A 72089-nucleotide genomic window follows, 5' to 3' on the forward strand; every position below is an offset into this window, starting at 1 on the left:
CATCATCCTCTCCTGTGGCCTATTGCCCAATCGGCCAGTTGACTCCACAACTCCGATATCCTTGGCACAATACCCGCTCTTCTTAGCCCGATGCTCGTGTCCACGGCCCGAAGCCTTCTGTCGATACGTCAATCGATCCACTAGCCCGACGTCCAATCTTCTGATATGTTCCTCCGGCACAATATGATTTTTCTTGCTTTATTTGTCTCATCCTGATTGAAGCATCCTGTGTCACTCAAAACACAGATTAAAACATAAACACATATCAAGTGGTTTTATCATCAAAAAACAAGATTCAACAATCTCCCCCCTTTTGATGATGACAACCAATTGATGACGGAGTTAAACTTAACTCTCGGAGTTTAAACAAACTCCCCCTATCAATATGCCATAGAACCTTGAATTCAAACTGAATTCAAGTCATTATAATATTCATCATGAATACTTGCAATACGTCATCATGAACTTATGCATAAACTTATACATAACATCATACTTCTCCCCCTTTGTCATCAACAAAACGGAGAAGTCCAACTATTCTTGTGTTTGTAGTATTAATTCAACTTATTGCATGAAAAACATAATATCAAGTTTTATCATCATATAGTTTTGAAGCTAGAAAATTTAGCAAGTATTACATCATGCTTAGAATATTCAAGCTATCAAGTTTTAGATATGCAAGTTTTATAGCATACAAGATAGCACTTTTGCTTCTTTTGAGATAGCAACTTCTATATCATGCAAGCTTAGCAAATTAGAGATGTTCAAGAAGGCAACTCTTGCTACTTGAAATATGTAAATTTTGTCAACTTTGCTAGATGCGTAAGTTAGCATGTTTTGCTTCTTGAGATAGGCAAGATAGCACTTTTATAATTTTTGTTTCTTAAGATATTCAAGATAGCAAGCTCTACATCTTGCAAGCTAGCAATGTTACAACATTTTAGAACATGCAAGTTAGCAATTTAGAGATGTTCAAGAAAGCAACTCTTGCTTCTTGAAATATGCAAGTTTGCAAGCTAGAAAATTTTTGCTTCCTTTGCAATGTTTGAGCTCGCAATTTTGTTTTCGTTGCAAAGTGCAAGTTTAGCATGTTTAGCATCTTAAGATAGGCAAGATAGAACATTTTTGCATTTTCTTGAGATTTCAAGCTAGCAATTATCGGTGATGTTCAAGATAGCAATTTCTTCTCTTTTGAGAAGTGAAATTTTTGCTTTTGTCTTGAATTGTGCAATCTAGCTAGTTTGCCTCTTTTCATGATGTCCACGCTTGAAATTCTTGCTCCCCCTTTATCATTGTCAAAAAGAAGGGAAGACCCTTATATCAATTTTCAGATTATGACAAAGGTAAGTATCAATCTTATTTGTGCATCATTATATATTAAAATTAAAACATACACAATTTCAAAAACCTTATTTTTCATGCACGTTACCGAAAAATAAATAAATCATCATTAATGAGCATATCATACATGATACTCAAACATTAAAATTTTTAAGCATTTATCAACATGTTAGATCATGATACCAAACATTCATCATTTAAAGCATTCATGATACACATCATATGCAATAGATCATGTACATCATTATCATAAATATTGCATGCATCATTTCAAATTCATGAATATTTCATCATTGCATGCATCATACCAAAATATAAAATCATCATTAATGCATGATTTCAAATCATCATTTATTTTACATCATGATGATACCAAATTTGTCAAATTACATCCTACCATGCATGATCGAAACTTCTTATTTGTATACATCAAAATGAATTAATGAATATTTCATGTATTCATATCATCACATAAGGAATATCAAAAAGAATTATTAGGTGATGAGATGTATTTCATACATTCAAAGAATTTCACATAACAAAATTCAAGTCATAAGCCTTAAAAGATGTCATGAAAGGACATATAAACAATCTTGATTTATAAAATGAATACTTAAGTTATAATTTCGAAAAATCAAGAGTAACCATGATTCATTTTAACAAATCTCCTCTTAAATAAATGACATAAAGAATTCTTAGGAGATCATGAAAAAGATAAAATTCATTCAATCTTGTAAGAGAACAAGATATTAATTCATGCATATAAAATCTTTATTTAAGCATAAGAAGTCTCAATTTACAAATTTTGAAAAATCAAGATAAAGCTCATTTAAATCATCAAATCAAGATCATTTTCAAGAGATTCACAAAAGTATTACAAATAGATTCATTAATTTTCCTTTTTGAAAAATCAATAAAGTCAAAAAAATAAATTTTTCAAGAAGAAACCTTTCCATTTTTTAGTTGTTTTAATTCAAGTGATTTATTTCATACATGCATATTCTTTTCTTTTATGCCAAATAAAAACATGCATCAACGTTTAGGATCGAAAAATAAATTGTCATAAAACCATCAAGATCAATAGATTCTAAAAAATGAATTGTTAGGATCAAGAAAATCCGAAAATAAAATTTAACACTTTCATACATTCGGACATGGTTTTGCTATAGATTTTCAAATTCAATCATGAAGATAAAACATGCTCATGATCATAGAAATTTTTGTATCCATAACACATAATTTCCAACATGTTATTAAGGCATGTAATAGTGTAAAATCATCATGGCAATTAAGTGATTTGATCATTGAATCAAGAAAGTCCGAAAAATAATCTTAACAAGTTCATGCATTCGGGCACATTTTTGCCATAGTTTTTAAAATACACTTATGAAAATAACACATGCTTATTATCATGTATAACTTAAAATCTCATGCATAAAATTATCAATCAAAATATTTAATATTACATCATTATACATTTCTTCAAATCAAACATGATTTTATTTAATCAAAATCGAGAAATAATAATGAAAATCAACATCACATTAAAATCATATTTCAAAAAGATACATCGATAAGTGATTCATTTGTATCATTTCATTCATTCGGAAGATTCTCCTCTTTGGTAAATAAATCTAGGAGAACAAAATGAATTAAGGGAGATATAACATGATTGAAGCATTGAACATGATTCATATTTAAAATGTGTCTCATGTCATAAGTATGAATCAAGCATTTGTGAAATCCGAAATCATCCTCAAAGTCACATTCACTAAATTCATACATGACATGCATAGATTTATTGAAAAGTCGATAAGATAGAGGATCTCATTTCATTTCTATAAATTTCTATTCATGTGATTTGCTTCTTATAAGCATGCCTTTACCTTTAATAAAACAAGTGTCAACATTTAAGACGAAAAGGTAAATTTCATAAAACAAATCATCAAGCATGATTCCATGATAACATCCTTTTAATATCTTTATATTCATCATCAAGTATGATTTCAAAAAGTATGTTCAAGAGAAATCATTAAGACCAAATGCATGATACACTCATTTATTTTCAAAATATTCATCATGTTTATTTTCATGAGATTCACAAGATTGGTAAAATAAATTCATTAATCTCAATAGGATAGAAAATTCATTTCCATTTCATACAATTGATTTCATGTGAGGGTATTCAAGTCTTTTGTAAAAATATGTATCATCATTTAAAATCAAAACATAAGTTTCGTCATGAAACCGTCAAGACCAAACACATCATGATATCACATCTATCATCAAAAGACTATCAAGAAATTCATACATAGATGTACATGCACTATGTCATCTTAATATGTCATGAAAATGTCATCTTAATTTGTCATAAAAACGATTAGACCAAAAACATGTTAATCTAAAATGAGAGTTTCAAATCAACATTTACTTCAAAAACTCATGCATGAAATTAAATCATCAGCATGGATTAATCCTAAGCATTATCACATATCATATAATTATCATCCCTAATGTTGCATACATCATTCAATATTTCAAAACATAACATGCATGAAACCTTAGCAATATACTTTCATGATCAAATTTTTAATTTTCAAAGATGCTAAAAAGAAAAACATGATATAATTTTTAAAAAACAATTTTTTATTTCCTATTCCTACTATCTAAATTAAGTACTCATGCAAAAACTTCAAGTAATTTCAAAATAATTCAAGAGAGTTGAGTTACTTACCTTGTAGTTGAAGCCCGTCAAAGCCCAATTCGTCGTTTCACCTTTGGAAGTTCTTGATTCATCCTTGGTTGCCTTCCTCTTCTCTGGCCTCTTCCTCCGTTCAAGTTCATTATTTATTTTATATTTTTGTTTAATAAACTTATTAAGATTTAGTGTTTGAAGTTCAAGTTCATCATTGTCCTCATCACTTGAGTTATAGCTCAAGTAGTATTCATTTATCTGAAGTTCCAAATCTTTCATATTCTTTGGAAGGTGGTTCAAGTGCTCATTGGGTTCAAAATGTTCCAAAAGTATCATTTCATAGGTCATTAATGACCCAATTAATTCTTCTAATGGAAAATCATTTAAATTTTTTATCTCTTGTATTGCGATTATTTTAGGATCCCACCTTTTTGGAAGGGATCTTAAGATCTTGCTTACGAGATCAAAATTCGAAAAAGATTTACCAAGAACTCTTAGATTATTGATGACATCCGTGAAACGGGTGTACATATCACCTATAGTCTCGCTTGGTTGCATTCGAAAAAGCTCAAAATCATGCAATAAAATGTTAACTTTTTGAGTTTTTGACTCTACTAGTTCTCTCATACGTGATTTCAAGTGTTCGCCAAATATCAAAAGCCGTTTCGCACATAGAAATCTGATTGAACTCATTTTTGTCCAAAGCACAAAATAAGGGATTCATAGCCTTTGCGTTTAAAGAAAAATACTTCTTCTCCAAATCCGACCATTCGTTTATCAGTTTAGAGGGAAGTTGAAAACCGTTTTCAACAATATTCCATAAATCCAAATTTATAGAAATCAAGAAAACTCTTATTCGAGTTTTCCAATAAGTGTAGTCCAATCCGTTAAACAATGATGGACGAACAACCGATAAACCCTCTTGAAAGCCATGAAGAGCCATTTTTCTCGGGTGTAAATCCGAAATGAGAAATACCGGGCTCTGATACCAATTGTTAGGATCAAGAGCACTAAGGGGGGGGGGGGTGAATTAGTGCAGTGGAAAACTTTCGACGATTAAAACTGCGTTCATTCATTGAAATCTGATTCTGACGTAAAAGTCATTTCATGCAGATAATAACTTCAAAAGCTTATGGAAACATATTTGAAGTAAAGTAAGGAAGGCAGTTTGTAGTTAAGATAAATAGCACAAAGGAAATTGAAACCAGATTTTAGAGTGGTTCGGTCAAGACCTACATCCACTTTCAACTTCCTCCTCCAACGAGGTCACCGCCATCTACTAGAGGCCTTCCTTCAATAAGTGAAAGCCAACCACCCTTTTACATTTTCACTCATTTTGACAGGATTAGGAGATAACCCTTACAGAATTTTCTCTCCTCTCTTGAAAGATCAAAACTTGGAAGAAACAACGGAGGAGAACTTCTCGCCTTTACAATACTTTTAAGCTCTAAAATCACAGAGTAAGATCAAGCTTTCAGTGCCCTTTCATGTAGAAAATGGTGGGGTATATATACGCCCCAAACTGGTTTGAATTTGGCGCTCAAAAATGACTTTTCCCGGATTTCCGGGGTCGTGGCGGTACTACCTCCTGACTGGGGCGGTACAACAGCTTGGCAGCTCGGAGATTGAGCCTCTGGGTGGTGCCACCGCCTGACAGGGGCGGTTGCACTGCCTAGTCTCACTCGGAGACTAAGCCCAGGCGGTGTCACCGCTTGACTGGGGCAGTTGCACCGCCCAGTCTCACTCGGAGACTGAGCCCAAGCAGTGCCACCGCTTGACCTGGGTGGTTGCTGTTAGGATCGGAGCGGCACTAAGAGGGGGGGTGAATTAGTGCAGCGTTAAAGTACGATAAACTTTTGACAATTTAAACACTTTCGGAAACTTCGTATGATAAAAGCAACATTTCGTTTGAAACCGTTTCGATTGCGTTTTAACTTGAAGGGATACGTAAGAAGGAGAGAAAGAAGTAGAGCATCAAAGTGAAGATGGTTTGCAGTAATATAAATGACAATAAGTAAATGCAAACCAGAGAACACACCAATTTAAAGTGGTTCGGTCAAAATGACCTACATCCACTTGCGAAGCCTTCTTCGAAGAGGCTCCTAACTTTCACTAGCAAATTACTTTGAAGGTGAAGGATAAATACCCCTCTTACAACCTTTTACAAGTGGTTCATACTCTTACAAATTTTCAAAGAGAAAGAGGGAGGTGAACACTCAAGCTATTGAAAACAAAAACTTGCTAAAGGCTTTTCTAAGACTTTTATCTCAATCTCTTGCTTCTCAAAGGTTGTGATCTCAATTGAGAATTGATGGGTATTTATAGGCCCCAAGAGGATTCAAATTTGGGCTCCAAATTTTGAATTCTCTTGGGTTCCCGAGGCTGGCGGTGCCACCGCCCGACCTCTCAGGTTCTGGGCGGTGCCACCGCTCAGTCCAACGGTGCCACCGCTCAGTTCTCGGGTTCTAGGTGGTGCCACCGCCTAATCTGGAGGTGCCACCGCCTACACTATTTCAGCTCACTGGTTGGGCTCCAAACTTGGCCCAAACCAGTCCGAACTCGAGCCCAATTGGCCCCTACTTGGGTTATAGGATTAACACCTAATCCTAACCTTAATTAACGTGCTAAATATGAATTTAAAGACATTTCCTAAGCTATTACAAAGTCCACAAGTCAAGACTTCTTCCGGCAAGCTTCCGACGAACTTCCGGCGGTCTTCCGATAAACTCTCGGAAACCATTCTGCGGACTCCCGGCAAGCTCCGAGACTTCACGATTTGATCTTGGAGTGTTCCAATGAGCTTCTTCAGCAAGCTCCGATCTTTCTCGGTGAGCTCCATGAACTTCCAATGAACCTTCCAGCGAGCTTCCGAAAAACCCTTCGACAAGCTCCCTACTCATTCTCAGCTAGTTCCGGCAGCATTCCCGACAAACCTTCGGACTTTCATCGAACTCTCGAACTCACAATAGATCCTTCGCGCTTGACTCCGACACTTTGTTTCACTTTATGTCTTTGTTGTTATTGTAGTTAATCTTGCACACACAAGCCAAAACTCTACTCCGATCTAGACAATTATTACAACGCGAATTGACATTATGTTGCCCGGCACATCATTGGTTGGCACTTCGTCCGATTCTTCAGCGCATCGTCCTCTCTTGCGGCTTATTGCCCAATCGGCGGTTGACCTCCGCAACCCCGATATCCTTGGCGCAATTCCGCTCTTGGCCCGATGCCCGACGTCCGAAGCCTTCTGCCATCCAATATCCTAACGTGATATCCTCCGACGCAACGTCAATTCCTCGTACGTTAATTGTCTAATCCTGATCGAGTAGACCTGCATCACTCAAAATGCAGTTAAACATATAAACACAATCAATTAGTTTCATCATCAAAATCCGAGATTCAACAATCTCCCCCATTTTGGTGATGACAACTAATTGATGACTAACGGAGTTAACCTTAACTCCCCGGAGTTTAACCAAACTCCCCTTATCAATATGCCATTGATAGAACACTTGGATTATCCCAAATCCAAGTAACATTCATCACATGTTATGAAAAACATTTAAACCATCATACAAATATATATATAATATTCAATTCAATGCATGAAGTTATCAATATACTTCTCCCCCTATGTCATCAACAAAAAGGAGAAGTAGCTCTAGCTATTTTAAAAGATATGCAAGTTTTTGCAACATGAAGCTAGATTTTCATCACAACATATAAACACAAATGCATAGCAAGATTCTTAAGTTCAATCATGGCAATTCAACACTTGCTTCTTGTGCAAGATTGCACTTTGCTTTTCTTTGCATGTTCTAACTAGCAAAAGCTTTCTCCCCTTTGTTTTTGTTGAAAAGAAGGGAAGAGTACCAGCTAGCCAGCATTTGCCTTGAGCTAGCAATCTTTCTCTCCCTATGTCATTGCTGAAAAGAAGGAGAGGAACCAATGATTTAGACTTTTACATAAATTATAAATTTGCATCAATCAATATTTCAATCATCACATGATGCATACAAGACAAAAACGCAAAGAAATCATGTCATGAAAAACATCAATTGTTAAACATGATATGATAATAGTCTCAAAATTTTCAATTTGCGATACATATGATACATTGCAATACTAAAAAAAATTTAATGCGATGCTTTTAAGGATATCAACATATTTTTGATACAAAGCATGATAAGAGCAATTATATTGTAAGTTTTTTAAGTTTTGCATTTTTTGCTTCTTGCGAGATAGTAATTCTTTGCTTCTCTACAAGCTAGCAAATTTTACAATATGCAAGTTTTACTACATACAAGCTAGCAAATTTAAAGATGTGCAAGTTGACATATTTGCTTTTCTTTGCAATGTGCATGATAGTATTTCTTTGTAATGTTCAAGATAGCAAATTGTACATCATGCTAGCTAGCAAATTAAAGATGTTCAAGAAAGCAAGCTCTTTCTTCTCTTTTGAGAAGTGTCATTTTTGCTTCCTTAGCAAAATACCAAACTAGCAAGGGACCATGTTTTACGTGAGGCAAGCAAACAATTTGGCAAGTGTTACATTTGTATCTTTTCCTTAGATGTGCAAGAAAGTAAGTAAGTTTTTACATTTTCTTGACTTGTGCTAGGTAGCTAATTTCTCTTTGAGATGACCCTTTATATCAATTCAAGGTAGCACATTAGCAACTCTTTCTCTCCCTTTGTCATTGGCAAAAAGAAAGGAAGATTCAAGTCATGAATATCAAAATAATAATTTTATCATGAATATTTCATCATTGCATGCATCATTATTGCATGCATAATACCAAATCATCATATATATTTTTAAAAAATATAAACTCATCATTATATGCATGATTCCAAATCATCATTCATATCATTTCAATCATTGTTTCAATCATCACTATAACTCACTATGCACAAAATGTAAAATCATGTAACATGAAACAAACATTTATTTTTAAAATATTTATCACTATTTTCATGTATGATAATAAAGTATTCATGATACAGAACATTAAATCAACATTTTTAAGTATTTATCACTTCATGATTATTGGTACCAAACATTTATCATTTAAAGCATTCATGATACACATCATATGCAATACATCACATACATCATTATAATAAAAAAAAACATATGCATCATTCCAAATCATAAACATTTCAAATCATCATGGTATTAATCTGTCAAATTGCATCCTGCCATACATGATCATAACTTTTTCCCATTTTGTCATTGTAAACAAGAAAGAATAAGGGAAGAACAAAATAGTGCATAATATTTCGATTATTTCAAGGCATACAAGCCATAAATCTAATGGAATCATGTCATGAAAGATAAGACCTCTTAAATTACAAAAGACATGATTCATTTTATCAAATATCTTCTTTAAATAAAATATCAAGAAAAATCATAGGAGTACAAAGAAGAGATCTTGTTTTAAAAGAAAATCAAGTAATAAATCCAAGAAATCAAGATCATAATTTGAATACAAACTCATTCAAATTCAAATTGTCAAATTCATCAAAATATCAACATTACTTTCAAGAGATTCAAAATGGTATACATAGATTTATCATAATAAACATCAAGATCAATAGGATAGAGAAAAATAAATTTTCATGTAAAAAATATTTTCTTCTTTTTAGCTGTTTCAATTCATATGATTTTATTTCACTTATACCAAATAAAAACATGTATCATGTTTAAAACCGAAAGTGTAAGATTTATTAAAACAAAGATTAATAAGGCACTTTCATTATGGTAAAAATCAATGATCCATAAATCACAAGATTCATCATGCATAATTTCGAAATTTATTAAGCATGATCATTATGCATGACACTAAAACATGGTTTCAAAATGTTTAATATTTTCATTACATCATTATGCAATGGTTTCATTGAACATAATTTTGAATGATTCTTATAGATAACTAAAACTTCTTTAGTTTTAATTTATGTGATTGACTTTATATTAGCATGCTCAAGTTTTGTTCTTATGTCAAAAACATACATCATGTTTGAAAACCAAAGACAATGTTCATAAAAAAATCATCAAGCCTTCCATATAAAAACCATGCATCATCATTGAAAGTCAATATGGAAATCATCAAAATACACATTCTTGCTTCTCAAGCACATATATATGATCATTTAAATCTAACATTTTATTCTATTAACATAAAACATACAATTTTTAAGAAAAATAATTATTAAAAAAAAAGAGAAAATGTATCATGAAAAACATCAAGTAATTTCAAAATAATTCAAGAGAGTTGAGTTACTTACCTTGTAGTCGAAGCCCGTCAAAGCCCAATTCGCCGTTTCACCTTTGGAAGTTCTTGATTCATCCTTAGTTGCCTTCCTCTTCTTTGGCCTCTTCCTCCGTTCAAGTTCATTGTTTATTTTAGATTTTTGTTTAATGAACTTATTAAGATTTAGTGTTCGAAGTTCAAGTTCATCATTGTCCTCATCACTTGAGTTATTGCTCAAGTGGTATTCATTTGTCCGGAGTTCCAAATCCTTCCTATTCTTTGGAAGGTGATTTCGTTCATCATGTTCATCATATGCATTATGCACCATTTCATATGTAATCAATGAACCAATTAGTTCTTCAAGTGGAAAAATATTTAAATCTTTTGTTTCTTGTATTGCAGTTATTTTAGGGTCCCACCTTTTTGGAAGGGATCTTAAGATCTTGCTTACGAGATCAAAATTTGAGAAAGATTTACCAAGAACTCTTAGATTATTGACGACATCCGTGAAACGGGTGTATATGTCGCCTATAGTCTCATTTGGTTGCATTCGAAAAAGCTCAAAATCATGCAATAAAATGTTAACTTTCGAGTCTTTGACTCTACTAGTTCCCTCGTGCGTGATTTCAAGTGTTCGCCAAATATCAAAAGCCGTTTTGCACTTAGAAATCCGATTGAACTCATTTTTGTCCAAAGTACAAAATAAGGCATTCATAGCCTTTGCGTTTAAAGAAAAATACTTCTCCAAATCCGACCATTCGTTCATCGGTTTAGAGGGAAGTTGAAAACTGTTTTCAACGATATTCCATAAATCTAAATTCATAGAAATCAAGAAAACTCTCATTCGAGTTTTTCAATAAGTGTAGTCCAATCCGTTAAACAACGGTGGACGAAAAACCGATAAACCCTCTTGAAAGCCATGAAGAGCCATTTCTCTCGGGTGTAAATCCAAAATGAGAAATACCGGGCTCTGATACCAATTGTTAGGATCGAAGCGGCACTAAGAGGGGGGGGTGAATTAGTGCAGCGTTAAAGTACGATAAACTTTTGACGATTTAAACACTTTCGGAAACTTCGTACGATAAAAGCAACATTTCGTTTAAAACCGTTTCGATTGCGTTTTAACTTGAAGGGACACGTAAGAAGGAGAGAAAGAAGTAGAGCATCAAAGTGAAGATGGTTTGCAGTAATATAAATGACAATAAGTAAATGCAAACCAGAGAATACCCCAATTTAAAGTGGTTCGGTCAAAATGACCTACATCCACTTGCAAAGCCTTCTTCGAAGAGGCTCCCAACTTCCACTAGCAAATCACTTTGAAGGGGAAGGATAAATACCACTCTTACAACCTTTTACAAGTGGTTCACACTCTTACAAATTTTCAAAGAGAAAGAGGGAGGTGAACACTCAAGCTATTGAAAACAAAAACTTGCTAAAGGCTTTTCTAAGACTTTTATCTTAATCTCTTGCTTCTCAAAGGTTGTGATCTCAGCTGAGAATTGAGGGGTATTTATAGGCCCCAAGAGGATTCAAATTTGGGCTCCAAATTTTGAATTCTCTTGGGTTCCCGAGGCTGGCAGTGCCACCGCCCGACCTCTCAGGTTCTGGGCGGTGCCACCGCCTATACTATTTCAGCTCACTGGTTGGGCTCCAAACTTGACCCAAACCAGTCCGAACTCGGGCCCAATTGGCCCCTACTTGGGTTATAGGATTAACACCTAATCCTAACCCTAATTAATGTGCTAAATATGAATTTAAAGACATTTCCTAAGCTATTACAAAGTCCACAAGTCAAGACTTCTTCCGGCGAGCTTCCGACGAAATTCCGGCGGTCTTCCGATAAACTCTCGGAAACCATTCTGCGGACTCCCGGCAAGCTCCGAGACTTCACGATTTGATCTTGGAGAGTTCCAATGAGCTTCTTCAGCAAGCTCATTTCTTTCTCGGCCAGCTCCGCGAACTTCCAACGAACCTTCCGGCGAGCTTCCGAAAAACCCTTCGGCAAGCTCCCTACTCATTCTCAGCTAGTTCCGGCAGCATTCCCGACGAACCTTCGGACTTTCGTCGAACTCTCGAACTCACAACAGATCCTTCGCGCTTAACTCCGACACTTTGTTTCGCTTTATGTCTTCGTCGTTATTGTAGTTAATCCTGCACACACAAGCCAAAACTCTACTTCGATCTAGACAATTATTACAATGCGAATTGACATTCTGTTGCCCAGCACATCATTGGTTGGCGCTTCGTCCGATTCTTCAGCGCATCGTCCTCTCTTGCGGCTTATTGCCCAATCGGCGGTTGGCCTCCGCAACCCCGATATCCTTGCTGCAATTCCACTCTTGGCCCGATGCCCGACGTCCGAAGCCTTCTACCATCCAATATCCTAACATGATCTCCTCCGGCGCAACGTCAATTCCTCCTACGTTAACTGTCTAATCCTGATCGAGTAGACCTGCATCACTCAAAATGTAGTTAAACATATAAACACAATCAATTAGTTTTATCATCAAAATTCGAGATTCAACAGTTGCACTGCCCAGCTTTCCTAGGAGACCATCTCCTGGGCGGTGCCACCGCTTGGTAGGAATTCTGGTCCAAATGGGTTGATCCATTCGGCCCAATTTGGGTCAATCAAGGGCCCAATTGCCCCCAGATTAAGTTAATGGGATCACCTCCCATTTCTAACTTAATCTACATGCTAACTACAATATTTCTTAAGGCATTTACTATAACTTGCTCCGGTGCGTCAATCGCTTCTTCCGGCGAGCTTCCGGCAAATTTCCGACGAACATCCGACGAACCTTCGGCGATGCTCCGATGGACTTCCGGCAAACTCCTGGACTTGCGAGGATTCACTTAGCGAGTTTCGATGAGCTTCATTGGCAAGCTCCTGGACTTCTCGGATTTGTTCCCGCAGAACCTCCGATGACCGTCCGGACTTCCGTCGAACTCTCGAACCCCCAACGTGATCATGGTCTTGACTCCGACGTAACTTTTGCTCCATGTCTTACTTCCATCGTAGTTAATCCTACACATGTAAAACAAAACTTCGATCAAGACAATTAATCCTAAGCAATTAAACAAGTTGTCCGGCATATCATTGGTCCCTCGACGCTTCGTCCGATTATTCGGCACATCATCCTCTCCTATGGCCTATTGCCCAATCGGCTAATTGACTCCGCAACTCTGATATCCTTGGCACAATACCCGCTCTTCTTGGCCCAATGCCTGAGTCCACGACCTGAAGCCTTCTGTCGATATGTTGACCGATCCACCGGCCCGACGTCCAATCTTCTAACATGTTCCTCCGGCACAACATGATTTTTCCTACTTTAATTGTCTCATCCTAATCGAAGCATCCCGCGTCACTCAAAACACAGATTAAAACATAAACACATATCAAATGGTTTCATCATCAAAATACGAGATTCAATAGGCTTCACCCTTTCTCACACGATCCCTTTCCTTTTTTCTTTTTTTTTTATAACTACGACAATACTACAACAAGAACGCCAATATCGCTACTTTGATACCAATGTTAAGACTCTAATATCTATCAAAGCTGGTCCCAAGAAATTTACCAAAGGGTAATTTGGTAACCCAATAAAGACAATAAAGCAGAAAATACATCCACGGACGAAGGAGGAGCAAATCACTACTATAAAAGGGATAATTACAAATGCCTTAGGAAGATATTCCTAGGCCATAAAACACCTGAAACTACTAAACAAGAAAAGCCTAAAGCAAACAATTAGGTTTTCTTATGGCGCATCTGATTTTAAAGCCCAAGCCCTTATTTATAGTTGTAATAGGAGATAACAAGCTTGATTTTCCCGATGTGGGACTATGTGGGACTTGCCAAAAAATCTCCACCTTGGTATATCCCAACATTGACAATTAATAAAACTTGTTCCATCTTCTTCACAAAATCCCCAATGGGCAATCACTAATAATGAACACCAACCAAGTCCAAGCACTACTTGAACTTGTAAACTGGAAGAGGCTTCGCAAGATCCCAAGTTCTATTATGATGGAGAGATTCAATTTTTTCATTCAACGTAATCAACCACTTAGCAGAATTATCACAAGAAACTGTATCTGAGTAGATAGTAGGCTCACCAACTTCACTTGTTTCTTCTGCAACAAACAAAGCACATGCAACCAAATTTGCATATCTATATGGTGGTCGAATATCTCTCCGTGGTCTATCCTTGGCTATGGAATATTACTCTTCCTCTATATCATCTTCCTCAATAGACTCGGGACCATCTATTGGCATTCTTTGAGTAGAAGAGTTCGACTGAAAAGAATCAGAACTACCAATCTTAAGCTCCACCTGCTTCTGCGCACTATCATTTATACAACTAGTGGATTCCTCTATGGAAGATAACATAGAAAATTCATCTAAAGTAACATCTCTACTGATTATAAATTTTGGGGATTTGGGATCAGAATACTATAATTTGTATCCTTTCACCCCAGAAGCATACCTAAGGAAAATGCACCTTTTAGCTCAAGGCTCTAATTTTCCTTCATTTACATGCATGTATGTTGGATACCTAAATAATTTTAAATAAGAGTAATTAGCAAGAGTACCTGACCAAACTTCCTCCGGAGTTTTAAAATTATGTGCTACGGAAGGAGCACGGTTGACAACGTAACAGGCCATATTAATCGCCTCTGCCCAAAAGTCCTTTGTCAACCCTACATTTGAGATCATACACCTTGTTCTCTCCAAGAGTGTTCTGTTTATACGTTCAGCCACACCATTTTACTGAGGCGTCATCCTAATAGTACGATGCCAAATAATTCTTTCATTTTTGTAGAATTCATCAAAGTTACCTTCATAAAATTTCATGTCATTATCTGTTCGAAGCCGCTTAATCTGTTTACATATTTGCTTCTCAATCAAAGCCTTCCATTGTTTAAAGGTTAGAAAAACATTATTTTTATGCTTCAGAAAATAAACCCAAACTTTCGTGGAATAATCGTCAATGAAAATCAACATATACCTAGCACCACCCTTAGACTGAACACGAGCTAGACCCCAAAGGTCTGAATGAATATAATCAAGAGTACCTTTCGTTTTGTGAACTACCGAAGAATTGAAGCTGACTCTTTTCTGCTTTCCAAAAATGTAGTGTTTACAGAAATCCAATGGCCTTGTACTCTATCCACAAAAAAGACCCATTTTGCTCAATATGCTCAAACAATTTTTTCTCATATGACCCAAACGCATAGGCCATAATTATTGGGAAATCTTGGGGGCAACATCACATGCGTAGCGGAAGAACAAGAAAAACAAAATCCCCGATTCCCAAAGAGATGTTTGTCGTCGTGCGAAGATTGGTGCGCAAAATCCGTGAAACTGAAAACTACGTATAGAATAGATTATGTTACCTAGGGAGATCGTATATCTCTATTTCCTTGCAGATCCTTAGGAGAGGGTGAAGGAGGTCAAAAGTCCTCCTCTCTAGCGGTGATCCATACAGCAGGGCTGCCACGACACTCCTCAAAACTCCAGGCTTGCTCTGAGGTGGAGAGGGGGAGGAGAATAGGAGAGGCAAGCAAAGGCTCTAGCCTATGAGGCTCTGAATCCCTCCTATTTATAGAGGTCCCCTGTCAAACCCTAATGGGTCCTCCCCTAGTGGGTATTAGATCTGCATCTAATAAGACAAGGGCTCCGTCGGATATCTCATATCCGAACCTCTACTCATCGCAATGCCTACCATATGTGTGTGACCCTCTAGGCCCAATATAAAGCTAGCCATGAGTCATACCTGTCAGAACTCCTTCTAACTTAGTGAATTATTATCTCTGTAATAATTCACTTGACTCATCGACTACGGACGTACTAGGCCACTACGCCGTAGTCCCCAAACGATACAGGGGAATCCAATCCATTGGACCTGTCTATCCTCAGTTACCGTGTACCTATAGTCCCTCATTCATCTAATATCCCAGAGATCGTATATCGAACATGGTGCTGTCAAACCCATACGGTTTCTACTCGAGTCTTGCTCTAATCGGATTCTCCCGGAGAACTCTTTCTCTCTCAACCCGAATGACCCTATCTAGGGATTTGTCTGAGCAAGAACACATGGGATATTCCTCTTATGACGCCGAGAGTGGATGATCCTCTATCGACACTCAATAGCCCTCGTAAGGTCGACTACCACTCCCAATGACCAACTGTACTAGATCTGGGACAGCCAAACCTATAAGTCTGGTATCAAAGAGTGGAGCACTCATACAGGACATCCTTGGTGTCTCAAGTCTAAGGACCAGATATACCACTAAGACTACGGAATCGTTGTCTAACAATAAGGCATCATCAACCATCCAGCATTCTGTAAGCGGATCAATCAGTGAACTCATTCTCCAATGAGCACCTGTACTGTATCCCTAGTGTCCCTACACGAGCAGCTATGAGACCAGCCGCATCTATCATATGGATGGGTATACAGCACACCAGTCTGTCCGGTTATCACGATGTCCCTCTCGAGTAACCAATGACCGGGATTATTTAGGATATGTGTTTAAAGGTGAATCGATCTCATTATCGTGATCTCATCACAATTCGATTTCCATTGCACAAATCCAAGGACATCACAATATATATATATGCACATATGCAATAGTTATAAAGTGATATACGCCAAAATATAATAAGCAAAAAGATTCTGTATCAAGTCACACGTGCCATCACTCACGTGATTTGCTTGCTGGGCACCTATGACTAGCAATCTCCCACATGACCTAAAGCAAATCACCTATGTGTTTGATCCTCATCAGACCCCTGTGACGCTTAAAGACAATCTGAGACAACGACTTTGTCAGTGGATCTACAATGTTACCTTCGGATGGAACTCTTTCCACTGCTACATCTCCTCGGGTTACGATCTCTCTTGTAAGTTGGAACCTCCTCAGAACACTTTTGATGAGACCCGGGTTCCCTTATTTGAGTAATCACCCCATAGTTGTCGCAATATAAGGAAGTCGGCTCCTCGTTACTCGGCACGACTCCCAAATCTGTGATGAACTTCTTCACCCAGACTCCCTCCTTTGTTGCATCTGATGCAGCAATATACTCCGCCTCTATGGTCGAGTCAGCAGTAGTATCTTGCTTGGAACTCTTCTAGCACACTGCTCCTCCATTCAAGGTGTACACATACCCTGAATTCGACTTGCTATCATCGACATCAGACTGAAAACTTGAGTCTGTGTAGCCTTCAACCTTAAGGCTACTACCTCCATATACTAGTAAAAGATCCTTAGTCCTTCTGAAGTACTTAAGGATACACTTTACTGCTTTCTAGTACTCCAAGCTTGGATCCGCCTAATACCTACTCGTGACTCTCAGAGCATGCGCTATATCAGGCCTAGTACATAGCATGACATACATGATAGACTATATTGTTGAGGCATAAGGTATCATATTCATGTTCGCCCTTTCTTTTGGAGTCTTTGGGGACATACTCATAGAAAGCGATATCCCATGTCTCATCGGTATGAGACCTCTCTTGGAATTTTTCATGCCAAACCATTTGATAATAGTTTCTATGTACTTGGATTGGGACAAGCCAAGCATCCTCTTGGATTTATCTCTATAGATTCTAATCCCCAAGGTATAGGATGCTTCCCCTAAGTCCTTCATGGAGAAATGTCAAGATAACCAAGCCTTTACTGTGGATAGAATTCCTACGTCATTCCCAATGATCAGGATGTCATCCACATATAACACCAAAAAGGTCATAACGCTCCCACTTACCTTCCTGTACACACAAGGCTCATCTTCGTTCTTAACAAAGTCATAAGATCTGATTGCCTCATCAAATCTTATGTTCCAACTTCGGGAAGCTTGCTTTAGTCCATAAATGGATCTAAGCAACCTACACACCTTATCTGGGCAGTTCTTGAACACGAATCCCTCATGTTGCATCATATACACCTCCTCCTTGAGGTTTCCATTGAGGAATGCGATTTTCACATCCATCTATCAGATCTCATAATCATAATGTGCTGCAATAACCAATAGAATTCTGATGGATTTTAGCATTGCTATGGGTGAGAAGGTTTCGTCGTAGTCAACACCTTGCCTTTGACGATACCCCTTAGCCACTAACCTTGCTTTATAGGTCTCTACCTTTCCATCTACTCCGATCTTTTTCTTAAAGATCCACTTGCAACCGATGGGTACAATACCTTCGGGCGCATCAACTAGGTTCCAAACCTAGTTGGAGTACATAGAATCCATCTCAGAATTCATGGCTTCTTGCCACTTCCCGGAGTCTATACTCATAATAGCCTCCTCGTAAGTCTGAGGATCAATATCCTCAACATCCTCTCCTCTAATATGTGCCACATATCTCTCAGGAGGATAGGATACTTTATCAGACCTACATAAAGTTGAAACTTGTGTATTAGGTACCTGAACAGACTCGGACTGTAGAGTGGTGCTTGAGCTTTGGTTCTCTAACCTCTCTCAACTCTATCATGCTCCTACTATCTCCGCCAAGAATGTGTTCCTTCTCAAGGAATATTGCTCTCTTAACAGCAAAGACCTTTTGGTCATCGAGATGATAGAAATAATACCCACAAGTTTCCTTGGGGTATCCCACAAATTTGCATCGCTCTGTCCTTGATTCTAACTTATCGGGGTTGTGTCTTTTAACGTGGGCAGGACAGCCCCAAATCTTAACAACCTTAAGATCAGGCTTCTTCCCTTTCCATATCTCATATGGTGTAGACACTACCGACTTAGTTGGAACTCTGTTCAGAAGGTAAGCTGTGGTCTCTAGGGCATATCCCTAGAATAAGATGGGTCGGTCAGCGAAACTCATCATGGACCGTACCATGTCTAAAAGCGTACTATTTCTCCTTTCAGAAACACCATTGAGCTGAGGTGTATAAGGAGGTGTCCATTGGGATAATATCCCATGGTCCTTGAGGAACTGAGTAAACTATGTACTTAAGTACTCGCCTCCTCGATCTGATCGAAGAGTTTTGATACTCTTTCTAGTCTGGTTCTCCACCTCATTCTTATACTCTCTGAATTTCTCAAAGGCCTCAGACTTGTACTTCATTAAGTACACATATTCATGAGAAATCATCAGTAAAGGTAATGAAGTAGGAGTAACCACCAATGTCATAAGTTGACACGGGTCCACATACATCATTATGTATGAGTTCCAACAGCTTAGTGGCTCTCTCTCCAGTTCTACTAAATGGAGAGTTGGTCAGTTTTCCACGAAGGCAAGGCTTGCAAGTTGCATATGACACATAGTCAAATGGATCTAGATATCCATCATTTAGAAACTTTTGAATCATTTCCTCATGGATATGACCTAGCCTACAATGCCATAGGTATTCACTATTCACCTCATCTCGTTTCCTCTTAGACACTTACATTCATGATATGTGGAGTAGTGTCTTGCATAAACAAACCTTTATACAATATTCCTCTCGTCAATCTCCCCTCGGCTTTGCTAGAATTTACAATAAATTGAAGATGTGATAAGCAATACTGGTATCCAATATCAATGCACTATCACAAAAATCTGACAATTGGAGATTGATCATGAATGTACCTGAATCTTCTCCAAGCTTCTATTTCGCCCATTCTGCAAGGTACTCTTTGCAGTTCCTCTTCTAGTGCCCATCTTTACCACAGTGGAAGCATTGGCCTTTGTCCTTTGCTGGGTCTTTCTTAGCAACCTTTGAAATACCTGGTTTGCCCTTGCCCTTTCCCTTCTTAAGGGACCTTTCTGCTTTCCTTTTCTTTCTGGTCTCACCAGTATAGAGAACTGGCTTCTCTTTCTTAATAGTACTCTCTGCCTCCCTCAACATCATGTAGGACTACTAGATAATAATAAAAGAATAATAATTAACTAAACCTTTTAATTAATTAGTATTTTATGAAATCAGGGACATACAAGGAATTTCTAAATTCATAGGGGTATTTTTATAATTTGGACAAAAGACAAAAACTAAAATTTCTCAAATTCCGAGGGGCAAAATTGTCTTTTACCCAGAAACCCTAATGCCCTACTCCCCTTTGTTGTTGTCGCCGCCGCCACCCTACCGGCGGCGGCCTATGCGGCGGGGCGAGGGCGCTGCCCTCGCTTGTAGGCGGCGCTGCCGCTGTAGGTGGGGGCCCCGGTGAGCGCCGGCGCCTCCGCGGGCGGTTCTGCCGACGAGGCAACGCCCGCAGGCTGTGTTGCCTCGCCGTGCGGCCGCCGCTGTGGGCGGCGCCTCACCCCGCGGGAGAAGCGGCTGCATGTGCCTCTGCCTGCGAGATGCCAGCCCCGCCGGACGTAAGCCCGCTGCAAGCAGGCCGCCGACCAGTTGCTGCAGACGCAGCCCTTATGCTGCCTACCTGCGGCTACGCTACACGCACGTAGATCGAGGGCAGCAACTGTTGCTGCCCTTCCTTGTTTTTGCGTCAATGATTTTGACGTCAAAAGTTTTTCCTAAACACAACACACATAGTTCAAAACCAATCATTCGCACGAACAACCTGGCTTTGATACCACTGTTAGGAAATCTTGGGGGCGACATCACATGCGCAACGGAAGAACAAGAAAACAAAATCTCCGATTCCCAAAGAGATGTTCGTCATGCGAAGATTGGTGCGCAAAATCCGCGAAACTAAAAACTGCGTATATAATAGATTATGTTACCTAGGGAGATCGTATATCACTATTTCCTTGCAGATCCTTAGGAGAGGGTGAAGGAGGTCAAGCGTCCTCCTCTCTAGCGGTGATCCACATAGTACGGCTACGACGACGTTCCTCAAAACTCCAGGCTTGCTTTGAGGTGGAGAGGGGGAGGAGAATAGGAGAGGCAAGCAAAGGCTCTAGCCTATGAGGCTCTGAATCCCTCCTATTTATAGAGGTACCCTGTCAAACCCTAATGGGTCCTCCCATAGTGGGTATTGGATCTGCATCCAATAAGACAAGGGCTCCGTCGGATATCTCATATCCGAACCACTACTCATCGTAATGCCTACCATATGTGTGTGACCCTCTAGGCCCAATATCGAGCTAGCCATGAGTCATACCTATCAGAACTCCTTCTAACTCAGTGAATTATTATCTCTGTAATAATTCACTTGACTCATCGACTACGGACGTACTAGGCCACTACGTCGTAGTCCCTAGATGATATAGGGGAATCTAATTCATTGGACCTATCTATCCTTAGTTACCGTGTACCTATAGTCCCTCATCCATCTAATATCCCAAAGACCGTATATCGAGCATGGTGCTATCAGACCCATACGGTTTCTACTCGAGTCTTGCTCTAATAGCGATTCTCCCGGAGAACTCTTTCTCTCTCAACCCGAATGACCCTGGCCAGGGATTTGTCTGAGCAAGAATATATGTGATATTCCTCTCATGACGCTGAGAGTGGATAATCCTCTATCGACACTCAATAGCCCTCGTAAGGTCGACTACCACTCCCAATGACCAACTGTACTAGATCTAGGACAGCCAAACCTATAAGTATGGTATCAAAGAGTGGATCACTCATACAGGACATCCTTGGTGTCTCAAGTCTAAGGACCAGATATACCACTAGGACTGCGGAATTGCTGTCTGACAATAAGGCATCATCAACCATCCAGCATTCCGTAAGCGGATCAATCAGTGAACTCATTCTCCAATGAGCACCTAATTGTGAACCCTCCACGATTTTAGGGACACATGTATCCCTAGTGTCCCTACACGAGCAGCTATGAGACCAGCTGCATCCATCATATGGACGGGTATATAGCACACCAGTCTATCCGGTTATCACGATGTCCCTCTCGAGTAACCTATGACCGGGATTATTTAGGATATGTGTTTAAAGGTGAATCGGTCTCATTATCGTGATCTCATCACGATCCGATTTCTATTGCACAAATTCAAGGACATCACAATATATATATATATATGCACATATGTAATAGTTATAAAGTGATATACGCCAAAATATAATAAGCAAAAAGATTTTGTATCAAGTCACACGTGCCATCACTCATGTGATTGGCTTGCTGGGCACCTATGACTAGCAATAATTTGGTGATGTCAGAATCAGACAATGTTGATGATGAGACTACAACCGAGTCTATGATAGTAGTTTCTTACAAAATATGCAAACTACCAGACCTACAAGCTTTCATAACAATAACGACACTTCTAGAAACTTTCATAACTCCACATTCAGTTATGTATTTACACCCAAGAGCCTCTAGGATGCCTAAAGAGATGAGATTCTTTTTTAAATTAGGAACATATCTAACATTAGTGAGCCTCCTCACAATACCATCATGCATTTTAATTCGGATTGTGTATCTACCAACAATATCATATGCGGCATTATTGCCCATCAAAATAATTCAACCATTACGAGATTCATATGTGAAAAACAAATCTTTATTGGGACACATGTGATAAGAATAACCGAATCTAAAATCCATTCATTTTTAGACCTCGTCCTGTCATCAGTGGCAAAGAAAATATTTTCAAAAGTAATAGGACCTTATCCTCGTCATTAATTTTTGCATCTATATTCTCTAAATCGATAACTAAGGAATCAAATTTATTAAGATGTGAGAGTATAGATATACCTTTAGTCATCCGAAGTATATAAAAACTCTGTTTCAAGTAGAGATGATTCTCCACTGTCCTCTTCATATATAAGGCTTTATGCTTGTCCCACATGCTCTTAGCCATAGTCTTCGTAGCTACTTCCCATAAAACCTCGTTAGAGAGATTTAGAATAATACTTGATCAAGCCTTCTTATCCATACTTACAAGATCTTCCTTTGACATATTATTTGGAATGTTCTCAGTTTCTTATAATGCCAAATCAACTTCGCCTTGAATCAGAATGGCTTCCATCTTAAGCTGCCACATGCCGAAGTGGATATTTCTGTCGAATTTCTCGATAACGATCTTTGTTATTGTCATCATTACCAAAAGATCTCAAAACCAAGCTTTGATACCAATTTGTTAGAGCTGGCCCCAAGAAATTTACCAAATGATAATTTGGCAACCCAATAAAGATAATAAAGCAAAAAAAATAAAAGAGATAAGAACACCATATTTACGTGGTTCGGTCAATTGACCTACATCCACGAAGGAAGGAGGAACAAATCACTACTATAAAAAAGACAATTACAAATACCTTAGGAAGATGTTCCTAGGCCATAAAACACTTGAAACTACTAAACAAAAAAAACCTAAAATAAACAATTAGGTTTTCTTGTGGTACATTTGACTTCAAACCCCAGGCCCTTATTTATAGTTGTAATAGGAGATAACAAACTTGATTTTTCCGATGTGGGACTATGTGGGACCTGCCAAACTAACAATATCAAATGATAAGGCTTTGATGCTAAATAATAAGACCCTAAAGTCTTATCATTGAAGAAATCGGAGAAAATGAAATGAGAATGATTGTTTTGAGGGGATCGACCCCCTTGATCACTTCGAGGAGATCGGACTCCTTGATCGCTTTGAGGGGATCGACCTCCTAGGGTTTGCCATAAGACTTCATAATAATATTTTATTGATTGCTTGATTGATTAAAAGAAAGTATTGTATTATTATTTATAGAGTTCCACCTAGGGTCCACTAGAACTTGGACTCTTAATAATAAATAAATATTAAATAAATCTCTACCTGATTCTAATTGAACTAAACAGACTCAATAAATAATTGGACTAAACAGACTCAATAAATATTATTCAAAAGCTTAGAAAAAGGATCCTAACACCCTCCTCCTAGTGCTTAGAGTTAGTCTCTCCTATTGAAAATAAAAAAGTGCTATAAAGAGGTGATTGGTCTTCTCCTATTGAAGGAAGACCTTTAGTGGACATCGGTAATCTCAACGGAGGAGGAATCGGAAGTGGATGTAGGTCACTACGACCGAACCACTATAAATTCTGATGTGTTCTTTCCTTACTACTTATTCTCTTTACTACATTCTATTTTACTTCATTGCAAACTATCCAATCCCCTCTTCTCTATTCACTTGTAAACTTATATAAGTCAAACAAATGGTTTTCATCGAAATTGATTTTTATCATATAAAGATTTTCAAACCGACGTAATTTTTTCGCAGCACTAATTTATCCTCCCCTCCTTTTAGTACCGCTCTTGATCCTAACAATACTGTCGAGAGGCTGTACGTCGATTGGGATGGGATGAGTTACTTCCAAGTAGTGTAGAGTTTCTTTTCCGATGTGGTTGATCAGCTCGCCTTCTTTGCACAAGATATTTGGGCTGCTACGATATCTCTTCTCGTAAGGAATGACGGTAGTTGTTCCTTGGTTCTCGTTGCACCAAGGGAGAAGTGGAGAGGAGTCTTCGGCAATGGAAGTGTTTGGCCGCAGTCTGCCACAGTGATCACTACAGTCTATAAGAGATCTGCAAGTTCTTGCCGCAGATCTGTGAGAAATCTGCAGTTCTCTGTAGTTTTTGTCGCAGATCTATGAGAAATCTGCAAGTCTCTGTAGTTCCTCCCAATCTGCTCTCTGCAGTTCTTGTCGCAGATCGTCGCTGGGCCGCTCGAGCTCCCCTGTAGCGTCGAGCTCTTCTAAATGGTGTTGTGCAAGGTGTCGACTGGGCCCAATGTACGCGGGTACCTCTAGTGGAAGGCTTCGGATGGATAATGCCGAGGACGATGGGGAGTAGTGTGATGTAGACGCGATGGGCTTGTGGCGGCAGGTGACCGCGAGAGTGAGGATGGCCGTGAAGAAGGGGTTGTCGCGTCGACAATATGCAGGAACCAAAGTAGAGAAGAAGAAGCAGAAGATGCGCCGAGTAGGGAAGAAGAGCGTGTCCGGTGGCCGACTTCGGAGTCGAAGAGAACGTCCACACAGATGTGGTGAGGACATCCCGCTTGGGCAGAGAGCGGGTAGACAACATAAAGTGCTGCGACGGGCTATAGCGAGTGGACAACGTAGAGACACTAGCACAGAACGACAGCGGGAGAAGACAACCACTGTTTGTCGAGGAAGTGCCTTAGTAGCCTCAGGGAAGAAAGCGACTATAGCAGAACAACCTTCGTTGCTTCAAATCAATGTTGCCAGAGGGCGAGAGATGGGGGAGGGCGACGGATTGGGGAGATTTGGCATTGCTGATCTCCGTGTGGATGCCAAGGGTGTAGATGAGAATATTTTTTGCACACTCCGAAAGGATCGCTCGGCTCGCCCAATTGCATGCGGAGGCTTTTCTATGAGATCGGGCTTCACCGACGATGCTGAGGTGGAAGGTCTGGCCGCAGACAGGCGATAACCGGAGCCCGTCTTTGTACAGGAAGACAGGTAGGGCATCAATGAGGGCCTAGTCGACGTCGGAGTCGTGGAGACGGAACAGCTGTTGGAACTAGCGCTAGAGTGCATGGGAACTCGACAGCTCCGGGTCGGTGCGGGGTGGGAGGGTGGCAAATCAGGACTTTAGCGAGTGGAGAGAGGTTCCTTAATTCGCCATGAGCATTGATCCTGCCAAAGGTTTCTATCCACTGATTCTTTCATTTACTTCAGCAAGGACAGAGTTTTCTGAAGGGTTACGTCCTTCTTATCTTTGTAGCACATCCTTTATAAGTAGAAGGAGCAGTTTCAACAGTGGATGAGCAAGCGACGGCGGACTTCGAACCAGCGTCACCGTAAGAGGAGAGAGTTAAGGGACCGAGAACCATATGGAGACGCGGCCAGTATAGGAAAGAGGGTTCTCGGTGTCGGCTCAAGGAGGGGAAGAGAGTTTGCCTTAAATGCTTTGATACCATGAGAGAATAAATCATGAAGAAGATAGAAAAATGAAAAATGTTCTTGATATAAACTTTATATTTATACACATTAGAAGCAAGGACCTCTTTCAACAGAGCGATGAGATTTTCTCGTAGATTGGACTTGCCAAGTTTGACTTTTAGGAATAAAGTCTCCTTCCCACGTAATAGAAAGGAAGAAAAAGGATCATTAGCCGCCGATCACCTACTAGCAATACAAAAGTAAGTTATCATAGATTGCAAGGTGGTTTCACAATAAATGACACTTTTTTTTTATCTTTTATCTGCTCAAATGACCATGATAATTATTTTAATCAGTCTCGACAGGAGATGTAACACCTTTTTCTTCTCCTTATCTGCAGGGATTATTAGACATCATGATGGAAGAATGGCCCATTAGTGATAACGTGTTATCTAAACACACTGCGACATCCTTCGGTAGATTATCCGCATCTGATGGTCTTCGTGTATCCACGACTCCATGCCATGTTTCAAGTTTCAACGATCACGGCCAAAAAAGGAACTTTACATAAGCTTCCCTTTTGGAAAATATGTAAGCCTCTTTACTTGGGAGCAAAAGAAGGACCTCCAGAGTACATAAACAAAGGCTGAGATCAGAGCGAGAGAGAGAGAGAGAGAGAGAGAGAGAGAGAGAGATGGGAGGAGGAGTAGGGGATGAAGCAGTACTGTTTGAGACCAAGAGAGCGAAAGGCAGGATATGGTACAAGTTGTATTTTTGCTCTGTGCTTGCAGGGTTGTGTATGATCTGGGTGTCCAGAGCTATACAGATCCCAGGAGGAGGAGGAGGAGGAGGAGGAGGGAGGTGGTGGGCATGGATTGGGATCTTTGGAGCTGAGCTTTGGTTTAGCTTGTAACTGGATACTCACTCAGGCTGTGCGTTGGAACCCCACCTATCGCTACACCTTCAAGGAGAGGCTGTCTCAGAGGTAAGCCGAGATGAGTCTGCTATTCCATCCCATCATCTCTAGCTTCTCTATGCTGACTTTTGTGTTTGTTCTTTATCTTGGAGGACTTCACAACCACATGTATGTGGATAATCCTCTAAAGTTGGGGATAGAGACAAAATATGCAATAAAGAAAAGCAATTTCCATGATGTGCATACCTTCTTTAATTATCTATCTTTTGTGGTTACTCTTTGTCCCGCAATTGGCTACAATAATAGTGCATGGAGCAGCTCAGATCCTATAAGCAGGGCTGGGAAAAGTGCCCACCAAATGGAAACTCATCTTCTCCAAATTTAGTGGTTGGATTTGGGTGTATGTGTGTGTGAATCCTACTTAGCTAGACACCTTACCCAGGAAGAGACTTGTGTCCAATTTTAGTTAGTTTAGGTAAATCAGTCCTGCCACTGAGATACATTTAGTAAGTTTGAAAACCGCCAATGACTTAGTACTCAGATGATATAAATATGGATTTAGAGAGTCAACCAGGAGAATTTATGACAACCAACAATCAGGCTGTCTATTGTTCAAGAGATTTTTTTTCCTCATTTCTTGGATAAATTGTTGTTCGACAAGTTTTGATTCAGAGTAATTAATGATAAAAGAATTTGTGTCGTTTGGAGCTTCTACAAAGAGAAGAAAAGGATTGGATGCTACTGGTTGGTATTTTTCTTCTTGTTGAGCAAACATATCATTATTGACATTAGATAGGAATAAGTTTCAAGCTAAAACATAAATTATAAAAGACCAAGCACTTAGGATTGGAATGAAACAGCTGCTGGTTATAATGGATTTACTGCAATGAAGCATGTGATTTGGAATGAGGTATAGTTTCTAAATTTCACTGTCTAGGTCATTAAATTCATACTTGGACAGAAGACTAGTAGAAATTTCATAGAGGAGATAGGATTCACATGCACTAATTAATTTCATTCATTCAAGTTGTGAGGATTTTTATGAAGCACAACCACAGAGGTATATTGTTTGTGATTAAAAAATTGTTCATCATTTCCTGAATTTTAGATACCAAGACAAGTTGCCCAATGTAGACATCTTTGTGTGCACTGCGGATCCTACTATAGAGCCACCAATCATGGTGATCAACACTGTACTATCAGTCATGGCATACCAGTATCCAGTGGAGAAGCTTAGCGTCTACCTCTCCGATGACAGTGGGTCCGAGCTCACTTTCTATGCCCTCTTGGAGGCATCTCGGTTCGCGAAAGCTTGGCTACCTTTTTGCAAGAAATTCAAAGTTGAACCCAGATCCCCAGCTGCTTATTTTGAGGAAACATTGGTAAGCCCAAGAGAGGGAGCAGAAGCTGTTGATTGGTTGGCAACAAAGGTAAAATGGCATCCGAGTCATGTTCATTTATTAATTGGATGTTGGAAACTCATCTGTGATCCTTTCCACTTTCCCTTTTTTTTTCTCCTGTTTAGAGCTTATACAAGGAGATGGAGAACCGAATTGATGTTGCAGTTAAGCTAGGGAGAGTTCCAGCTGACCAACATAAACAACACAAGGGATTCAGCCAATGGAACTCGGCCATAACTCGTCGTGATCACCAAGCAATCGTCGAAGTACTGAATCATCTTTTCTTTATATTATACATCCTAAATTCAAAGCAATTGTTTATTGATTTTCATTCAACAATGTTATGTCCAGATTCTAATCGATGGAAGAGATGAAAAATCTCTGGATGATGAAGAGTTTGCGTTACCAACGCTCGTGTACATGGCTCGTGAAAAGAGACCCTCTCATCATCATAACTTTAAAGCTGGAGCTATGAACTCATTGGTAAGAACTAGATCCTTATGCATGAAATTTGAGTTGCGATAACGCCTAAGGAATTGGAGTGAGGCCTTTCACCTATTCATGAAGTCAGAAGTGTTGACATCGTCAGTTAAATGTAGAAACAACAGGATTTCATGATAGATTTTTTTCCTGTACCAGGAAACTTCTCCCTTATAAGTTTTTGCTGTTTTCTTACCCACTGTCTAGATATCATTCCTTTATAACGAAATTTTGTGGGAGTGGGTTTGCTTCCTTACCTTTTTGGGAAAAAAAAGACAACAAATAGATTCTAGGCAACTCAGAGGAATATATTAAATTTTGCAGAATTTTTTTCCTTTCATTTCCATAAGAAAGCAAAAAAGGTCTTCCATACAGAAAAAAGACTTCGCATCTGTTGTCTTTTCTTTTTTCTGAAAGGACTCACATCATTAATATTTTGTGTTTTCCAATAATCTTTTGTTATACACAGCTTAGAGTTTCATCAGAGATAAGCAATGGTGCAATCATTCTCAATGTGGACTGCGACATGTACTCGAACAATTCAGAGATTGTGAAAGATGCACTATGTTTTCTTATGGATGAAGAGAAGGGTCATGAGTTTGCATATGTACAACTCCCACAAATCTTCAAAAACATCACAAAGAATGACATCTATGGCAATTCCTTGCGATTAATGACCGAGGTAATCTAAATTAAGAAGGTTATTCTCTTTTAGATTCAAAAAAAAAAATCCCATTTGTTTAAGCTTAACTTTTCTTAATTGGTTTAGTGCTTAGAAATTAGTTATTACTGAATTCCTTTTAGGCCATTGGTTTAAAGATAAAAAATACAGAGATTTAGATTAAATAAGGGAAAATTGAGGTTGACTACATGCTGATATCTAGACATTACTTGAAACTTAACACCAGGAGTGGACTAGTTCAGCTTCAGGGAGTCTCCATCCATGTATGTTGCTTTGGATAGTTTATGAAGTTTATTTTCCACCTAGAAGAGTAAAAGTATGATTTAAATCAAAATCATATGCCAGAAATTTCACAATGCTTCTATAATTTGTTGAACACTTTAAATTGCTTGGTCATGAAGGTGGATTTCCATGGTTTAGATGGAGTTGGAGGGCCTCTGTATACTGGATCCGGTTGTTTCCACAGAAGGGAATGTCTAATGGGCAAAAAGTATGATGCAAATTCCAAGGCACAACTAGAACTGAGCGGGAAGAACTTAGAAGCAAACACATCCATCTTGGAGGAGAAAGCTAAGCATCTTGTTACATGCACCTATGAGAGTAACACTGAATGGGGAAAAGAGGTGTTCTTCGTAACCCATTTTGCTGTATGTTATTTAACTTTCGTGATGTGAACATCTAGCAGCTGGACGCAATTATCATTCATCATGATCCTTTTCTAATGAGCTCAATGTGTATGGACTTGCAGATGGGTCTCAAGTATGGATCCCCTGTGGAGGATGTGATCACCGGGTTGTCAATTCAATGCAGGGGTTGGAAGTCCATCTACTTCAATCCTTCAAGGACAGGGTTCTTGGGAGTTGCCCCTGTCACATTGGCACAGACCCTGGTGCAGCACAAGAGATGGTCTGAGGGGGATCTCCAAATATTCTTCTCCAAGTACTGCCCGTTCATCTTTGGCCATGATAAAATAACGTTAGGCCTGAAATTGGCATACACTATGTACTGTTTATGGTCTCCTTGCTCCTTGCCAACACTGTACTATGTTGTTATCCTACCTATGGCACTCCTGCATTACATTTCCTTGTACCCCAACGTGAGAATCTTCCCCTTTTCCTGATTTCATCGGTCTAAATCTTTCATAGGCTCACATGTTTGTTCACACTATTGACAGATAAACAGCATCTGGTTCATGCCATTTGCGTATGTGATCGCTGCAACAAAATTATATAGCCTATCAGAATCATTATGGGCTGGATATACTCTGAAGGGTTGGTGGAATGAGCAGAGGATGTGGCTTTTCAAAAGATTGGCTTCTTACCCCTTTGCAGTTGTCGACACCTTCCTCAAACTACTAGGCGTTAACAAGTCTGCATTCGTTGTTACAGCGAAGGTGGCTGATAAAGAGGTCTCGAAGAGATATGAGCAAGAGATCATGGAGTTTGGCTCGCATTCTCTCATGTTCGCATTCTCTCATGTTCACTATTGACAGATAAACAGCATCTGGTTCATGCCATTTGCGTATGTGATCGCTGCAACAAAATTATATAGCCTATCAGAATCATTATGGGCTGGATATACTCTGAAGGGTTGGTGGAATGAGCAGAGGATGTGGCTTTTCAAAAGATTGGCTTCTTACCCCTTTGCAGTTGTCGACACCTTCCTCAAACTACTAGGCGTTAACAAGTCTGCATTCGTTGTTACAGCGAAGGTGGCTGATAAAGAGGTCTCGAAGAGATATGAGCAAGAGATCATGGAGTTTGGCTCGCATTCTCTCATGTTCACAATCCTGGCTACGATAGCGATGCTCAATGTCATTTGCCTGATGAGTGGAGTAAAGCGGATGGTCTGGGAGGGAGAAGTCGGATCGCCAGACTCATTGTTGGTGCAGCTTGTTGTGTGTGGCACAGTTGTTCTTATCAACATCCCTGTCTATGAAGCCATGTTCTTATGCAGTGGTGGCGGGCGCATGCCAAACTCTATCACATTTACCTCGATTGCTTTAGCCATTTTAGCTTGTGTACTTCCAATGCGGCAGAACGGGAGTGCATCATTAATGTTTCCATAGCATCAGACAGAAAAAACGCAGAAGGCTCTGGTGGAATAACAACATAGTGATGATGGCATATTGCTGAGCTAAAAAGTAAGGATGGCTATTCAAAAATTGGATGTGATTGCCAATTTTTCTCGTTTCTTTTAGGCACAAGAAAATTTTATTTTGATATGTTGGCGGCATATATTATGACCCCTTTATGTAATAAGCAAATGATGTTCTTATCTTGTGTCACGCTATATATATTGCTTATTTTCCTAAATTGAGCTGCTATCTTCTGAATTGATATCCTGCTTTATACTTTTGTTGGACTTGTTTATATATAAGACATATCTGCAACGATCATGGGAGCCTTGATTTATACTGCTTCAACTGTGGTTATAACGGTCTATTTGTAACCATATGAATGACATTCAAGTCATATAACATGTTTCATGTGGTGTTTGATGAGTTGATGTAGAACTTCTATAGATTATTCTCTATAGAAGTTGTACAGGCTTGAAGGCATGCAAACAGCTTGATCTTCTTCTTCAGTTGTGCTGACATATAATGTGGGCTGATATATAATGGAGCCACAGTGCCAGGACTCTTGGGACTGTTGGAATTAAACTTAGTTCAAGAGGCATAAAAAGGTTCATTGCATCAAGTGGGAGAATCAATACATCAAGAAGAAAAATTGGATTAAAAGTTTATAGAAGGATAAGTCAAATTGGTTATTGGTTCTTGAAAGGGTTTCTTGAAAGAGAATGATTCATCTTGAATACAATTAATATAATGTATCTTTGGGGACTATATAAACCCCATATGTTGGGTCATGAGAGTAAGAGAGTTTCTGAAATTGTAAAAGTATTCTTCTTGAGAGAAATATAGAAGATTGAAAGCTTGTCATACTCTTCCTCTATTTGATATCTCTATCCTTTCTTCCTATCAACATCAACATTTGGTATCAGAGCATAGGTTAAGCTATGTCTTCTTCCTCAAGTGCCATCCAACTCCAGATCCCTAGATTGACAAAAAAAAATTATGACATATGGTGCATCCAAATGAAGGTTCTTCTAGGCTCCCAAGATGTATGGGAGTTTGTAGAAGATGGATTTGCTGAACCAAGTCCAGCAGAAGAAGGAATAATGAATGCAGAAGGAAGAAAACAACTCAAAGAAAGAAGGAAGAAGGAGAAAAAGGCTTTGTTCACAATCTACCAAGGCCTTGATGATACAATGTTCGAGATCATCGCTCCAGCAAATACTTCAAAGGAGGCTTGAGAAATGCTTCAAAGAGCATTCGGTGGTGTTAATAAGGTAAAGAAACTTCGTCTACAAGTTTTACGAGCCGAGTTTGAGAAATTACAACAAGGTACTTCTGAAACCATTTCTGATTACTTCTCAAAAATCATTTCTATTGTTCATCAAATGAGACGAAATGGTGAACAAGTAAATGATCAGAGAGTAATAGAAAAAATATTGAGATCTCTAGATCCGAAATTTGATTTTATTGCTGTTGCGATTGAAGAATCTAAAGATTTGGAAAAAATGTCTTTAGAAGAACTTATGGGTTCCCTTCAAGTTCATGAACAAAGGATTACAAAAAGAGGAGAAGAGAAAACTATGGAGCAAGCACTACAAGCTAAGTTTGCTCTTGAAAATAAAAGAGAATCAAATTCTCAAAGAGGAAGAGGACGAGGACAAAGAGGAAGAGGAGGCAGAAATCAGACCAATCAAGAATCTCCAAACAGTGAAGATGTTGGAGAAAATTATAGCAAAAGAGGCCAAGGTTATGGTCGAGGACGTGGCCGAGGCTGTGGACGTGGCAGAAACTCTAAAAGGTCTGAAATACAATGCTATGTTTGCAAAAGGTATGGAGATTACTCTTATGAATGTTATTATAATCCTAACAATCAAGGTGATAAGGCAAATTTTGTTGAGGAAGAAAAGAAGGAAAATCAAGTTTTGCTAATGAGTTATGAAAATTTGAAAAATGATCAGTCTATAACATGGTATCTAGATACAGGAGCCTCAAATCACATGTGTGGCATCAAAGAGCTATTTTCAGAAATGGATACAAGTTATTCCGGGAATATTACATTTGGTGATTTGTCTCAAAGACCAGTAAGAGGCAAAGGTAAAATTCTCCTTGAACTTAATAATGGCAAGGAATTATGCATTTCAGATGTTTATTATGTTCCTGATATGAAAAATAATATTCTAAGCTTGGGACAATTACTTGAAAAAGGTTATGATATTGAGATGAAAGATATGGCTCTCTCAATTCGTGACAAGAATAAAACATTGATATCACATGTGAAAATGGCAAGGAATAGAATGTTTCCTCTACATTTGAGTATTTTTGATCAATCAAATTGTTTTAAAGCTGATATTGAGGATATTTCTACACTTTGGCATCTTAGATATGCTCACTTAAATTTTGAGGTTTTGAAACTTCTAAAGAAGTATAATATGGTGACAGGAATGCCAAAAATTGATCGCCCAGCAAAATTGTGTGAAGTATGTGTCATGGGTAAGCAAGAAAGAAAGCCTTTCAAAGTGAGAAGGACAAAAAGAGCATGGAATCGACTTGATCTGGTACACTCAGATGTTTGTGGCCCTATTAATCCAATATCACTTGGAGGAAGCAGGTATTTTCTTACCTTCACTGATGATCGTAGTGGCAAAACTTGGGTTTACATGTTAAAAGAAAAGAAAGAAGTTTTAAGCAAATTCAAAGAATTTAAGGATTTGATTGAAAGACAAAGTTGTTGTAAGATTAAATATTTAAGAACAGATAGAGGTGGTGAATATATATCAAATGAATTTGAAAGTTTTTGTAGAAATAATGGAATTATACATCAATTCTCCATGCCATACACACCTCAACAAAATGGTGTCTCGGAAAGAAAAAATAGGACTATCCTTAATATGGTCCGATGCATGTTAAAGGAAAGAAAAATTCCGAAAGAATTTTGGGGTGATGTTGTTGCTTGTGCAGTTTATTTGCTTAACATGTTTCCGACAAAGCGAATTGGTAATGTTACACCAGAAGAAGCATGAAGCTTACAAAAGCCAAGAGTTGATCATTTGAGGATTTTTGGAAGTGTTGCATTTGCCAAGATTCCAGAAGAGAAGAGAACAAAATTGGAGGATAAAAGTCAAAAATGCATTTTGCTAGGTTATCCAGAAAATTCTAGTGGTTACAAACTCTACAATCCTATCACAAATAAAGTTGTGATGTCAAGAGATGTTGAGTTTGATGAACAACAGATTTGGAACTGGAAAAGTGATGAGCAGCATAAGAAAGCTGTAGTTTCAGAAGAAGATGATATAATACAAGCAAGTACCGAAGTTGCTGTGCCGGAATCATCACCTAGATTAACTAGGTTACATGATTCAAGAAGTCCAATTATAAGAAGGACAAGACCTATTCAGGACCTATATGATGTGACTCGAAGGATTGATACTAACAATGATGAACTTTCTTTATTTTGTCTTTTTGCAGGATATGATCCATTAACCTTCGAAGAAGCTTATAGAGATGAAAAATGGCGATAAGCTATGAATGAAGAGATTCATGCAATTAACAAAAATAATACATGGGAGCTTACTACACTTCTAGAAGACCACCAAGCTATCGGTGTTAAGTGGATCTTCAAAACAAAAAGAAATGCAAAAGGAGAGGTGGAGAAATACAAGGCCAGACTGGTTGCAAAGGGATATAAACAACAATATGGAATTGATTATGAAGAAGTATTTGCGCCAGTTGCTCGATTGGAGACAGTAAGATTACTTATCTCTCAAATGAAATGGAAAATTTTACAAATGGATGTCAAATCAGCATTTCTTAATGGAGTTCTTGAAGAAGAGGTATATATTCAACAACCCCCTGGTTTTATTATTCAAGAACAAGAGGACAAAGTATATAAGTTAAAGAGAGCTCTTTATGGGCTTAAACAAGCCCCACGAGCATGGAATTCTCGAATATATGCTTATTTTATTCAAAATGATTTTTCTAAATGTCCACATGAACATGCTCTCTATACGAAATCTAACTCTAATGGAGATATCTTGTTTGTATGCCTGTACGTAGATGATTTAATATTTACAGACAATAGTAGCTCCATGATTTTAGATTTTAAGCACTCTATGAAAAAGGAGTTTAAGATGACCGACTTGGGCTTAATAACTTATTTCCTTGGTATCGAAGTTATCCAAGATAATGGAGGAATTTTTATCTCACAAGAAAATTATGCAAAGGAGGTTTTAAAAAAGTTTTCTATGGAAGATTGTCATCCTATAGATACACCTGTTGAATATGGCACCAAGTTGACCAAGGAAGGTGAAGGTACATACATTAATCCAACTTATTATAAAAGTCTAGTTGGATGTTTAAGGTATTTGACATGCACTCGACCTGATATACTATTTGGAGTTGGTTTAATAAGTAGATTTATGGAAGTTTCAAAGACATCTCATTTAAATGTCGCTAAAAGAATTTTGCGATATATCAAAGGAACAATTGAGTATGGAATGTTCTATTCATCATCTAAAAAGTTGGAGCTCATTGGATATAGTGACAGTGATTGGGTCGGAAGCTATGATGATCGGAAGAGTACAACTGGATTTGTATTTTATTTTGGTAAAGCTACATTCACTTGGTCTTCAAAAAAGCAACGAATCATTGCTCTATCAAGTTGTGAAGCAGAATATATAGCAGCTTCTTCTAGTGTTTGTCATGTAATATGGCTAAGAAGATTACTCCAAGAACTTCATATGCCACAGGAGAAGTCAACCAAGATTTATGTTGATAACAAATCAGCTATTGCCTTAGCCAAGAATCCAGTCTATCATGAAAGATCGAAGCATATCGATATAAGATTTCATTTCATAAGAGATCATATCAAAAATAAAGAAGTGGAGATACATCATGTCAAGACAAGTGAACAAGTGGCTGATATACTCACAAAACCTCTTAAATTTGAAATATTTCAACAACTTCGAAGAAAACTTGGTATGCTGGATGGAACAAGTTTAAGAGGGGAGAATGTTGGAATTAAACTTGTTCAAGAGGCATAAAAATGTTCATTGCATCAAGTGGGAGAATCAATACATCAAGAAGAAAAATTGGATTAAAAGTCTATAGAAGGATAAGTCAAATTGATTATTGGTTCTTGAAAGAGTTTCTTGAAAGAGAATGATTCATCTTGAATATAATTAATATAATGTATCTTTGGGAACTATATAAACCTCATATGTTACGTCATGAGAGTAAAAGAGTTTCTGAAATTATAAAAATATTCTTCTTGAGAGAAATATAGAAGATTGAAAGCTTGTCATCATACTCTTCCTCTATTTGATATCTCTATCGTCTCTTCCTATCAACATCAACACGAACATGCTGCATTCTGTCATCCAATCGATACCCGGTTGTTGATCACTTCAAGATATAACACCTTCGGAGCCTGGAGCTGCAGTGGTGAGATGCCCATCATTTCTCTACATCGGATGGCAAATTTACTTGTTTGTTCGCGTTTCTGATCCAACAAGTCGACTTCGACGTCCGAAAGTGAGGGATAATATTGTAATTTCAGGCGAGCTGATTCTGATTTATATATGTTGTTCTCCAAGTCAGGCAAGGCAGGGGAAGAAGCTTGGGGGTCATGGCTGGAAACTGGGTTAAGGTCTGATTTTTTTCTCATCCTCTTCTACAAGGTAGCCCATCCTTGTTAGAGTTCACCTTTTGGCTTCGAGCCTTTCCTTCCGCTTTGTTGGATTTCTCCCGAGGGAATAGTCTCCTACCACTTTGTTGGCTTCGGTCCTCTCCTTTCTCTCATCTGGGTTAAGAGGATCTCTCTCGAGGCTTTTGTGCGTTGTCGGATTTTTAGCAACCTTTTCTTTCTGGAGGACATTCTTCTTCGTTTCCCGAGTCAGGCAAGGCAGAGGAAGAAGCTTGGGGGTCATAGCTGGAAATTGGGTTAAGGTCTGTTCTCTTTCTCATCCTCTTCTACAAGGTAGCCCAACCTTGTTAGAGTTCACCTTTTGGCATCGGGTCTCTCTTTCCGCTTTTTTGGATTTCTCTCGAGGGAATAGTCTCCTACCACTTTGTTGACTTCGGGCCTCTCCTTCCTCTCATCTGGGTTAAGAGGATTTTTCCCGAGGCTTCTGTGCGTTGTTGGATTTTTAGTAACTTTTTCTTTTTGGAGGATATTCTTCTTGGTTTTTCGAGTTCCTCTAAAGTTATCCTAACTCTATCTTGTTCAAATCCCTTAAAAATTTGATTTTGGAGAGTTCTGATTTTGAGTTCTAATCGTTCCGGTCGAATAAAGAATGATAGGGTTTAATCAAACAAGTTTGAGGTTTATGCATGGAGCCAAGAGTGGGTTAGAGTTATTGATCAGCGTTCTACAGCGCATTAGACAATCGACCAGAAATGGAGAGCTTGCAGTTGAATGATGCGATATTCATCTACTGGTGTACGTAATGGTAGGGCTTTGAGCATAAACATATCGTAGTTTGGGATTTCTTGGTAGAAACTGCACAGCTACAGTGATTTTCTCTTCCTTCTTGAAGATTGAGTTATTTAAGGATGGAGAAATATTATGGAGGTCGATAAATAGATCTAGAGGACAACATGGTAGAGGAGAAAAAATGGGAGGAGCATTTGCCTAATGAGGTGTAGTTGCTTTTCTGCATGACTGAGAAAGAGTGTTGGTAGGGATTTGCGGATTTTGGCAAGATTTCATTGATTTGAGACATTGATATTTCGATATTTCTAGTCATGATAAGACTTATGGAGGTGTGGCTTTAGGTGGTTAGTCTCTTCCGGTCGCCTGTGGTAGTCTCATATGACATTCTCACAGTACAGATCTTATTCTATACTCTTAAACATTATTTCTTGAAGTTTTAAAAAGGTGTTGTTCTCTGAGGTATCTAATTGCACTAAAGAATATAGATGTCTGTAGTCAATTAGTAAAAGCATTCATTCTCTTGATGCTTTGAGTCCCTCTTGTTTGATTGTTTAACATTTTAGGTCAAGCAATTTAAATTGTTATGTGGTAGTGAAACTCTGTGGGAGGTCGTAAGAGTAAAATGGGTAGCTCTCTGGTGTTTTATGTCTGTACTAGACAGCTCCTTCTGTTGATATAAACTTCAACAAAGGTTTGGAGCAAAACATAATCTAACAAATATTCTTTGGAGCAATGGTTACAATTCTTGCTGTTAATTTTGCAAAGATACACATACGATTAATACGATATCCTGTTCATGATCTCCATTGTGCCATGATTCTGTTTCAGGCTCATCGATCTATTATGCTGCTAGTCCATCAGGTTAGATCCTAATAAAAGGTATAGGAGCCAACATAGTAGTCCATCTCTTGCACTCATGAATAGTGCAAGAGACATCCGATATGGAATCGACGCTAAGTTGAATCTCACATATCGCTTGCCATGGAATAATTCTGAACTATGTATTGGATTTTGAGTCTTGACCAGAACATCAAGATTTTAATTGGGGATGTGTTTTCAAGCTCATCAAGTTACTAGGTCAGTGGTACATTTGGTTGGATGGTGAATATGATTGTTTCAAAATATTTGGTTTGTAATTTTTAGCCCTTAATATCAACAGGTTAACATTCCTCCATCCATGATTGTTCAAGTATATCCCACATAGTCTACTTATTTTGAAAAGTCTTCTAGTCTAGGCAGAACCAAAACCCCCTTTTATATTAGGTCCTTCACATGCCTATTTATTTAAAATAAATCTTTTCTTAAACTGGAAATTCTTGACGAGTTTGAAATTGCTGAATGAGTTTCTTTGTATCAAGAAAACTTATTGTGCCTATTCTCTTCCTTTTTCAACTTTAACTTTTTATTTTTATTTTATCATTTACATGTTATATATGTGTCGGTGATTGATCAGAGATGATCTTAACATTATTCAACTCATTAAGCAAATCTTAAGCCTAAGAAACAACAAGCCTCGTTCTTATAAAACTTAGATTAGGACAGTCATTATCCAAAAAGAAATAGGAATAGCCACTAAGCAAAGAGAGGGTGTTTGTCTTACAAGAAAAATAATAGTTGTGGCACCTATAAGAAAAGCCCTAAAAGGAAAATTTTATTTGTTGTGCTCCACAAGAAAAATCCATCAACAGTAACCACATTAAGAGAACCGATGTATTGTTCAAAAATCAACTTTCAACTCCTTACGGCCAATCTCATTGAACGGTGTATTTCCTAGTGCAAATTATTAACATATGGAAGGATATTAACGATGAGATATAAAGAAAAATAAATTTTTGTATATGAACAAATACTAGTAAGTTAAATTCTGGATGATTGAGAATAGTCTCTTTACGTTGTCCTTCTTTTCTTTCCTTTTTTTCTCTTTGGATTTCTGTCTTTTTCTCCTCCTTTTTGCTGTTGTAAAGATCTCCCCTACTGCCCTCGTTGCTGTCATATTTATGCCTATTTTTGCAGCCACCTCACACCCCCTAATATGAATTAGGGTTAGGTTAAGGGGGTGGGCTGTGGGCTGAATATATGGGTTGTCAGCCTAACAACCTCCCCCTTCAGCCCATAAGAGAGGTTGTCCCATGACTCCTCAATGTGAAGCTATGTCGACCAGCTATCGGCATATCTCCTATCTTTCTTTTGGTAAAGTCTTTGTTAACATGTTTGTTCCGTTGTCATCTGTGTGAATTTTCTAAAGCTGCAACTGCTTCTCTTCAAATACATTTCGAATCCAGTAGTATCTAACATTTATATGCTTTGACTTGGAATGAAATATTGGATTCTTATACAAATATATGACACTCTGGTTGTCATAATGCACCACGTAATTTTTCTGTTTTAGCCCTAATTCGAATTTTTTGATCCATAACATTTCTTTGCATACCTCCGTAGCAGCAATATATTCTACCTCTATAGTGGAGAGAGCAATATGTCGTTGCAATCTGGATTGCCATGACATAGCTCCCCCTGCAAAAGTAAGTACATAACTTGAAATGAACTTCCTCGTATCTATATCTCTTGTCATATCTGCATTTGTGTAACCTGTCAACACAGGTGGTCCACCTCCAAAGCTTAAACAAACCTTAGAGCTCCCTTTGAGATATCTAAAAATCCACTTCACTACTGCCCAGTGCTCTTTGCCTAGATTTGTAAGAAATCTGCTGGTAACACCCACTACATCTGCGATGTCCGGCCTCGTACATACCATTGCATATATTAAACTTCCGACTACTAAAGTATAAGGAACCTTTTGCATATTCTCCTTCTCCTCATCACTTGATGGACTCTGTTCTGAGCATAACTTGAAGTGACCTGCAAGAGGAGAACCAACTGGCTTTGCATTGCTCACACTAAACATTTTCAATACATTCTCAATGTATTTCTCCTGTGATAACCAAATCTTCTTATTTTTCTTGTTACGGGAAATTTGCATACCTAGTATTTACTTTGCTGGCCCCATGTCCTTCATTGCAAAAGACTCACTCAGTTCCTTCTTCAACATATCTTTATCAAGAATAAGTATGTAATCAATATAAAGTAAGAGAATAATAAAATTCTCACTAAATCATTTGATGTACACATAATGATCTGAAGTCGTTCTTTTATATCAATTTTCTATCATAAATGAATCAAACTTTCTATACCACTGTCTTGGAGTTTGCTTTAGCCCATACAAGCTCTTCTTCAACTTACAGATAAAGTTCTCTTTACCTCTGACTTTAAAGCCTTCTGGTTGTTCCATATAAATTTCCTCCTCCAAATCACCATAAAAGAAAGTTGTCTTCACATCTAACTCCTCAACCTCCAAGTCCTGACTAGCAGTAATATCAAGAGCAACACAAATAGAAGATATTTTAACAACAGGAGAAAAATCTATTCAAAATCAATACCTTTCTTTTAACCAAAGTCTTTCACAACCAATCTAGCTTTGTATTTTGGTTGAGAGGGGTATTTATAGGCTTCAAGTTGAATCAAACTTGGAGCTTAAAAACATCTCATCCCGGGTTTCCTGGGTCCGAGCGGTACCACCGCTAGTGTCAATCTGACACTAACACTACGCTGGGCAGTACCACTGCCCAAACTAGCGGTACCACTGCTTGGCACCCTACTAGGGGTGATACCGCCGCCCAGACTGGTGGTACCACCGCCTGACATAGTCTCGGAGACTGTGCCACGACGGTGCCATTTCTTAGGTCACTGTTTGGGCCTTTTATTGGGCCCAACATAATCCTTACATGAGCCTAACTAATCCCTAATTGGGTTGGCCCAAATTCAAACCCAATTACGTCCTAACTACAATTCCTAAGACATATTCTAAGCTAAACAAGTCCGTAGGTCTAGCTTCTTTCGGCGAGCTTCCGACGATCTTCCAACGAACTTCTAACAAACTCTCGGCAATGTTCCAACGGACTCCCGGCAAGCTCCTGAACTTCATGATGATCTTCTTGGCGAGTTCCGATGAGCTTCTTTAGCAAGCTCCTAGATTTCTCAACTGGTTCCTATAGAACTTCCAACGAACGTCTGGACTTCCGATGAACTCTCGAACTCCCAACGAAATCGTGTATTTGACTTCGGGACTTCATTTTTCTTTATGCCTTGCTATCATAGTTAATCCTGCATATGTAAAAATATACTTCGATCTAGACAATTAATACTAAGCATTAATCATGTTGTCCGGCATGTCATTGGTCCTTCGATGCTTCGTCTGATTCTTCGACGCATCGTCCTCTCTTGCGGCCTATTGCCCAATCGGCCAGTTAACTCCACAACTTTGATATCCTTGGCACAATATCCATTCTTCTTGGCCCAATGCCCGAATCCATGGCCTAAAGCCTTCTATCAATACGTCGACCGATCCACCGGCTCGACGTCCAATCTTCTGACATGTTTTCCTCCAACCTAACATGATTCTTCCTGCTTTAAGTATCTCATCCTGATCGAAGCATCCTACGTCACTCAAAACGCAGATCAAATCATAAATACTATCAATTGGTTTCATCATCAAAATACGATATTCAACAATCTCCCCCTTTTTGATTATGACAACCAATTGATGACGGAGTTAACCTTAACTCCCCCTATCAATATGTCATATTGATAGAACCTTGAATTCAAACTGAATTCAAGTTATTACAAATTTCATCATGAATATTTGCAACACGTCATCATCCATAACATGATCATACTTCTCCCCCTTTGTCATGAACAAAAAGAAAAAGTTAGAACTATTTGGACATAGAAGTTTAAATCATTGCAATATAATCATGATCTTCAGTTTTATCATCATGCAAAATAGCAAAAATTTTGAGTTTTACGAGTTTGTAAATTTGCTAGATGTGCAAGTTTAATATGTTTTGCTTCTTAAGATAAGCAAGATAGCAATGTTGCTTCTCTTGAGATTGGAACCTAGCAAGTTTAGATGATGTTCAAGATAGCAAGTTTTACATCAAGCTAGTAAATTTTTACATCATTTAAAAAAATGGAAGCTAGCAATATTTCGAAAGCAAATACAAGATAGCTTTCTTGTCAAAGTGTGCACGCTAGTGATTCTTGCTTCCTTTAGCAATATGCAAGTTGCAAGTTTTTATATTTTCTTAACTTGTGCAAGCTAGCTATCTCTCCCTTTGTTATTGTCAAAAAGAAGGGATGAATACAATTTTGTATCTCTCTTTCCTTTTACAACAATTTCCAAATTATGACAAAGATAAAGTGTCATTCTTATTTCAAAATATCATAATTGAGATAAATATTGAAATCAAATTAAAATAATTTTGATCATGATTCACATCATATGCAATACATCACATACATCATAAAAAACATAAGTATTGCATGCATCATTCCAAATCATAAATATTTCATATCATGATGGTATCTAATTGTCAAATTACATTGCATTGTATCATGCATGATCATAATTTCTCATTTATATTTTATGCATAATTTCATATCATCACATGAAGAATATCAAGAAAAATTAATTGGGTGATGAGATAAACATTTCATGAATACAAGGAATTGCATCAAACCCATATGATGAAAGATAAGATCATGTGAATACCAAAAGACATGATTTCTTTTGAAAAAAACCTCCTTTTAAATAATAAAAAGAAAATCTTAGGAGATCGATTAATGAAAAATCTTGATTCATAATAAATCTTAATTTATAAGTATCAAGGAATCAAGATCATGATTTGGATAAAAAATTATTTAATTTTAAATCATCAAATCATCAAATCAAAATCATTTTTAAGAGATTCACAAAAGTGATAAAAATAGATTCATTAATCTCCTTTTTTGAAAACTCAATAAAGTAAGAAAAAAGAAATCTTTTAAGGAGAAACTTATCCTCTTTATAGTTGTTTCAATTCATGTGATTTATTTTATTTATGCTAAATAAATAAATGCATCAATATTTAAAATCAAAAGTGCCAGATTTATTACGTCACAGATCAATAAGGCATAAATCATAAAAATCATCATGTATAACTTTAAAATCTCATGCATAAAATCATGAATCATGGTATCAAAATATTTAATGTTTTTATTACATCATTATGCATCATTAAATATACAATCATCAACACTTACACTATTTCATATAAGCATGTCTTTTTCATTTATGTCAAATCAAAACATGCATCATTTTTAAAACCGAAAAAGCAACTTTCATTACGGCAAAAATCGATAATCCATAAATCGTAAGAATCATTATGCATAATTTTGAAATATAAATTTATTAAGCATGATCTCAAATTACATTATTTCATCAAGCATAATTTCATATTTTCAATCAAAATTATTTTGTTTGTTTATCATAAAATATATATTTTTCATGATTATTTTTAAAATAATTAGAAGGCTAAGCATGATCCAATTTTATTTTTGCATTTTCATGAAACATGCAATTCAAAAAAATATTTAATTTTCTTAAACTAAATTAAAACTAAATTAAAAATAAGTCATAAGTGTTAGGATCGGAGCAGCACTAAGAGGGGGGGGGGTGAATTAGTGCAGCGGATTAAAACTTCGGTTTTAGAAAATCTTTCGTACGATAAGAACGGAACTTGAAAAGCTTAATCTTGAAAGTGTATTCTTAAATATGCACAGCAAAAGTAATAAGGAACTAAAGCATATAAGAAGGTTTGCAATAATGTAAATAGCAATAATGAAATGCAAACCAAGGATCACGCCGATTTTAGAGTGGTTCGGTCAAATGACCTACTCCACTTGCGAGGCCCCTCTTCGATGAGGCTCCCACCTTCCACTAGCAAGTCTCTTGAAATGGAAGGGTAAATACCCCTCTTACAACTCTTTACAAGCGGTTCACTCTCTTACAAATTTTCAGCAAGAAAGAAGGAGGTGAACACTAGCAAATTGAAAACAAGACTATCTAAGACTTTTCTAGGGCCTTTCTCTCAAACACTTGCTGCTCAAAAAGTTGTATTCTCAGCTGAGAATAGAGGGGTATTTATAGGCCCCAAGAGGATTCAAATTTGGGCTCCAAAATTTGAATTCTCGTTGGGTTCCCGATGCTGGCGGTGCCACCGCCTGTCAGTGGCGGTGCCACCGCTTGTCACTTGTCAAAAGCTGACAGTGCTGGGCGGTGCCACCGCCCAGCCAAGCGGTGCCACCGCCTGGCTCTCGGACACTGGGCGGTGCCACCGCCCAGCCCAGGCGGTGCCACCGCCTATAGTGTTTTCAGCCCGTCTACAGAATTTCGAGAAGAGATGAGGTGAACACTAGCAAATTGAAAAGAAGACAAGCTAACACTTTTCTAAGACCCTTCTCTCAAACTCTTGCTGCTCAAAAAGTTGTTTTCTCAGCTGAGAATAGAGGGGTATTTATAGGCCCCAAGAGGATTCAAATTTGGGCTCCAAAATTTGAATTCTCATTGGGTTCCCGATGCTGGCGGTGCCACCGCCTGTCAGTGGCGGTGCCACCGCTTGTCAGTGGCGGTGCCACCGCCTGGCTCTCGGACACTGGGCGGTGCCACCGCCTATAGTGTTTTCAGCCCGTCTACAGTGTTTTCAGCCTACTTAGTTTGGCTTCAATCTTGGCCCAAACTAATCCGAACTCGGGCCCAATTGGCCCCTACTTAGGTTATAGGATTAATACCTAATCCTAACCCTAATTAACATGCTAACTACGAATTTAAAGACATTTTCTAAGCTATTACAAAGTTCGTAAGTCAAGACTTCTTCCGGCGAGCTTCCGACGAACTTCCGACGAACTTCCGACGGTCTTCCGATAAACTCTCGGAAACCATTCTGCGGACTCCCGGCAAGCTCCTAGACTTCACGATTTGATCTTGGCGAGTTCCAACGAGCTTCTTCGGCAAGCTCCGATCTTTCTCGGCGATCTCCGCGAACTTCCAACAAACCTTCCGGCGAGCTTCCGAAAATCCCTTCGGCAAGCTCCCTACTCATTCTCGGCTAGTTCCGGCAGCATTCCCGACGAACCTTCGGACTTCCGTCGAACTCTTGAACTCCCAACGAATCCTTCGTGCTTGACTCCGCACTTTGTTTCGCTTTGTCTTCATCGTTATCGTAGTTAATCCTGCACAGCAAGCTAAAACTCTACTCCGATCTAGACAGTTATTACAACGCGAATCGACATTACGTTGCCCGGCATGTCATTGGTTGGCGCTTCGTCCGATTCTTCAGCGCATCGTCCTCTCTTGCGACTTGTTGCCCAATCGGCGGTTGACCTCCGCAACCCCGATATCCTTGGTGCAATTCCGCTCTTGGCCCGATGCCCGACGTCCGAAGCCTTCTGCCATCCAATATCCTAACTTGATCTCCTCCGGCGCAATGTCAATTCCTCTTGCGTTAACTGTCTAATCTTGATCGAGTAGACCTGCATCACTCAAAATGCAGTTAAACATCTAAACACAATCAATTAGTTTCATCATCAAAATCCGAGATTCAACAATAAGAAGCATTATGTAATTTCAAAATAAACTAAAGGTATTTTGATTACCTCATCGTCGAAAGTCGTTAAGGTGTAGTTTGCCACCTCATCTTTGTTGATTTTCTCATCTTCAAATGAGCTTAATTCATCCCAATTTGTGTTCTTCTTCTTGCATTCATAGCAGGTAGTTGCGTTCTTTTTGTTCTTTAATTTTTGTTTTATAAACTTTTTAAATTTCATGAGTAGTTCAAGTTCACCATCATTTGAGCTTATGCTCGAGTGGTCTTCAATTGTTCTAAGTTTAAAATCCTTCCATTTCTTTGGAAGGTTATTCTCATATTCGTCAAGTGTCATATTAGTTATTTCGTAGATCATTAAAGACCCAATTAGTTCTTCAATTAGAAAATAGTTCAAATCATTTTATTCTTATATTGCCGTTACTTTTGAATTCCAATTTTTAGACAGAGATCTTAAAATCTTGTTAATGAGTTCAAAATTTGAAAAGCTTTTACTAAGTCCTTTTAGACTATTAACGACATCCGTAAAACGGGTGTACATGTCTCAAATAGTCTACTTGGTTTCATACGAAACAATTCGAAATCATGCATTAAAAGATTAATCTTCGAAACTTTTAATCTACTAGCGCCTTCATGTGTGGTTTCAAGAATGTGCCAAATATCGAAAGTCGTTTCGTACAAAGAAACCCAATTGAATTTGATTTTATCAAAGGCACAAAATAGAGCATTCATAGCTCTAGCATTTAGAGAAAAAGCATTTTTCTCCAAATCATTCCAACGGTTCATTGGAAGAGAAGACCTTTAAAAATCAAATTCGACTATGTGCCATAAATTGAGATTCAATGAAAGCAAGAAAACTCTCATTCGAGTTTTCCAATAAGTGTAGTCCGTCTCATTGAAAAAGGGAGGATAAATGAGAGAGTGACCCTCTTGAAAGTCGAAAAGAGTCATTTTTCTATGATGTTATACTAAACGAGAAAATATGAGGCTCTGATACCAATTGTTATGATCAAGAGCGGTATTAAGAGGGGGGGGGGGGGGGGGGGGAGGGGGGGTGAATTAGTGCAGCGGTAAAATCATATCTTCAAAAACTTTCGTATGATAAAATATATTCCGATGAAAATCGATTTCGGAAACTTAAATTTGAAAGCGTATATTTATGAAGTGAATGTAGTAGGCAAGTAAAGATTCAGTTTGCAGTATGTAAATGGCAGGAATTAAATGCAAACTAGAGAACACGCCAATTTTATAGTGGTTCGGTCGTCGTAACCTACATCCACTCCGTCGATTCCTCCTCCGTCGAGGCCACCGGCATCCACTATCGATCTTCCTTTAATAGGCAAAGATCAACCTCCTTCTTACACCCCTCTTCTCCTTTTCATGGGTTTAGGAGATAACCCTTACAAGCACTCACTCCTCTCTTATAGAATTCTAAACTTAGAATAGAGGAGGGAATTTCTAAAGAGATTGCGGTAACGTTTCTTCACTTTTAAATTCTCTGTGCTTATTTTTCTTAACCAGGGATGAGAGGGGTATTTATAGGCTTCAAGTTGATTCAAACTTGGAGCCTAAAAACATCTATCCCGGGTTTCTTGGGTTTGGGTCGTACCACTGCTTGCGCTGGGCGATACCACCGCTAGTGTCAGTCTGACACTAACACTGCACTGGGCGGTACCACCGTCCAGACTGGCGGTACCACCGCTTGACACAGTCTCGGAGACTGTGCCACAACGGTGCCATCTCTTGGGTCATTGTTTGGGGTTTTTATTAGGCCCAACACAGTCCTTACATGGGCCCAACTGGCCCCTAATTAGGTTGGCCCAAATCTAAATCCAATTACGTGCTAACTATAATTCCTAAGACATATTCTAAGCTAAACAAGTCCATAAGCTTTTGGCGATCTTCCGGCGAACTTTCAATGAACTCTCGGTAATGTTCCAACAGACTCCCGACAAGCTCCTGGATTTCATGACGATCTTCTTGGTGAGTTCCGATGAACTTCTTTGGCAAGCTCCAGGACTTCTTGGCTAGTTCTTGCAAAACTTCCGACGAACGTCTAGACTTTCGACGAACTCTCGAACTCCCAACGAAATCGCATCCTTGACTCTGGGACTTTATTTTGCTTTATGCCTTGCCATCATAGTTAATCTTGGACATGTAAAAACACACTTCGATCTAGACAATTAATACTAAGTATTAATCATGTTGTCCGGCATGTCATTGGTCCCTTGACGCTTCGTCCGATTCTTTGGCGCATCATTTGCCCAATCGTTCAATTGACTCCACAACTCCGATATCCTTGGTGTAATATCTGCTCTTCTTGGTCCGATGCCCGAATCCATAGCCCGAAGCCTTCTGTCGATACGTCAATCGATTTACCGGCTCGACGTCCAATCTTCTGACATGTTATCCTCTAGCCCAACATGATTCTTCCTGCTTTAATTATCTCATCCTGATCGAAGTATCCTATGTCACTCAAAACGTAGATCAAATCATCAATATTATCAATTGGTTTCATCATCAAAATACGAGATTCAACACACATATGCTCTACAACATCACCATCTAGGGCTATACATGGTGATAAGTTGATCACATCAACTGCAATCCTCAAAGCCTTATCCCAAAACCTTTTAGATAGCTTGGCCTATGAAAGCATACATCTAATCTTTTCCATAATGGCATGGTTCATCCTCTCTGCAATAGCATTATGCTGAGGTGTACTAGGAACTGTCATCTCATGTTGGATACGACATGTAATAATCATTAAATAATCCTGTGTACTCACCACCATTATCTGATCTTATGCATTTCAATTGCCTTTCAGTCTCCCTTTTAACCCTGTTATAAAACTCTTTGAAGACATTAATAACCTGATCTTTGGTCTTCATAGTGTAGGCTCAAACTTTCCTAGAAAAATTATCTATAAAAGTGACAAAACAAAGTGCACCACTTATACTAAGAACATCAATAGATCCACCAGGAGTTTTTGTTCTTAAAGGACCACATACATCCATATAAACACGGTCTAAGACATGCATTTTTTAAGATAAAGCAGGACTGACAAATGAAACTCTATGTTATTTACTAGCCAAACAATCAATATAAGGGTTCAGATGTGTACCTCTGAGGTTTGGCAGTACCTCTCTCTTGGAAAGAGCTTGCAGCCCCTTCTCACTTATGTGTCCCAGTTGCCTATACCACAACTCTATGCTGAAGTCTTTCTCCATAATATTTAATTGTTCACCACAAGCTTTGACCTACTACTTGTATAAGGTGTCACATTTCTTTCCACTAGCTATAACAAGAGAACCCTTACCGAGCTTCCATTGCCCTTTGTGAAATCTTCTATCATAATCTTCATCATCTAGCTTTCCAACTGAAATTAAATTCAGCCTCAAGTCAACCACATGCCTCATATCCTTGAGCACCAACTTGCAGCCAAGGTTGGTCTTTAAATGTATATCACCCATGCCAATGATATCTGCTATGCCATAATTGCCCATCTTGATAATACCAAAATTTTCAGACTTGTATATAGCAAAAAACTCCCTTTGTGGTGTAGTATGATAAGAAGCACCTATGTCAATCATCCACTCAAGATCCTGACACACACAAGAAAAAATATCATCAGAAGGAGACAAAATCAAATAATCACCACCCTGCACTATAGCTGTGATATTATCTTTTAACTCTATAGACTCCACTTCTTTTCTCTTTTTCTTGCTCTTCTTAGGTTACTTGCATTGATTCTTGTAATGTCCTTTCTCACTATAGTTATAACAAATAATATCTTTTCTTGATCTTGAATTGCTTCTACCCATGCGTGAACTGTTTCTAGACTTTGACCTTCCTCTGTTTTATGAGATATGTGCTTGTGAATCATTCTGAGATGTTACTGAATTTTTTCTTCTCAACTCCTCATTCAATAAACTGCTTGTTACTTGACTCATAATGACAACACCATCTGGCATAAAATTACTAAGGGAAACCACTAGTGTCTCCTAACTTTCTAGTAATGAACTTAGGAGTAACAATGCCTGAAACTCATCATCAAGAGACATTTTCATAGAGGATAACTATTTAGTGATACTCTGCATTTTATTCAAATGGTCAGCAATAGAAGCACCCTCTTTATATTTTAGGTTCATAGGTTTTTTGATAAAAAAAGCTTTGTTGCCAGCTATTTTTCTTTCATAGAGATTTTCTAACTTTTTCCAAAGAGAATATGTAGAAATTTCAGTAGAAATATAGTGAAAGATACTATCCTCAAGCCATTATCGAATAAACCCAACTGTTTTTCGATCTAACTTCTTCCACTCATTATCTGTCATAATTGTGGGTTTTGCACTATCCCCCTGCAAAGATCTATACAAATCTTTACAATACAAGATATCTTCCATTCTTGGTTTCTATATCATCTTATTGTTTCCATTCAAAATAATCATGCAAGAAACACTATTGGTCTTCATGATCAAATACAAAATTAAATCACCAAAACCCTGCTCTGATACTAGTTGATGGGATATAAAGAGAAATAAATTTTTGTATATGAACAAATACTAACAGGCCATAACACGTAGTGGAATTAAATGGAATCACAATCAAATAGAACACCAAGATATACGTGGAAAACCTCTCTAATGTGAAGGATAAAAAACCATAGGGCAAACTAGAGATAATCCACTATAAGAATAATGAATATACAAATCTCAATCTCTTACCCAAAACCCTAGCAATAATCACAAGAGAATAACTAGGATACAAGGATCACGTCACTATGCATAAAATTCTAAATCCTCCATAATTCTCCCCAAGTAGTCACAGTAAGAATCTACTGTAGATTTGATCTAAACTGAGATGAGAACACTGTTGGATGATTGAGAATAGTCTCTCTATGTTGTCCTTGTATTTTTCCCTTTCTTTCTCCTTGGATTTCTATCTTTTTCTCCTCCTTTTTGCTACTAGAAAGATCTCCTCTACTATCCTCGTTGCTGTCCTATTTATACCTATTTTCACAGCCACCTAACACCCCATAATATAAATTAGGATTAGATTAAGGAGGTGGGCTATGGGCTGATAAAGCCCACCTTGGGTTGAATATATTGGGCTGTCAGCCCAACAAATTAGGATAATCTATAAATATATTGACTTCAGGAATTCCTGGCATAGCTTGCTGTTAGATTAGGATTCATTGATGCTAGTCTTCTCAGATAGGAAACTGGGGCCTCCTTCACGAGTTAGCAAGAAAACGATATCAAGAATGTCAACAAAAGGACATATTTGTCTATTTGTTAAGGCTGTTGCTGTTAAGGATATTTACCCGAACTACCAACTCACCAAGATTCGATCTTCTTGTAGATCTATAATTTATACCTAGAATTGATTTCTATTTCAGTGATCAATGTGTTAGGATCGGAGCGGCACTAAGAGGGGGGGCTGAATTAGTGTAGCGGATTAAAATGTCAGTTTTGACAAATCTTTCGTACGATAAAAATCGAACTCGGAAGTGCTTAACTTGAAAGCGTATTTGTAAAGTTGTGTAGCAAAGGTAATGAGGAAATAAAGCACGTAAGAAGGTTTGCAGTAATGTAAATAGCAATAATGAAATGCAAACCAGAGATCACGCTGATTTTAAAGCGGTTTGGTCAAATGACCTACATCCACTTGCGAGGCCCTCTTCGATGAGGCTCCCACCTTCCACTAGCAAATCTCTTGAAGGGGAAGGGTAAATACCCCTCTTACAACTTTTTACAAGTGGTTCACACTCTTACAAATTTTCAACAAGAAAGAAGGAGGTGAATACTCTAGCAAATTGAAAACATGACTTGCTAAGACTTTTCTAAGACCTTTCTCTCAATCAATTGCTTCTCCAAAAGTTGTAATCTCAGCTAAGATTTGAGGGGTATTTATAGGCCTAAAGAGGATTCAAATTTGGGCTCCAAAATTTGAATTCTCTTTGGTTCCCGATGCCGGCGGTGCCACCGCCTGTCAGTGTCTGACACTGACAGTGGACTGGCGGTGCCACTGCTTGGCTCTCGGGTGCTGGGCGGTGCCACCGCTTAGCTCTCGAGTTCTAGGCGGTGCCACCGCCTAATCTGGTGGTGCCACCGCCTACACTATTTCAACTCACTGGTTAGGCTCCAAACTTAGCCCAAACCAGTTCGAACTCGGGCCCAATTGGCCCCTACTTGGGTTATAGGATTAACACCTAATCCTAACCCTAATTAATGTGCTAACTATGAATTTAAAGACATTTCCTAAGCTATTACAAAGTCCGCAAGTCAAGACTTTTTTCGACGAGCTTCCGGCGAACTTCCGACGGTCTTCCGATGAACTCTCGGAAACCATTCTGCGGACTCCCGGCAAGCTCCTAGACTTCATGATTTGATCTTGGCGAGTTCCAATGAGCTTCTTCGGCAAGCTCCGATCTTTCTCGGCGAGCTCCGCGAACTTCCAACGAACCTTCCGACGAGCTTCCGAAAAGCCCTTCGGCAAGCTCCCTACTCATTCTCGGCTAGTTCCGGCAGCATTCCCGATGAACATTCGGACTTCCGTCGAACTCTCGAACTCGCAATAAATCCTTCGCGCTTGACTCCGACACTTTGTTTCGCTTTATGTCTTCATCGTTATCGTAGTTAAACCTGCACACACAAGCCAAAACTCTACTCTGATCTAGACAATTATTACAACGCGAATTGACATTATGTTGCCCGGCACGTCATTGGTTGGCGCTTCGTCCGATTTTTTAGCGCATCGTCCTCTCGTGCGGCTTGTTGCCCAATCGGCGGTTGACCTCCGTAACCCCGATATCCTTGGCGCAATTTCGCTCTTGGCCTGATGCCCGATGTCCGAAGCCTTCTGCCATCCAATATCCTAACGTGATCTCCTCCGGTGCAACGTCAATTCCTCCTGCGTTAACTATCTAATCCAGATCGAGTAGACCTGCATAACTCAAAATGCAGTTAAACATCTAAACACAATCAATTAGTTTCATCATCAAAATTCGAGATTCAACAATCTCCCCCTTTTTGATGATGACAACTAATTGATGACTAACAGAGTTAACCTTAAACTCTCCGGAGTTTAACCAAACTTCCCCTATCAATATGCCATTGATAGAACACTTAGATTATCCCAAATCCAAGTAACATTCATCACATATTCCGATAAACATTTAAACCATCATGCAAATATATAAAATATTCAATTCAATGCATGAAGTAGCTCTAGCATGAAGCTAGATTTTCATCAATATTCAAGTTATTATAATATGAAGCTAGATTTTCATCACAACATATAAGCACAAAAGCATACCAAGATTCTTAAGTTCAATCATGGCAATTCAACACTTGAATTTTTGTGCAAGATTGCACTTTGCTTTTCTTTGCGAGTAACAATATTTATGATGTTTGATATAGCAAATTTCTTCGTTCAAGTGTGCAAGCTAGCAATAACTTTCTCCCCCTTGGTCAATGTCAAAAAGAAGGAGAGGAACCAATTATTTAGTCTTTTACATCAACTTTGCATCAATCAATATTTCAATCATCACATGATGCATACAAGACAATAATGCAAAGAAATCATTTCATGAAGGATATCAATGTGAAAATTCACCAAGGATCACATGATACAATCGCAAATCATGATATCATTATGCAATACATCATGAGATTGATAATTTATCATATCAATGAAAGATATCAATTGTTAAACATGATATGATAATAGTCTCAAAATTTTTAATTTGCAATACATGTGATACATTGCAATAGACTAAAAAATTTAATGCGATGCTTTTAAGGATATCAACCCATTTTTGATACAAAGCATTGTAAGAGCAATTATATTGTAAGTTTTCTAAGTTTTGCATTTTTTGCTTCTTTCGAGATAGCAATTCTTTGCTTCTCTTTAGATTGCAGGATTTGCAATTCATTGGTAGTGTTCACGATAGCAAGTTCTTTCAATGAAATGATCGACCTAGCAAATTTTCTTTCCTTTGAATTATGCAGGCTAGTAAACTAACTCCCCCTTTATTATTATCAAAAAGAAGGGAGAAACCAATGGCTAAAAAATTTAATCATTATACAAGCCATATTACAAAATCATGCCATGATATCAAGAAAATTCAAGAAGGACATGATTCATTCGATAAATCTTTTTAATAGAGCAAAAGAATTATACAACCAAGGATCATGATTAAAATATATCAATATCATAGATCAAGTCATGATTCATGATTCATCATAAAGCAAATTAATTTTCAATCATCACATTAGGCATTTAAAGAATTTTTGAAACATAGGAGAATGATTAATTTAAGCATGCAATGTTTCAATCAAATTCAAGTCATTAATACCAATACTTTCATATTGTGAGTATCAATTCATGAATACCAAAAGATATTATTTGTGATTCCAATTTTGCAAGATCAAGATTATGATTTAGATAAAACTCATTCAAATCAACTCGTTAACTTGAAATTCATAATCAAGTCATCAAAATCAATTTCGAGATTAATAAAATATCATGAAATCATTAATCTCGATCAGATGGGAAAAGCATTTTTTAAGTGATTCTTTTTCATCTAAGAATGCCTTAGTCATTATATGCCAAATCAAGATAACCATGAAAGTTCAAGACGTAAAGGCAAAATCTTATAAAACAACTCATCAAGCAAGATTTTAAACATCTATTTTCAAGCTAAAGTAAGTCAAGGATTCAATTATCTCATGTCATGAATTCCAATAGGCATCTCAAATTATCAACATCACATTAAAAAGATATTTCAAAAAGACATATCGATAAGTGATTCATTTGTATCATTTCATTTTCGGAAGATTCTCCTCTTTGGTAAATAAATCTAGGAGAACAAAATGAATTAAGGGAGATATAATATGATTGAAGCATTGAACATGATTCATATTTAAAATGTGTCTCATGTCATAAGTATGAATCAAGCATTTGTGAAATCCGAAATCATCCTCAAAATCACATTCAATAAATTCATACATGACAAGCATAGATTTATTGAAAAGTCGATAAGATAGAGGATTGTATTTCGTTTTTATAAATTTCTATTCATGTGATTTGCTTCTTATAAGCATGTCTTTACCTTTAATAAAACAAGTGTCAACATTTAAGATGGAAAGGTAAATTTCGTAAAACAAATCATCAAGCATGATTCCATGATAACATCCTTTTAATATCTTGATATTCATCATTAGGTATGATTTCAAAAAATGTTTAAGAGAAATCATTAAGACCAAATACATGATATACTCATGTATTTTTAAAATATTCATCATGTTTATTTTCATGAAATTCACAAATAAATTCATTAATCTCAATAGGATAGAAAATTCATTTCCATTTCATACAATTGATTTCATGTGAGGGTATTCAAGTCTTTTGTGAAAACATATATCACTTTAAAATCAAAATAAAAGTTTCGTCATGAAGCCGTCAAGACCAAACACATCATAATATCACATCTATCATCAAAAGACTATCAAGAAATTCATACATAGATGTACATGCACTATGTCATCTTAATATATCATGAGAATGTCATCTTAATTTATCATAAAAATGATTAGACCAAAAACATATTAATCTAAAATGAGAGTTTCAAATCAACATTTACTTCAAAAACTCATGCATGACATAAAATCATCAAGATACACATGCATAGATTAATCCTAAGCATTATCACATATCATATAATTATCATCCCTAATGTTGCATATATCATTCAACATTTCAAAACATAACATGCAAGAAACCTTAGCAATATACTTTTCATGATCAATTTTTTTTAAAATTTTTCAAAGATGCTAAAACGAAAAACCTGATATAATTTTTTGAAAAACAATTTTTTATTTTCTATTCCTACTATCTAAATTAAGCACTCATGAAAAACTTCAAGTAATTTCAAAATAAATCAAGAGAGTTGAGTTACTTACCTTATAGTCGAAGCCCATCAAAGCCCAATTCACTGTTTCGCCTTTGGAAGTTTTTGATTCATCCTTGGTTGCCTTCCTCTTCTTTGGCCTCTTCCTCCGTTCAAGTTCATTGTTTATTTTAGATTTTTGTTTAATAAACTTATTAAGATTTTGTGTTCGAAGTTCAAGTTCATCATTGTCCTCATCACTTGAGTCATCACTCAAGTGGTATTCATTTGTCCGGAGTTCCAAATTCTTCCTGTTCTTTGGAAGGTGATTTTGTTCATCATGTACATTGTGCACCATTTCATATGTCATCAACGAACCAATTAGTTTTTCAAGTAGAAAAATATTTAAATCTTTTATTTCTTGTATTACGGTTATTTTAGAATCCCACCTTTTTGGAAGGGATCTTAAGATCTTGCTTACGAGATCAAAATTTGAAAAAGATTTACCAAGTACTCTTAGATTATTGATGACATTCGTGAAACGGGTGTACATGTCGCCTATAGTCTCGCTTGGTAGCATTCAAAAAAGCTCAAAATCATGCAATAAAATGTTAACTTTCGAGTCTTTAACTCTACTAGTTCCCTCGTGCGTGATTTCAAGTGTTCGCCAAATATCAAAAGCCGTTTCGCACGTAGAAATCCTATTAAAATCATTTTTGTCCAAAGCACAAAATAAGGCATTCATAGCATTTGCGTTTAAAGAAAAATACTTCTTCTCCAAATCCGACCATTCGTTCATCGGTTTAGAGGGAAGTTGAAAATCGTTTTCAACGACATTCCATAAATCCAAATTCATAGAAATCAAGAAAATTCTCATTCGAGTTTTCCAATAAGTGTAGTCCAATCCGTTAAACAACGATGGACGAAAAATTGATAAGCTCTCTTGAAAGCCATGAAGAGCCATTTCTCTCGGGTGTAAATCCGAAATGAGAAATACCGGGCTCTGATACCAATTGTTAGGATCGGAGCGGCACTAAGAGGGGGGGGGTGAATTAGTGTAGCGGATTAAAATGTCGGTTTTGACAAATCTTTCATACGATAAAAATCGAACTCGGAAGTGCTTAACTTGAAAGCGTATTTGTAAAGTTGTGCAGCAAAGGTAATGAGGAAATAAAGCACGTAAGAAGGTTTGCAGTAATGTAAATAGCAATAATGAAATGCAAACCAGAGATCACACCGATTTTAAAGTGGTTCGGTCAAATGACCTACATCCACTTGCGAGGCCCTCTTCGATGAGGCTCCCACCTTCCACTAGCAAATCTCTTGAAGGGGAAGGTGAACACTCTAGCAAATTGAAAACAAGACTTGCTAAGACTTTTCTAAGACCTTTCTCTCAATCAATTGCTTCTCCAAAAGTTGTAATCTCAGTTGAGATTTGAGGGGTATTTATAGGCCTCAAGAGGATTCAAATTTGGGCTCTAAAATTTGAATTTTCTTTGGTTCCCGATGCCGGCGGTGCCACCGCCTGTCAATGTCTGACACTGACAATGGACTGGCGGTGCCACCGCCTGGCTCTCGGGTGCTGGGCGGCGCCACCGCCCAGCCAGGTGGTGCCATCGCCTAATCTAGCGGTGCCATCGCCTACACTATTTTAGCTCACTGGTTGGGCTCCAAACTTGGCCCAAACCAATCCAAACTCGGGCCCAATTGGCCCCTACTTGGGTTATAGGATTAACACCTAATTCTAACCCTAATTAACATGCTAACTACGAATTTAAAGATATTTCCTAAGCTATTACAAAGTCCGCAAGTCAAGACTTTTTCCGGCGAGCTTCCGGCGAACTTCCGATGGTCTTCCGATGAACTCTCGGAAACCATTCTACGGACTCCCGGCAAGCTCCTAGACTTCATGATTTGATCTTGGCGAGTTCCAATGAGTTTCTTCGGCAAGCTCCGATCTTTCTCGGCGAGCTCCACGAACTTCCAACGAACCTTCCGGCGAGCTTCCGAGAAACCCTTCGGCAAGCTCCCTACTCATTCTCGGCTAGTTCCGGCAGCATTCCTGACGAACCTTCGGACTTCCGTTGAACTCTCAAACTCGCAACAAATCTTTCGCGCTTGACTCCGACACTTTGTTTCGCTTTATGTCTTCATCATTATCGTAGTTAAACCTGCACACACAAGCTAAAACTCTACTCTGATCTAGACAATTATTATAACGCGAATTGACATTTTGTTGCCCATCACGTCATTGGTTGGCACTTCATCCGATTCTTTAGCACATCATCCTCTCTTGCGGCTTGTTGCCCAATCGGCGGTTGACCTCCGCAACCCCGATATCCTTGGCGCAATTCCGCTCTTGGCCTGATGCCCGACGTCCGAAGCCTTCTGTCATCCAATATCCTAACGTGATCTCCTATGGCGCAACGTCAATTCCTCCTGCGTTAACTGTCTAATTCTAATCGAGTAGACCTGCATCACTCAAAATACAGTTAAACATCTAAACACAATCAATTAGTTTCATCATCAAAATCTGAGATTTAATAGAATGCTGGTACCATATTATTTGGTAACAATTGTTTACATTTTTTCCCTATTGTGAACCAGTTGTTGCTAATTGATGGCTATCATACATAGCATATTTTGTCCCAAAAGTAATTGGTGATATTCCCAAAAGTAAGTGGTCAAAAATTATTTTGTTTACCTCCGTCAGCAACACATGCAAATATAAAAATTATAATTATATTATTATGTAAAAAAATTAATATAAAAAATTAAAATTAAATAACGATATATCAAAATTATGATATATACCTTTTGATATTATTTAGAAGGTCTTTATCAGATATACAAATATATCATTGTTAGATCAGAAAGCTATAACGATGTCAATTTAAAAATAGAACTAGACTCGTCTCCAATTCTCAACCGATCCTTCATAGGTTCATGATGAGCAATGAATTATAGACCGAGAGAAATTAAGAATAAATCTGTAATCTTAATAACTTTACATGATTAAGGATAAAGGGAAGATAAAGAAGATATATAATTTCTTAATGACGTGACTTCGTCATATATCCATGTTGAGTCCCTAGGAGTATCTATCTATTAATACGTGAGAGTAAAGGGTTTAGGATAATTAATTAGGAGATTTTCTCCTATCAAAGTTATCTTCTAAAGAATTCTACTATAATTAAACTTTTTTTTATTAATCGATAATCGTAATCAGAATTCAATCATATGTATAAAATATCTTACAAAATTAGATAGAGTTATATAATCTAACAATATCCCACTTAGCTTATTAATTGGTAAGATATAAAAAAAAATAAAATCAAAATAAATAAAAATAAAATCTTATTTAAAATTAGTTTTACTTAATTGGATTCTGAAATTTTAAAAACATATTTTATACATGTGTATGAATTTTATAAAATAAGTCAATGAGTCCAATAAACATAATACTATTAGGGTCATAATGGCACTAAGAGTAAACATAATACTATTAGGGTCATAATGGCACTAAAAGGAGATAAAATTAGTGCTATGGCAAATTTTAATCGATTTTAAGGTCGATCGATAAATCCATATTGAAAATATAATTAAACAAAAATATGTGTAAAGGTTGTGAGTAAAATAAATGAGTAAGCAATAATAAATCAAAAGTAAAAGAAGCAATGCAAATAGATTTATAATGGTTCGATTTTCTTAACCTACATCTACTCCCGATTTTTCTTCCCTCGAGACCATTGACTTTCACTACTAATCTTCTTTCCAACGGACAAAGATTAACTATCCTTATTATAGCTTTTCTCTTTTTACCCGACTTAGGAAAGAACTTTCACAATCACTCTTTTATAAATCTCTTACCTCTTACAACTTAAAATCACCTCTAAACTTAAGAGGGAGGAAGTGACTCAAACAATGTTCAAAGAGAGAACTATAACCCTTAACCAACTCAGAATTTGGTGCTCTATCAACCAAGCCTCAATGAGGTATTTATAGGCCTCATTAGGCTTTAGAAATGGAGTAAAACAAAATTTTAATCCTTGAAATTATAGGGTACGGGTAGTACTACTACTAGCACATGATAGTACTCCTGTCGTAATTTTTGATGTCACAATTTTAAACTTTTAGGTAGTACTACCATCGTAAGTTTTGAATTCTAGATAGTATTACCATCGCCCTAGGTAGTACTATCGTCTATATGTTAAGATTGAAATTGACACTAAGAGAGGGGGTGAATTAGTACTATCGGAAAACTTCGATGATTTAGAATTTTCATTTCAATAAAGCCCGAATCGAAAATAATATTGAAAGTATGCTTCACCTGAAGTAAGTGTAATAAGTAATTAAAACAAAGAACAATAGTAATGAAGAGCAAAAAGAGAGTGCACGCTAAATTTATAATGGTTCGATCGTCGTGACTTACGTCCACTCCCGATTCCTCCTTCGTCGAAGCCACTGACTTCCACTATCGATCTTCTTTCAATGGGCAAAGATCAACTACTCTCTTATAACCCTTTTCTTCTTTTCACAAGTTCAAGAGATAATCTCTACAAGCCACTCACCCCTCTCTTAATCTAAAACCAAAACTTAGAGCTAGAGGGGAATTCTCAAGGAATTATAGCAAAATTTTCACGCTATTTTTATTTTGAGTTCTTGTTTAGACTGAGCAAGGATGAGTGGGGTATTTATAAGCCCCAAATGAATTCAAATTTGGAGTCAAAACGGTCTTATCCTGGGTCTTCGGGTAACTAGCGATACCACCACCAATATTAGGTGGTACCACTACCTGCTAGACTGACAACTGGCGATACCACCGCTTATCAGTCCGACACTAGATGGTACCATCGTCTAATCTAACACTGACATTTGGTAGTACCATCACCTAGTCTGATGGTATCATCGCCTAACATAGTCTGGGAGTGTGTTTGGGCGGTACTATCACGCCCCTCAAAATCGATAATATTAAAATTTCATCACTAATCAATCCAAGATCCAAACTAACATTTGAGGACACTTAGAAACATTTAGTTAAATTCATATATCTATAAAACCTATGCAGTTTATAATTAGATATCAAATCACTCGATAATTCACATTTATGGCAACCCAAGCCCACTCAATAAACATGAACAACATTTATAAATCCACAAGCTAAACAATTTATACAATCAGAACTCCAATCATTTACCACAAGTTCATATCATCATAAGCTAAACTTAACATTTCGAGATTCCAAACGAGATAGGTCTTTAAACTTTTACAATACCCACAAGTTTAGATTTACCTTCAACATTTCATTAGATGCAGAGTGTGCTTATACAACAAAAACATATATACTAATAAAGATCTGCCCAAAATCTTCTAACTTTCTACTACCTCAGCCCAATTTTAACATTTAAGTAAGTGACAAGCTATCTTGAAAAATTTATACAGCAATGGAGTGAGTATATAAAGTTCAGCAAGTGACTAACATATCCATGGTAAAAGAGGACAGTTTTCAAACAAATAAGGTTTCAAAATAAAAGGCAAAATATAAGAATTCATTGATATAATCTCATTAGATACAGAATCACAAATGTCATTTCAATCAAATATATTTGGTTCATTACAAATGGAGCACAAAGTAATTGGAGCATATCAATAGCGTATGAAATGTTTCGGAGCATATTAATAGCGTATGAAATATTTCGGAGCATATCAATAACAAATGAAACGTTTCGGAGCTCATCAATGGCGTATGAAATGTTTTAGAATATATCAATGACAAATGGAACATTTCGGAACATATCAATAGCATATGAAATATTTCAAAGTATATCAACGGCATATGAATCATTACGGAGCATATCAAAGAACAAATACCAAACAGAAGCTCAAACGTCGTATTTGACGTTGCATTCATATCATTCTTATCCAAAGCATATATAAAAACATATAACCAAAGTTTTGGATATCATATCAAACATATAGAAGGTGAAGTAGGATCATAACATAATATGGTACACCCATTTCTGTATGACCACCAAACATAAGTCTCCTACGTTTGGGAGCTCCATCCGCCCATGTCTGAGTAAAGTCATAGGGGGTCAGTAGAGCATCGCGGACTCTAAGCATAACTCTCTTTACTGTTTCTAACAAAGGTTTATAGTATCCTACAAACATCAGAGTACAAAAGGACAGTATGAATAATAAAATTAGTATATATCAGAAGAACATGCGGAACAAAGAAATGTATATGTGCCTTTGTGAGTCAATACGATGCAAACATAATCTTTCATGAATGCATTCGAATTTGAAAGGAAATAATGACAAGAGTATATAAGGATTTTGGCACATATCGGAAGCACATGCGAAACAACGGAACATACATGTGCCCATAGAAACAATACGATACAACAAAAATTTTATACAATAAGTTTCAAGAATGTAAATAAACTAAGGATAAAAGTATACAAGAATTCAAATCCATAATATAAAGCCTAATTGAAGAAAAAATGCTAGATGAAATCAATTTTCAAAAAGAATGGAACAAGAATAGGCAAAATCGACCAAAGCTTGATTTCTAACAGAATTTGAGAGGCACATTAAATAAATGATTCAAACTATCAATTGTGCTCTAATTTACTCAATATATATATCATTAGAAAGATATTTCAATCTACTTAGGATAAAATAAGCTTCATATGAATTGAACTTTCCAATAGAGAGTTACAAATAATTTGGTAACCAAAGATCAAAGAACAAATCTCTATTTTGCAGAATTCATAGGGTTGGATTCAATATAAAACTGGGCAGACATTTGGACTCTAAATTTTTTAATCTAGGTATCAATAGAAAGATCTATGAGTATAGTTTTTAATAAAATGAGATTTGAATAAATCAGAGTTTCCAATAGGGACTTGTATACAGTTTAGTATCAAAAGGTTAGAAGTTACGGTCCCTATTTTATAGAATCTATAGGGTTAAATGAAACAAAAATCTGGGTAAACAATTAGACCCCAAATTTATTAAACTTTATATCGAAAGAAAGATTTACGAGTCTATATTCAGATTAAACTAGTTTTATTGAAATTGGAACTATGTGTAGGGATTTATAGCTAAAATAATATGGAAGGGTCAGAATCTAGGAAGTTTTCTAGATTCAAATCATTACGTCTAAACAAGAGAAGTATTAATTGCAAAGCTAGAGAAATTTAAAGTTTTCATATTCAAGGCAAAAGCAGAGATAGAATTGCAATTGAAAATATTAAAACATATACAATAGAAAGGATCAGAACACTTGTAGGAAAGATCGAAACACTTGCCTTTGAGAATTTTGACCCAAAATGAGAAGATTTGAGCAAAAAAACTCAAAGCCCCAAATTTCTCCTCTTCTTCTTCCTTTTTTTCTTCTTCTTTCTCTCTTCCTCTCTTCTCCATGCAAGTTACCTTCTCAGGTTCCTTGAGAACGAAGGCAGAGAGGCTTAGGCGGTGCCATTTGTTATTTTATACATTTTGTAATTTAATCCTTGTATTATTATATTTATGATTAGGTCATCAAGGTTTATAAATAGGTTCTCATAATTACATTTAGGCTCTTCCATAAAGTTTAAAATGGATACTTAAATTGCAATTAGAAACTTATACGAAAATTTAGAAACACGGGATGTTACACTCTCCCCACCTAAAAGAAAATTTTAGTCCACTAAATTTATCTTACCTCCATTGATGAAAAGATGAGGATAAGCTTTCTTTATTTCCTCTTCTAGCTCCCAAGTTGTTTCCTCTCCAGAATGATATCTCCAGATTACTTTAACTAGTGGGATAACTCGATTCCTTAGGATTTTTTCCTTCTTATCAACAATTTGAGTGGACTCTTCCACATAAGACAAGTCTTTATCGATCTCTATAGGCTCATACTTAATGATATGAGAGGGTTCGGGTACATACTTTCTGATCATCAAAACAGGAAATATATTATGGATATGGCCCAACGATGGTGGCAAGGCAATCCTTTAAGCAATAGAACCAACCCTCTCAAGAACCTCAAAAGGTCTAATAAATCTTGGGCTTAACTTTCCTTTCTTCTCAAATCTTACAATGCCTTGGGAATGGGAGACCTTTAGGAACACAAAATCCCTGACTTGAAACTCAATATCTCGTCTTCTATTGTCATCATAACTCTTTTGATAACTCTGAGCAGTCTTTAACCTTTTCCTTATAACTTAAATTTTCTTGGTAGTCTCTTATACTTTGTCTGGTGCTAACAACTTTCTGTCACCAATTTCTTCCCAATATATAGGTGTTCTACACTTCCGGCCATGTAAAGCTTCACAAAGAGCCATCTGAATACTTGAATGATAACTATTATTATAAGTGAACTCAATAAGTGAAATATCTTTATCTCATTCACCTTTCCAATCCATAACATAGGCTCTAAGGAAATCCTTAAGTGTTTGAATTGTTCTTTCCGACTGACCATCGGTTTGAGGGTGATATGCAGTGCTAAACTTAACTTTAGTGCCTATAGATTCCTGTAATCTTCTCCATAATATAGAAAGAAATCTTGAGTCCCTATCAGAGATGATCTCTTTTGGAATACCATGAAGTCTTACTATTTCATTGATATATAAATCTACAAGTCTATCAAGAGAATAAGTCATATTGATCAGTAGAAAATGTGCAAACTTGGTTAACCTATCAATGATAACCCAAATAGCATCATGCTTTCTATAGGTTCTGGGTAGTCTTGAAACAAAGTCCATGGTAACAGATTCTCATTTTCATTCAGGAATATCTAAAGGTTGCAACAAACCTCCAGGTCTCTGGTGTTCTGTTTTGATTTGTTGACAAGTCAAACATTTTAAAACATACATTGCAATTTCCCTCTTCATGCCTTCTCACCAATAATGACTTTGGAGGTCTCTATATATCTTAGTGCTACCAAGATGTATAGTGTACTTGGAATTATGACCTTCATTCAGGATTTGGTTTTTGATATTTGGGTTATTTGGAACACATACCCTATCCCCAAATCGCAATAGGCCATCCTCTAAAACTTGAAAATTCAGCTTCAATCCCCTTTTTACTTCATTTCTCAAGTAGATTAAACGTGGATCTCGTAGTTGTCCATCTTTAATTTATTGTATGAGGTCAGAGTGCACTTGGATGGAGGCCATCAATATTATTGAGTTTTGTCCTTTCCTCATAACATTCAAATCATAATTTTCTTCTAATAACTTTCATTGCTTCATAATCAGATTAGCTATAAAACTTATAGATTTTCTCCTAAGTACATCAACTACAACATTGGCTTTGTCCAAGTGATAATGGATGGTACAATCATAATCCTTTAGAAGTTCTATCCATCTTCGTTACCTCATATTTAACTCTTTCTGCTTAAAAATATACTTTAAACTCTTATGATTAGTGAAGATTTCAAATGTCCGCCTATACAAGTAATGCCTCCAAATCTTTAGAGCAAAAACAATTGCTGCTAATTCCAAATCATGAGTTGGATAATTCAGTTCGTAATTTTTTAGTTGTTTAGAAGCATAAGCAATTACTTTCCCTTCTTGTATTAAAACACATCCAAGGCCCTTTCTTAAAACATCGGGATAAACTACAAATCTCTCGTTACCACTTGGAATAGTGAGAATCGGGGCACTAGTCCATCTTCTTTTTAACTATCGAAAACTTCGCTCATAATCATCACCCCATTCAAATTTCACGTTCTGTTGAGTTAGTTGGGTGAGAGGTTGAGGAATTTGAGAGAATCCTTCCATAAATCTTCTGTAATATCCTACCATGCCCAAGAAGCTTCTAACTTCCGTCACATTTGTTGGTACTTCCCACTTAACGACAACTTCCACTTTTTTTGGATCAACAAATATGTCCTTCCCTGAAATCACATGGCCTAAGAAAGCAACTTCATTCAACCAAAATTCACATTTGCTAAGCTTTGCATACAACTTCTTTTCTCTTAGTATGAACAATACATTTCTCAAGTGTTTCTCATGCTCCTGATTACTCCTTGAATACACTAATATGTCATTAATGAATACAATTATACAGTCATCCAAGAGTGGCTGAAATATCCTATTCATCAATTTCATAAAAGTTGTAGGGGCATTAGTCAAACCAAAAGACATTACCAAGAATTCATAGTGACTATATTGAGTTCTAAAAGCTGTATTTGGAATATCCTCCTTCTTGATCTTCAACTGATAATAACCTGACCTCAGGTCAATCTTGGAGAATACTTATGCACCTTGCAATTGATCAAATAAATCATCAATTCTAGGTAGGGGATGTTGAATCTCGGATTTTGATGATGAAGTCAATTGTCATTTGTTGTCTAATCTATGTGTTGAGATAAGTGTGCAGGATTAACTACGATGAAAGTTAGATAAGCAGCAGGAGTTGCGCCGGAGTCAAGTTCATGATCACGTTGGGAGTTCGAGAGTTCGACGGAAGTTCGGACGGTCGTCGGAGGTTCTGCGAGAACAGATCCGAGAAGTCCAGAAGCTTGCCAAGCGAAGCTCGTCGGAACTCGCCAAGTGGATCGTCGCAAAGTCCAGGAGTTTGCCGGAAGTCCGCAGAAGAATCATCGAGGGTTCATCGGATGATCGACGGAAGTTCGCCGGAAACTCGCCGGAAGAAGCGATTGACGCATCGGAGCAAAGCTGCAGAAATTGTCTTAGATTTAATCGTAGTTAGCACATTGATTAAGTTGGAAAACGGGAGGTGATCCCATTAGCTTAATCTTGGGACAATTGGGCCCCTGAAAAGATTGAAATTGGGCCGAATGGAGCTAACCATTCGGACCCTGATTGCACTAGGAGGTGCAACCGCCTAGGCCAAGAGGTGGCACCGCCTAGGCTAAGCCTCCCAGCGAGACTGGGCGGTGCAACCTCCCCAGCCAGGAGGTGGCACCGCCTGAGCTCAGTCTTCGAGCTAGACTGGGCGGTGCAACCTCCCTGACAGAGAGGTGGCACCGCCTGAGCTCAGTCTTCGACCTCCCCTGGGCGGTGCAACCTCCCTGACAGAGAGGTGGCACCGCCTGAGCTCAATCTTCGAGCAAGACTGGGCGGTGCAACCTCCCTGACAGAGAGGTGGCACCGCCTGAGCTCGGTCTTCGAGCTCTGCCAGGCGGTGCAACCTCTCCAGTCAAGAGGTGCAACCGCTTGATCCCGAAATTCCGGGATTTGATCGTTTTGAGCTCCAAATCTGAATTGGGTTGGGGCCTATAAATACCCCACCCATTCAGCACTGAAGGGATATAGATCCACACCGAATTCTTGATCTTTTCAGTGATTCTAAGAGCTCAAATTTGTGTAAAGTCCAAAAGTTCTCCTCTTTTCTGTTCTTCAAGTTTTGAGTTGTAAAGAGAGGAGAGAAAGGATCTGTAAGGGTTGTCTCCTGAGCCCGTCAAAAGGAGAGAAACTGTAAAAGGGCAGTTGGCCTTCGCCTATTGAAGGAAGGCCCCTAGTTGACGTCGGTGACCTCGCCGGTGGAGGAAGCCAAAAGTGGAGTAGGTCAAGACTGACCGAACCACTCTAAATCTCTGGTTTGCATTTATTTTGAGCACTTTATCATTACTGCAAACCTCCTACATAGCTACTGCTCTCTGCGCTTTTACGAACAAGTTTCTAAGTTCTAATCTTTCCGAATCTGCATTCAGACGTCAAAAGGTGTTTTCATACGATCTTTACATTGCAGCTTACATTTACGTCTTGAATCTGTTTATAACTGCGAACTGTCTTCTGCGCTTTTACGAACGAGTTTCTTTGTAGTTTACATTTACATTTTGATTCTATTTATAACTGCAAACTATCTTCTGCAATTTTACGAATGAGTTTCAACATTTAGACGTAAAACTGCATTTAGACGTAAATCGGCTTTCCTCGCACAATCGTCAGATTTCAGTTTACGTTTACATCTTGATTTCAACTGCATACTGCCTTCTGCGAGTATACAAACAAGTTTCAAAGTTCAGACGTAAATCTGCGTTTAAGACGTAAATCTGTGTTTAGACGTAAATCTGCGTTTAGACGTAAATCTGCGTTTAGACGTAAATCTGCTTTTTGCAGATTACTTTTTAAGCCTTACAATAACAGCACATTGTCTTTATACTTCTGCTCAAACTACGCTTAGACGCAATCTGAGTTTAGACGCAATCTGTATTTAGACGCAAACTACGTTTAGACGCTAACTGTGTTTAAACGTAAACTGCACTTAATCATAAGTAATCTTAGAATCGACTTTTGCATCAAAATAGTTTTTATCGAACGAACGCAGCTTTCGTTTTTAATCGCTGAAAGATTTCCACTGCACTAATTCACCCCCCCCCCTCTTAGTGCTCTCGATCCTAACAATTGGTATCCGAGCCGGGTTAACTCTCTAACGGACTAAAACCCAAAGAGAAATGGCATACGCCGGAAACCAAGAAGGGCATTCTATTACGCGTCCACCCATGTTCAGTGGGACGGACTACACCTACTGGAAGACTCGAATGAGGATCTTTCTTATTTCTATGGATTTTGAACTGTGGAATCTTGTCGAAAACGGATTTTCGATGTCTTCTCTTCCAATGATCGATTGGAATGATTTGGAGAAGAAGGCTTTCGCTCTTAATGCAAGGGCTATGAATGCCTTATTTTGTGCACTTGATAAAAACGAGTTTAACCGTGTTTCAACTTGTGAAACTGCATTTGATATTTGGCACACACTCGAAGTGACCCATGAGGGCACAAGTAGAGTAAAAGAGTCAAAAATCAATTTGCTGTTACATTCTTTCGAACTTTTTCGGATGAAACCGAGTGAAACCATTGGCAACATGTTTACCCGTTTCACAGATGTCGTCAACGGTCTAAAAGGACTCGGAAAGAGCTTTTCGGATTTTGAGCTTGTTAATAAGATACTAAGATCCCTTCCTAAGAGTTGGGATCCTAAAGTCACTGCTATTCAAGAGGCAAAAGATTTGCGAAATTTCCCTCTTGAAGAACTAATCGGGTCATTAATGACCTACGAAATGACTTGTAAAGCTCATGAAGAGCAAGAAGACATCCTTCCAAAGAACAGGAAGGATATGACACTCAAAACTTCTGAATGCCACTTGAGAGAAAACTCAAGTGATGAGGACTGTGATGATGACTTGGCACTTCTAACAAGAAAGTTTAAAAAGTTCTTTAAAAGAAACAAGTTTAAGAATGATGCAAAAAATAAACTTGAACCCAAGAAGGACCAAGTAATCTGCTATGAATGCAAAAAGCCGGGACACTACAAGAGTGATTGTCCCCAAGTCAAAAGGAGAACGTCAAAGAAAAAGGCGCTTCAAGCAACATGGGATGACTCAAGCGCATCCGAAGAAGAGGAGTCCAACACCGAGCAAGTTGCTGATTACGCCTTAATGGCCATCGAAGATGAGGTAACAAATTCAATAGATGTAGATTTATCATTCGATGAATTATTAAATGCTTTCCATGAATTGTTTGATGAGTGTAAGACTATCAGTAGTAAATACAAATTGCTAAAAAAGGAGCATGATAGTCTTATTTGTAATTTCGATAAGTTAAATGCTGAACATCATGATAGTTTAAGCCCATGCATAAAATGTCATGATCTAGAAACTCTCCAAAAAGAAAACTTGCTACTTAAGGACACCTTGAAGAAATTCGAGGTTGGTAGCAAGTCATTGAACATGATCCTTACAAACAAGGGTCACGTTCCCAAAAGAAGTGGAATTGGATTCGTGAGAAGTCCTCACCAAAATCCAACCACCTTCATAAAAGGCTCCATCCTACATATTCGACATCAAGACAATGTAACTTCTATTGTAAATTTGGACACAAGACACATTGTTGTCCATTCAAGAAAATAAGTCCAAACAAATTGATTTGGGTTCCTAAAGGAACCATAATAAACTCCATGCAACATGATAAACAATGCAGATCTATCTTTGAGGCACCCAAAAGCAAATGGGTACCTAAAAATCATCCTTTCTTGTAGAAACCCACACCATCGCAAGCTAGGAGCAAGAGATGGTACCTTGATAGTGGATGCTCAAGGCATATGACCGGAGATCCATCTCATTTCTCTAAGCTCACTAGCATAGACGAAGGCTATGTCACCTTCGGAGACAACAACAAGGGTAAAATCATTGGCAAAGGAACCATAGGTAACAAATCCAACCTTTTTATTGAAGATGTTTTGTTAGTTGATGGTTTAAAACATAACCTCTTGAGTATTAGTCAATTATGTGATAAAGGATATATTGTCAAATTCGAATCTAATGCTTGCATCATTGAAAAACCACATAAAAATATGTCTATGATTGCATTAAAACAAAATAACGTATACACTATTGACATCAATGACTTATGTGATGAAATGTGTTTTGCGGTTATGAATGAGGATGCTTGGCTATGGCATAGAAGATTAGGTCATGCTAGCATGAAACTAATCACTCAAGTATCATCTAGAGAACTTGTAAGAGGAATTCCTCATATCAAGTTCATCAAAGACAATGTATGTGATGCTTGCCAATTAGGTAAACAAATTAAGGGTAGTTTCAAAGTTAAGAATCAAATAAGCACCTCTAGGCCCTTACAATTGATCCATATGGACTTGTTCGGACTAATCTCTACATCGAGTCTAGGAGGTAGCAAATACGCCTTTGTCATTGTTGATGACTACAGTAGATATACATGGACCTACTTCTTAAAATAGAAAAATGAATGCTTTAGATATTTTATCAAGTTTTGTAAACTTGTTCAAAATGAGAAGGAATCTATGATTTCGTCAATTAGAAGTGATCATGGTGGAGAATTTCAAAACCATGATTTCAAAGAATTCTGTGAACTCAATGGATACAACCATAATTTCTCTACTCCAAGAAATCCTCAACAAAATGGGGTAGTAGAAAGAAAAAATCGAAATTTACAAGAAATGGCAAGAACCATGTTGAATGAACATGGCCTACCCAAATATTTTTGGGCCGAAGCTGTAAACACTGCATGCTATATTTTGAATAGAGTTCTAGTAAGACCCTTACTCTCCAAAACTCCTTATGAGTTATGGAATAACAAAAAATCCAATGTCTCATATTTTAAAGTCTTTGGGTGTAAGTGTTTTATCTTGAATGAAAAGGATAACTTAGGAAAATTCGATGCTAAATCTGATGAAGGAATCTTTCTTGGTTATTCTTCGGTTTCTAAAGCTTTTCGTATTTTCAATAAAAGAACCTTAATTATTGAAGAATCCATCCATGTTGTTTTCAATGAGATTTCCGAAATTAAGAAGAATGATCTTGATGATGATGTTAACTTTGATTCTTTGAATTTAAACGAAACCTCGTCTCCAACTAGCAACTTGGATGCATCCACTTCCTTACCCAAGGATTGGAAGTATGTAGATGCTCATCCTAAGAAGCTAATCTTAGGAGACACATCAAAGGGGGTTCAAACACGATCCTCTTTTAAGAATTTTTGTGGCAAGGCCGCCTTTCTCTCGCAAATTGAACCCAAATGTGTTGATGAAGCCATGAAAGATGATTCATGGATTATCGCAATGCAAGATGAATTGAATCAATTTGAGAGAAATGAGGTGTGGACGCTTGTTCCTAGGCCAAATGACCATTTAGTTATTGGTACTAAATGGGTCTTTAGAAACAAGCAAGATGAAAATGGTATCGTGGTTAGAAACAAGGCTA

The 72089-nt window shown here is 37.7% G+C and overlaps 1 protein-coding gene across 1 annotated transcript; it reads left to right on the forward strand.

Moving 5' to 3' along the window:
• Window positions 1-26425: 26425 nt before the first annotated feature.
• Window positions 26426-31828, forward strand: LOC103998363 (cellulose synthase-like protein E6). The gene is given in 9 exon segments (XM_009419818.3): window positions 26426-26945; window positions 26947-27020; window positions 28060-28381; window positions 28477-28617; window positions 28703-28834; window positions 29301-29513; window positions 29915-30136; window positions 30262-30609; window positions 31006-31828. Coding segments are annotated over 9 exon segments (2244 nt in total). The 5' UTR covers window positions 26426-26729; the 3' UTR covers window positions 31582-31828.
• The last annotated feature ends 40261 nt before the right edge of the window (window positions 31829-72089 follow it).

Source organism: Musa acuminata, chromosome BXJ2-9, assembly GCF_036884655.1.
Source record: "Musa acuminata AAA Group cultivar baxijiao chromosome BXJ2-9, Cavendish_Baxijiao_AAA, whole genome shotgun sequence".
Classification (NCBI taxonomy): Eukaryota; Viridiplantae; Streptophyta; class Magnoliopsida; order Zingiberales; family Musaceae; genus Musa; species Musa acuminata.